The sequence below is a fragment of the Neofelis nebulosa genome, chromosome 16 (assembly GCF_028018385.1).
Source record: "Neofelis nebulosa isolate mNeoNeb1 chromosome 16, mNeoNeb1.pri, whole genome shotgun sequence".
NCBI lineage: Eukaryota > Metazoa > Chordata > Mammalia > Carnivora > Felidae > Neofelis > Neofelis nebulosa.
The window spans coordinates 65,579,146-65,640,824 of record NC_080797.1 but is presented as its reverse complement, the minus strand read 5'-3'; the positions used below and the strand labels follow the sequence as shown (position 1 = coordinate 65,640,824).

General features: G+C 38.3%; 3 protein-coding genes across 5 annotated transcripts; all 3 read left to right on the top strand.

The window, feature by feature from the left end:
• The first annotated feature begins 2,864 nt into the window (after positions 1-2,864).
• On the top strand, positions 2,865-18,895 carry SPATA22 (spermatogenesis associated 22). Of its 3 annotated transcripts, none has more exons than XM_058705929.1 (9): positions 2,865-3,308; positions 4,722-4,830; positions 6,788-6,916; positions 9,099-9,159; positions 9,290-9,385; positions 10,795-11,137; positions 13,552-13,681; positions 15,501-15,598; positions 18,574-18,895. In XM_058705929.1, exons 2-9 carry the CDS (start codon positions 4,788-4,790, stop codon positions 18,763-18,765), a joined length of 1,092 nt encoding a protein of 363 aa, XP_058561912.1. In that variant the 5' UTR covers positions 2,865-3,308; positions 4,722-4,787; the 3' UTR covers positions 18,766-18,895. The 3 variants fall into 3 exon arrangements, with proteins under 3 accessions (XP_058561912.1, XP_058561910.1, XP_058561911.1); XM_058705927.1 differs by having other exon boundaries at positions 2,866-3,308; positions 4,716-4,830; XM_058705928.1 differs by lacking the exon at positions 2,865-3,308 and having other exon boundaries at positions 3,322-4,830.
• A 5,380-nt stretch (positions 18,896-24,275) lies between these two features.
• Positions 24,276-25,928, top strand: LOC131497083 (olfactory receptor-like protein DTMT). The gene has a single exon (XM_058703031.1). It carries the CDS (start codon positions 24,823-24,825, stop codon positions 25,765-25,767), a length of 945 nt encoding a protein of 314 aa, XP_058559014.1. The 5' UTR covers positions 24,276-24,822; the 3' UTR covers positions 25,768-25,928.
• Positions 25,929-50,258: 24,330 nt separating this feature from the next.
• On the top strand, positions 50,259-53,256 carry LOC131497578 (olfactory receptor-like protein DTMT). The gene has a single exon (XM_058703964.1). It carries the CDS (start codon positions 50,762-50,764, stop codon positions 51,704-51,706), a length of 945 nt encoding a protein of 314 aa, XP_058559947.1. The 5' UTR covers positions 50,259-50,761; the 3' UTR covers positions 51,707-53,256.
• The last annotated feature ends 8,423 nt before the right edge of the window (positions 53,257-61,679 follow it).

The following is a 61,679-nucleotide window of genomic DNA, read 5'->3' as shown; positions in this document are numbered from 1 at the left end:
TATACCAAGTTAACTTCCGAAAGATTTTTAACTCCCTGTTTCCCAAAGCACACTAAATTTTTGAGCCCTACAAAAACTACAAATTTTCACTAGTCTAATTCTTTTTTGAGAGTTCAGAGAACTGATGGTGTATAAAGTAGAACCGTTTCTAGTTATCACTATTGATGAAGTTTTGGGGTGACAGGGTGGGGGGGGGCAGAGCTGACGGCCAAGAAAGAATTCTTGAAGACGCCTTTGGTGCAAAAACGTGATTTTATTAAAGCACGGGGACAGGACCTGTGGGGGGAAAGAGTTAGTTGCACTTGGGGTAGTGACAGGTAACTCATTATATACCTTCAGGTTGGGAGGGGGTCAGGGTTAGAGTAATTCTCTAAGGAATTTTGGAAGCAAAGTTTCCAGGACCTTGAGGGGCTAGCTGTTGCTAGGGAAATGCCATTTATTACCATTTAGTAAAACCTCAGTCATGAGACCCTTCAGATTCTATCAGGGGGCCATAAGCTTGGAGTATGATTGCCAGCATATCTTGGGGGAGTTGAGAGAAAGAAGTTTCCAAAGGAATTTTTATATGCTAAAGTAGACTTACAGGATCTTCAAGGTTGGGATAATGTTAAGCCAAGATTCCCTTTTGCCCCCAGCAAAGTGTCATCATTCAGGCAGCTGAGATCCTAGAGGGAGGTTACTCTGCCGGTTTCAAGGACTTGCCAATGGACTGTAGGCAGTAAGGGGATTTAATTTTTCATTTGTCTTAGTTTCCCACATCACCATGGCAAGCACTTAAACCCCTTTCCTTTGTTCTTGGGTAGCCAGAAGTGAACAAGGAATATCACACATATTCCACCTGGGAGGTGGAGGGGCGGGCGGTGGGGATTGCTGTCAGCTTGTCCCATGCTCCCTCATCACTGTCTCATTATTATGTTGAATATTTAATGTTTTGAAGTATTTAAAAGAATAAACCTAATAATTTCCAGCACTATAAATGTTTTGTAGGGATAGCGGTGCCGGATTATTAGTAAAATAATGTAGTATAAAACAAAGGGAGAATAAATTTTTCATAGTCTTGGATGTCCAATAAATCCACGCAAGAAATTTTTTGGCAGATGCATTTAAGATGTTGTTTCCAAAATAGTATGGCTGAGGGATAAGGAAGATCTTCTCTCAATATTACATATAAGGTATCTCATACATAATGTGGTTGGCCAGCAGTCATGTAATCAAACTACTCTATTTAAATTTTTTCCTTCCCCCATGGACCTCTTGCTGTCACCCATCTGGACCAACTTTCCAGATGGTAATAAATAAATGTCACCAAAAACAAGATAGGGATAAAATAGATAAGTTTATACACAACTAGTAAAGATTCCACATTGCTCATTCTGCAGTTCTGGCAGATATAGCACAGCATGTTGTCCATAGTGGGCTTAAAATATTTTCTTTAAATGAGAAATCCATTTGGGGGGCACATGGGTGGGTGTTATATATGTGTGTATGTGTGTGTGTATGTATGTATGCATGCATGTATATGTTAGGTCAAAATCTGTTTCCCTAAAGCTTTTATTCATTTTCTAATAGTCTCCTCTTTGAGGGGGGCACCTGGGTGGCTCAGTTGATTGAGCATCTGATTCTTGATTTCAGCTCAGGTCATGATTCCAGGTTAGTGGGATGGAGCCCCACATCCGGCTCCACACTGAGCCGGAGCCTGCTTAGGATTCTCTCTCCCTCTGCCCCTCTCCACTTCTTGGCACTCTCTCTCTTACTCTAATAGTAATAGTAATAATAATAATAATAATAATAAAATAAAAAATAAAAGTCTTCCCTTTGGAACCATGACAACTAACAAGTCTTTTCAGACATCTTATGCTGTGAAGTCTTCTCTTTTCCAAATTAAATGAAGACACAATTACTTCAAACTTATTCCTGAGTTTGGCATTCATACTCATTCTCCTTCTTTTGACCTAATCTTATAAGAAACTAGAGATTACCCTGGAACAATGCAGGGGTTAGGAGCGCTGACCCCCAAGCAGCTGAAAATCCCTTCTAACTTTTTACTCCCTAAAACTTAAATTACTAATAGACTGCTGTTAACTAGAAGCCTTACCGCTAGTCAATTAACACATATTTTACATATGTATTAAATATCGTATCCTTACAATAAAGTAACTCCAGAAAAGAAAATGTTACTAAGAAAATCATAGAGAAAATACATGTACAGTACAGCACTCTAAAAAATCCAGCTATAAGTGGACCTGTACAGTTGAAAACTGTACCGTTCAAGGGTCAACCGTACTAATATGTTTCTTGGTCTCATAGTCCTAAGCCTGTACTAACAACCTTCCCTCCATCTGTAGACCCTCCGCACATTTCTGTTCACCTCTCCCAGGCTTCAAATGGCCAGAAGATACAGTAACAACATAACATGGCCTTTGACTTCAGACAGAGCTAGAATTACTATTCCTGGCCTATAGTCAGGACTCAGTAGATGGTAGCTACTGTTATTAATTACGGGCTAACATTTACCGAGCATTTACTGTGCCCCAGGGCTGTTCATTTTTCTCTTTTAATAGTTTTAGGGGAACTGAGTAAATAGTTATATCTGCTTTACTGAGAAGAGAAGTGTAGGTGTAGAGGGGGTAAATAACTTGCCCAAGATCAGAGGTGTCTGGCCAGCGCCAGAGTTCCGGGTCATTGCGGCATTCCATTTCCTCTCCAGGGCCTTGAACGCCCTTTCCCTCCAGAGCTCTCGCACAGTGCAGTCCCTGCTCTTAGAGTTGCAGGGCCCTCCTCTTAACCGGGGCCTCAGCGCTCCAGACAGCCAGCCGCCAGATGACTAATTCCCAGCCCACACGAAGCAAAGTCAAACAAACCTTATGACCTGCTTTTCAGGCCCGAGGCTTTGTTATTCTCTTCTAGGTGAACCTCCAAGGTCTTAAAAACGTTTTAGGTTTTAGAACCTAAAAAAATGTGTGCGCTGGGGAAAGGGTAAAGAGGAGTGTTGGGCCACCAGTCGTGGGTACGTCTCAGCGGTGAATAGAACGGCTCGTCCCCAGAGCCATCCGGCGCCTCGTACCTCACAGTTGTGAATAGGAAGGACAGGCGCGTGAACATCTTTTTCTCACCGTCCACTGAAAGGATTATGCCACAGCACACGAGCCCCAGAGGCAGGTGGCTCCTGCGCCTGCGCAGTGGGCGGCGCGGGTGCAGGTGCGCTTGCGCAAAGCTCGACTTCTCGCGCTTCTTCAGAGGCCGGGAAGTCAGCGGTAGCTGACAGGGCTGCGTTGGCGACGTCGACGACGACGGAGCGAAGAGAACGGGTGACAGTTGTTGGAGGGTTGGGAGCCTGAGGGTTAAAGTTGCGTGTCGTGTTGGCCCGAGGGCCAAGAAGGGAAAGAGTGTATTGTCTCTAGTTACCAAACTGCCCCAGTCCCTGGGTCAGGAGAGGTGGTTGGAAAGAGAATGTAGGCCTGACTGGACCGCCCAGGAGTGGCCAAAATAGGCCCTCCTTGCCTCCATTTGAGCTAGTGGCCTTTGGGGGCTGTGTGTGCGTGTGTGTGTGTGTGCGTGTGTGTGTTGACTGAACAAACTTTTGGCACGTCGACGCTGCCAACCACCTAACTGCCGTTAGAGTCCAGTTAGAAGCTGGGGTGGGGGCACCTCAGGGTCCCCGGCCCTCCGGTCTGGGGGAGGATGTCTCATTTTTGTTGATTTTGTTTGCTGGCCCTCAGAAACGTAATGACCCTTGTAAGCCCCGCTCTAGGTTCATGGTGTGAGTTGCGTTGGTATTTCTGTGCGGAGAAAACGTCGTATAACCTCAGTTTTGCTTCCTAGAATGACATCAAGAATATTTTCTAAAGGGCCCGCGATATCCGGTTTCAAGCCCAAGATTTGGAAACAAAGCAGAGGCAGTCCCTGCCCTTATGTTTCCCCATTTTTATTTCTTTAAGTGATATTTGGAAATTAGTGTTTACCTCAGTATGATTTGCGGTGTTACATAGTTGTTTCCTCACTGGATAATGAATTTAGGAGCAGAGATTACCTTATTTAGGTTTGTATTTTGCCTGTTCATGTAATAGGTGTTTGTTGCATTAAATTGGGATTGAAATATATTAGGAGGAGGCTAAACATGGAAAAAAATTGCAACAAATTTTGTTGTAGAAGAAAAAACAAAGAAAAACCTTGTTTCACTTGTTGAAATTATATAGATTGAGTAGATATTTATTATTGCAATTAATCTGGATATTGAGGCCTTAGTCTTCGGTATTCTGTAATACAGGGATCTCCAGTTAATGGCCAAAGCAAGTGATCTGCACAGTGTTTTAAAGTGAGTTGGAGCGTGTTCTCACGTGGTTAGTTCACTTGTGTAGGTTTCCTCCCTGGCCCTGGGAGCATATCAGTTTGCCAGTGTTGTAGCCATTTACCTCTTTTATAAATCTGGTTCAGAATCTTCATTGTGGGTTTTTGGTTGTGAAACATGTTATGTGGACTGTGTGGAAAAAAAAAATGTATGCTTAGGCAGCAAGGTTATAGCCACCTCAGTCCTAACCAATTTTGAACAGAATTGGAAAAATGGATCATGTTGTAAATTCTTATTCGGGAAGCAGGGTTCTGTAAAGTGTTTACCTTATTTTGAAGCCATAGTGTTAAATCAAAATTTCAGTAATTAGTAGGCTGAGAATTTGATTTTTTTGTTGATATAATGTGAATTGCATATTTCTTGGAAGGTTTAGTCAGACAACTTCATTTGTAAATTTGGAGTGCTAAAGACAAAGTTACAGATTTTAATATTGAAGGAAATGAAGAGAAACCTAAATGAAAATTCAACTCGAAGTACAGCAGGTATTGAACAACTTTTATTTTTAAATTTTCTATATTTTTATATTCCATGTAAATCTTGTGTAGTTTATAGAGGGAACATTTTGGAAGGAACTTTAAGGAAGACTGAACATATAGTCTAACCTCTTTTAGGTGCAGAGAAGTAAGATAACTTACTCAAGGCAAAATAGTGACAGAAGTGGGAGTAAAATGAAACTTTCCTGGATTTACTCTAGTGTTCTTTCTACCAACCTTATGTGTTTGAGTTGTTCTGCACTTTTTTTTTTTTTTTTTAAATTTTTTTTTTCAACGTTTTTAATTTATTTTTGGGACAGAGAGAGACAGAGCATGAACGGGGGAGGGGCAGAGAGAGAGGGAGACGCAGAATCGGAAACAGGCTCCAGGCTCCGAGCCATCAGCCCAGAGCCTGACGCGGGGCTCGAACTCACGGACCGCGAGATCGTGACCTGGCTGAAGTCGGACGCTTAACCGACTGCGCCACCCAGGCGCCCCTGCACTTTTAAACTGAAAACAAAAAAATAGGCTTATTTCTATTTGTATTTGTGACCTACTTATTTAAAATATTTCCAGAAGCACTTCTGTCTCCGTAACAACTTCCCTTACCATTTCTTCTTTCCCAATTTATTAGTTAGTAAAAGGACAGATGGTAAAAATGAAGAAAACCAGGGAAATGGTGATAATGCATAGTGAAGATAGTAATAGCTGTTGGATGTACTGTATTCTGGCCATTATATGTATTATTTTATTTAATTTTTACACTGGCTCTCTGGGATAGGCATTATTATTAACATCCCTGTTTTCCAGATGAGAAACTAAGGCACAGAAGGGTTAAATCAGTAACTTATGAAGTGGCAGAACCAGCATTTGAATCTAGCTCTAGATGCTAGGCTCTAACATCCGTGCTCTTAATCACTATATTATCCTGTCTCTCTATGTATGTCATATTAGCACAACGAGTTTAAAGAAATTGCCCAAGTTTATATTTTGAAGTTGTGATTCAAACCCACGCAGTCTGATTTCAGAGCTCACATAATTTTCCCAGCTTTTCATCAGATAGTTATCACAGAGACTATATTCTCCCATAGTACATGTTGATGGACCAGCTAGAGTATGGTCTAGTGGCAAGATACCTGAATTGAGATTTGGGAACCTTAGTTCCGTTGTGGCACCGTGCAAGCTTTTTGGATCCCTTTTTTGCTCTGAGATCCCTTCTAGTTTTAGTGTTTATAAATTCTAACTCTTGGCTTGACTTGAGATCCCAGGCCTCCCATCTGGATAGCTTGGAGGTGATATTTATTTATTCTCATGTGGACTGGATATTATCACTTTAAGGCGTTCTAAAAGTGACCCACAGACAATATGCATTAGAGACAACTGGAGTGCTTGTTAAAATTGTAGAGTTTTGGATTCCAAACTAAATCTGCTGAAATAAAATCTATGACAGTGGGGTCTAGGAGCTGGCATGTTAAGCACAAGTCTGTGTAAATCTTAGTCAAATGAGAACTGTGGCCCTAAAGAGTGTGCTGTCATAGTCTAAAGAGTGGTTAGGGTTTTGGAAAGCAGGGATCAAAGTTTGGTTCTCCCTCACCTCTGTTGTATTTAAAGGATCCCCTCCAGTTGACATGGTAATAAGCAAGCACAGGAGGGAAATAAGGAAAACAAAAAGTGGATTTAGAAAGGGTCAGGGGGTAAGGAAGGAGATGGGAATTACTTCCAAACAAGAGGAATTAAGTCAGTGTTAATGTAGAACAAGAAAGGAGTTTTTGTAGAGACAAATGAGGCTATTTGGGATCTTAAAAAGAATGTAAAAATCAATCCAAAGATGTAGAAATATATCTATAATAAATATAAAATTAACATACAGAAGTAGACAAATTCAAGTTGTATATTATACAGTTACTCTATAACTAGATCGACTATTTGCCTATTATGTACTAATTTATTGATATATTTAATTTAGGCTGTTTGCCTGTACCATTGTTCAATCAGAAAAAGAGGAATAGACAGCCATTAACCTCTAATCCACTTACAAATGATCCAAGTATCAGTACTGCTTCTGACAGTTATGACTTCCCTCCTTTACCAACAGGTAAGAAAATAAGGTGAAAATAAGAATGAAGATTATAGAAAATTACCATTTTAATTTTATTATAATGGAAATAGAAAGTTTACTTTTTCTTCTTTCCACCATCCAAATACAGGGATTACTTGGCTCTTTCTGAACATTCCAGTACAGTAGTTTGAGTTTCCTTGTCTACAAGGATGGCTTAGCATTTAAATGGAGTATCTTAGATCTGGAGCCTTTGTTCTAATGAAGTTGTAACCCACATTGTAAAGATTTGTGTTTTTCTTTTTCAAGATACATGGATATTGTGACTTAGGCATGTGGTGATAAAGAATGGAGAAACTCAAGTTGCGTCAGGAATAGGGATAAGTATGCATGTGAACACAGGAAAAATGGGGGTAGAAGGGTAGAAGCCTAACATTTCTGCTGCTTGGCTTTTTTCTCTTCTCTTAGCATTTTTGCCTTTCTTCATTTGATGCTTCATTTCTCTCATCCAGTTGGCTTCCTTATAGCTTCAACTAGCCCATGAACTAAATTGCCCTTGCTGGGAGTTAACATAGCCTTTTTAGTTCTAGTTTTCAGAGTCTACTGTTGACTGCCTTCTGTATCTTTTGATTAAATTCTAGAGACAGAGAGCCTTTGGTTCAGCACATCTTTTTCAGTGAGGTCATTAAAATTCTGGTTTAGCTTTATGATTAGGCCTCTCATCTCTGTAACAATTAGCTGTGGTGGTGGGTGCAGAGAGGTCTTAATGTTTGCTGACTTTTTATTTCTCTTAAGAAGAAGGCATGGATAGGCAGGTATTCTGAAATATACTTGGTATATACTGGTTATATACATTTATATAATTTTGAGGATACTTTAAAAATCTTTAATAGGCTCTTTTGCAACTGGAATTTTAAAATCTCTTTATATATGTAGCCACATATAAATATAAAATATATATATTTGTTAATTTCATCCAATGTGCTACCATAGACCATACTTAGTCTGCTTCTAAGCTGTAATTATTTTCTTTCACGTTTGAGGAATTTAAAATAGGAATTTTATATTACTCTCATTTTTATGGATAAAAGATAAAAATTCACATGGATATACATAAATGGGCATTTATCTGGTCATCCTCTGCCATCTAAAAAATTTCTCTGACGTTTAAAATATTTTTATAAATAGCATGAATGTTGGCCTTGAAAAATAACAACATTTGGAGCTACTCCATAGGGAAATGTTCATCCTCCTGAAGTACTGAACTGTCCAAACTCTGACCAGGATTACAGTCTGTCAGAGATCTATAAGATTCTTATACTGGGTAAAAGATAGGACTAGATCAGTGATTTTCAAATTTGTGTCTTGATCCGTTAGTCCGATTGGGAAAAAGTTAATCTTTAAAGAAGGAAATAGAAGAGAATAAAGTAGAATAAAAAATATGAGAGTGCATCACAGATAGTAAGGATACAAGTTGATGGTGCAGTTTTATGTTCTCTCTCCTTTCTCTCATGCACACACATGCATACCATGTGTATGTGTATATATGTGTGTGTGTGTGTGTGTGTGTGTGTGTGTGTGTGTGTATGTTTGTGTGTGTGTATATATATATATATAGATATATATATGTTCTGGGCTATGATGTAGTTTTATTTCAAGTTATTTATTTATTTTGAGAGAGACAGATAGAGAGCATGCACAAGCAGGGGAGGGGCAGAGAGAGCGGGAGAGAGAACCCCAAGCAGGCTCCACACTGTCAGCCCAGAGCCTGATGCGGGGCTCTAACTAACGAACCATGAGATCACAACCTGAGCTGAAATCAAGAGTTTGGAGGTTAACCTACTGAGCCACCCAGGTGCCCCTGGGCTATAATGCATTTTTTGCTGTGGGTTGGGGTCAAAAAAGTTTAAGAAACATTGATTACGCTGAATTCATGTTACAAAATACAAGGTACTATATATACTAGGATTGATTGTGGAAAAGATACAGATTAAACTGTTATCCTTGTTTAAAATACAGTGGAGAAGAAAGACATCTATAAAAATTAATAAGGCAGGCTGTGACAAATTCCACAACAATGCTATTAAAGAACACATACATATCTTCGAGTCCACTGCTTATTCAGGCTTTTAGTTTCCCACGAATTAAATAAGTGTGAAATAATTATTTTTTAAAAATGTTACCTATCTTACTTTTATCTATGTTATTTATGTCTTTTGAGATTGGGCCTGGGAAGCTGTGAATCCAGAGTTGCCTCCTTTAATGAAAACACTGAACACAGGGTATGTGGAAAAATGGACACCAGTGACCGTGTGTGTCTGTTATTGACTGATGTCATTTTTCTGTGTACATTTTACATTTCTCAATTTGGAAACAAACTACTAATATTTATAAGACATGTTTCCTTTGAAGGCAAATGCCACATTCAGTTTCTCCTCCCCTGAGAAGTCAAGATTCTATGTCTAAGTCTATTCAATCAAATACTGAAAGAAACAAGAGTGGTTGGAGGTGAGTTTACTTAAGATTTCTCTTTCTTTTTCTCCTTCCCTTCTCCTCCTCCCCTTCTTTCCCTCCTCCTTCATCTCTTTGTCCTTGCCTAGACAAAATTACATTTAGAACATTTTTATACTTAATAATAACCAACTGTGTGGGCTCACCTAGGACTGTAGTTTTTCCAGGGCTTGTCCCCAGGCCAGGAGCACCTCCTAGACAAAAGCATTGGAGGAGGTTGCAGATGTGTTGTTTACCAGTAAGGAGTTGGGAAGCTGAAAGAAACTTTTCTAAACTGAGTAATACAAGTTATCCCATAGTCATGGAAAGACAAAATTATGTTTCTGTTCTCACTATTGGAAATAAAATTGCTGTCATATGAGGAGGTGATCGATGTAGGAAAAGTTTTATAGAGGTGTGTCAGACAATTAATTAATAAAAATGCCAGTAACATTTTTTCCTGGATATTGTGATGTTTGCGATATTTATCACCTTTGAAAATTTTGTAATTATTTGTGATTTCTTTTCTCGTTATTTTCATACCTACTTTTGCACCTAATTTACTTGAGAAGCCTCTTCACATCATACAAGCTTCAGGCCCCATACAGTCTGGACTTGTGCCTGGTCTCTAGGAAACCAGGACCTTTTCTTGGATTATTTTCCCTAACGAGGGATGAGTTGTGTTATTTGCCCCCTTGTGATCCTGGTGATATTTTCAGAAAAATTATTCAGAAATGAGAATTTGTGACCTGGACTAGTTTCTCCTTGTGGAACTCTTAACTAGTATGCTCAGAAATTATACTTTTGATTTTGGCCTCATTAACATTATGTTCTCATCAGTTCTGATCTCATAGATTAAATTAATCCAACTCCCTTAGATTAATATAATACAATCCTGCAACAGATTCATAAGTTGGGCTTTTAAGCTATGTAGTAAAAGTACAAAATTTCTAATTAAATAGTTACCTATACTGCCTATATTTATTCTCGTTATTTAGAATCATCTATAAGCCATAGTTTAACTTGTAAAAATTTTACTTTGTAGAAAATTAAAAAATAAATGTATAAAGAAGCAATAAAATGTCCTTAAAATCTTACACTCAGAGACAACCACTGTCATATGAAGGCTTATATGGTTTAAAAATATACTTTGTAGCACTGGAATCTGCGTGGGGAGAGTAGGATTCTCTGGGTTCCAGATTGATAGTAACTTGCTATATAACTTCACGCAAGTTGTTTTGTCCCTCAGTTTCCTCACCTAAAAAGAGAGGTATAATATATTGTAGAGTTGTTATGATAATGCATTTGGAATTTCCAACTAGTCAGTAGTTACAAGGTACTTTATAAACCACAATTTTTCACTATTAATTTTTTAAAAGGAAAAGTATATAGAAATAAAAACTAATATTAATTTTAAACTATTACAGCTACAGAGATGACAACAAAAATACTAGCTGGAAAACTTGGGATAGAAATGATTTTAGGCCTCAATGTGAAAGGACAAACTTAGTGGCAAATGATGGAATAAATTCTTGTCCAAAGAGTTGGGGAGCTCAACAACAGAAACAGTTGAAAATATCCGAACCTCCTAACTCATCTCATCAAAGAGAAACTGAAGTACTCAGACAAACACATTCATCAAAAATACCTGGCTCCACAATGAGAGGTCTAGACAAAAACCGTGCATTACAGGCATTTAAGTCTAATTTTCAACAAAACCAATTTAAGAAGAAAATGTTGGATTATATTCCAGAAGAAAGCACTCTCAAGGTAAATTTTTAAATATGAATTATTTACATTTTTGTATTTACATTTAAAAAATGAGATAAACATTTAGAAGTTTACAGTGATAAGAGCATTTAAAATCAATCCCATGGCATGCATTTCTTGGTTAACACAAATATCTAGTTCCATTGGAGTGGATGAATGTTCATTTCCAAAATATTTTCTTAGAGGTTGTGAATGGCTGCTCCTGTTCATGGTTGCTTTAGAATATCCTACCGGGTTCTGAATTTCACTGTTTATTGATTGTTGGGATGATGAGTTTATCCATTACGTATAGAAATTCTCAAAGTTCTTCTGTAAAGGGCCAGATAGTAAATGTTTTTTACTTTATGGGTCATATAGTCTCTTAGCTATACCACTCAACTCTGCCTTTGTAGCTTGCAAGCAGCCATAGACAATACATAAATGAATAGGCTTGGCTGTGTTCCAATGAAAATTTACAAAAATAGCAGGATAGATTTGGACTGCAAGTCAGAATTTATTGTACCTTTCCAGTTTCGTATTCCATAATCTACTAATTCTCCAATACACTAGCCATTTCAGACCCTTCACAATTCTCTGACCATGATATGCACTCTGTATATTTTTCTCTGTATCTGTACCTCAGCCTTATTTCCTCCTATCACCACTCTTTGCTCTAATTGTTCTTTGTAAATATCTTTAATATATTCTATGTGCTGGTTGTTCACTACCTTCCCTTGTGCCCTGGCTCAGTAGATTCTTTACACTCTACTCTTGTCTGTGTTTTGGAAGGCTGAATTGTCCTACACAGTACAGCATCCTGAGGTCCCTAGGCTAGCTTCTGTTAGGGATCCGCCAGTTGGGGTCACTGGCAGGAAATTAGAGGGTGGGGAGAAAGTTTGGGGTTTCCCATTTTCTCCCTGTTTAAATGTTGTGTCATAGTCAGTAGCTGATCCTAAATGATACAGCCCCTCCATGAGTCCAGCTTTCACAGGTGTGGTAATTTTACTTCCTCCCTTTGTCCTTTCAGCCTAGGAGTGACAGTAGTTTCTTATTGTTGTTAGTCTTTGAGGGCTTAAGTACCCTGTGCTTGTTCTGTACATACACTCGTAAGAAGTCTTTTCAACAGAAAGTTGTTTTTTTTTTGTTTTGTTTTTTTGCTAGAAGTCTAATATAGCATATATCACAGTGGCTTTCAACCTTATGTTTCCTTGTATACAAGAATGATATGACATAGTTTACCTTAGTAACAGTTGTTCATTATGGCAGTAGCTCTCAATGGCAGGCATTGGTATTTTGGTTACGAAGAGAAGGAGAAAGAAGGTAATTGTAGTTGGAAAAAAAGTCCCATCAGTTGTTCTTTGATGTGACCCCACCCTCACAAAGGAAAGTACCCTCCCCCCCCAAATTAATAACTTAACACACTGTATTCTTAGTTGATTTTTTAAAATGCCAAACACAATTCCCATCTCAGGGCCTTTATACTTTAGTGTTCCTCAGTCCTCATTTCATCAATGTATTTAATAATTCCTGTCTGTCTTTATCCTTTTACCCTGTTTTTAAAAAATGCATAGGATATATCAATTCCTGACATTCAATTATGTATTTATTTGTTTATTTTCTGGATCGTCCATTAGATGGCAGAATCTGTGAGGGTAGATATCTTGTCTGTTTTGTTCAGTGTTGTTTCCTCATTAACAATATTTGGTGCATAGTAACTGCCAATGAGTACTTTTGTAATGAATGAGTGAATGTGTCTGGCTCCCCTCTTAGAGTATTAACACGTTACGGAAAGGAATTGTGTTTTACTCACCTGTGTTTATCACAGGATTGGCACACGATTCTTTAAAAACAAGTAAACGAGGGGCGCCTGGGTGGCGCAGTCGGTTAAGCGTCCGACTTCAGCCAGGTCACGATCTCGCGGTCTGTGAGTTCGAGCCCTGCGTCAGGCTCTGGGCTGATGGCTCGGAGCCTGGAGCCTGTTTCCGATTCTGTGTCTCCCTCTCTCTCTGCCCCTCCCCCGTTCATGCTCTGTCTCTCTCTGTCCCAAAAGTAAATAAAAAAAAACGTTGAAAAAAAAAAATTAAAAAAAAAATAAATAAAAAAAATAAATAAAAACAAGTAAACGAATGAATGTCCACATGAATAATTCTTTGCTTTAAAAATACTCAGTGAATAAATGAGTGATGAATGTTCATATAAATAATTCTCTTCTTGATTAATGGTCTCTAAGTAATCCTAGTTTCTCCTGCTATAAAGTGCTAATGATGTCTTTAATTTAGGGGAATAACTACTAAAATTATCAGTAGTGGGTTTTGTTGCATATATTACACATTTTATGCCTGGGGACCTAGAATCTTTAACATGGAAAGTGAAAGAGTATTATAAAAAAAAAAATGAAAGGATTTTCTAATGCTGTGTTTTTATTTTTTCAAAAGGAAGACTCATTGTATCAGTTAAAGCTTAAGGAAAAAGATAATTCTTTAAGAATTATATCTGCAGTTATTGAAAGCATGAAGTACTGGTATGAACATGCACAGAAAACTGTACTTCTTTTTGAAATATTGGGTAGGTATCGTATTTCAAAAAACCTCAGTAGTACTATTTGGACGATAGTTTTGAATGTCAATAGGAATACCTAGGGAACCTTAAAGAAAAATAAAATTTGCAAAAGGAGATTATGTTTTATTAGGATTTTCTTCAATTCCTGAATTTGTCATTGATTTGGGTGACTTAAGATGTATTTGGTTATTTATGGTAATATTCTTCTGATTTATAATGTTAAAACTGGAAAGATTGTTACAAGAGCTCTAAGTTAATCCTTGAGGTAGGTGAAGAAATGGGGCAATTCATTAGAGTACATTTGACTACAACAAAGCAAGTTAGCTGCAGAAATGGATCTAAAAACCAAATCTCCTTTATTCTCAATCTGGTGTTCTTTGTACTATATTATACTAAATCCAGTAGTAATTTCGTATGTAGTTAAATCATATTTTAAATACTCTAAAAGAACATCTATGAAGAATCCTTTAGTGATAGGAGAAAACACCCTATGATTAATCTGTTTCTTAAATTATTACTTAAAAGTTTTTAGAATGTTTCCAGAATTTGATTTTACCTAGAATGAAGAGATAAACAAGAAGTAGAGACTCAAAACATATTTCTTTTAATTCAAATAAAATAAATATTTAATACTGTTTAAATTATTTAATATTCTAAATATATAGAAAAATAGAGAATGTAAATATCCACATACCTATGTTATAGATCTATTTGAAGCCCCCATCCTTGTTTCTTCTTCTCTAGAGATAATCCCTGTGGTATCTTTCCTGTCCATGCTTTTATAATTTTACTATGCACATTTGATTTCACAATTTATATTTTTTGCTCTGTGTGTTTTAAAATACACATATTCATATTCATCTAGAATTATGTTTTTGATTTTAGCCATCTTTCTGTCCTATCACAGTGTTGGCTTCATCCTGAAGCTCCAAATGTGGTCTCTCCAGCACTTCTGACTCTTTCCTTTTGGTATTAAGATGACTATCAAAATTTTCTGTACCACACATGCTTATACCACACTGTCACATTTGTTGATAGTTCCTTCTCATTGTGTTTTCCAGAAACTAGCAAATGACTAGCCAATCTTGAACTCTGTAGCTTGGAATAGGATATGCTGATGGGTTAAATTAGTCTCCTGGATCTGTGGGTCCGTCAGATCCTATCTAAATCATATGGCTAAGAATGACATAGCAGAGGTTTCCTAAAGGAAAATCTGGGTATTATTAGGGGGAATGGAGACCTCAAAATAACAAATGTTCACTGTCAGTACTCAACAGGTGGTTATTAAAGAATGAATAATGCTCTCATTTGATAATTTATTGAAATCAACATGAAATATTATTTGCATTTTATATATAAAACAGATTTGAAAGAGGTTAAACAATTTGCTCAATTTAGTTAAGTTGAACTGGAATGCAAATAAATGATTTCTGATTCTAACTCAGTGTTTTTTCCTTCATTAAACCATGATGCTTATTCATTATGTTTTTGTATTTTATTATCATAATATAGAATGGTCTGAGGATTTAACCACTCTATAGAACACACTGTAAGAAAAAACCATCAAATGGCCAAATATTGTCCATGGTATGAACTTTGGCACATAACCTGTTCCTGAGTTAGACAAGGCCAAAAATTTTGCTTTCCTTGGTATAAAGCAGTTTCAGAAATGTCATTCCCTCTTAAAGTGTTGTCTTTATTATTGTATAAATAAAAGTAGGAGAGCTTGGTGTAGGAATAGTATTTAAAAGTCACTTCTCACTGTTAAGTTTTATTTACATTTACCAACGCTGTTTCCCCCCCCCCCCTTTTTAATGTTGCTTAGCTGTTCTTGATTCAGCTGTTACACCTGGTCCATATTATTCAAAGACTTTCCTTATGAGAGATGGGAAAAATACTCTGCCTTGTGTATTTTACGAAATCGTGAGTATTTGTTTAAATATTCTTTGCAAAGCCTGTGCCAACAAAACATACAAATGTAGGCTGTAATTCCATATTCTTTGCAAAGCCTGTGCCAACAAAACATACAAATGTAGGCTGTAATTCCATATTCTTTGCAAAGCCTGTGCCAACAAAACATACAAATGTAGGCTGTAATTCCATTGCAGTAGAAATTCTGTTAACAATTTAGTAGTACTTTTAGCATTTTGTTTGGTTTCAGTTCTGACATTAAAGTTTATTTGTTTAGCTAATCTAGAGAAGCTACCTGCACCTGCCAGGTGCTGTGCTAGATACAAAGGATACAAAATGGAATATAAGTGCTAAATAGCTTTCTTTCAAAGAGTTTATTACAATCTCAGGTAGAGAGACTTACATAAATGTTAAACCGTGGCGTGATAAATGGTATGATAGAGGAATGTGCAGTGTGCTATAGAAGTAGATAGGAAGGATGGGGCAGATCAGAAAGATTTTTGAAGAATGTAGTAACCTATCTTATCTTATATATTTAAAGACTCGTAAAGCCAGAGTGTGTTGGGGGAGGGGAGAAGCATGAGGAGTGCACTCTAAGATGGGAGGGCAGCATATGCTAAGAGAGAGCATGGATTGTAGAGGAAACTGCAAGTAGTTTATAATTACCAGAGCCTGGAGTCAGTAAGTGATGGGGGTGAGGATAGTGGCTTTAAAATTGAAGGAAGGCAAGGAGTGGGCTGGGATATAGGAAAGACTCTTTGTGACAAAGAAGGCTGAGGGTGACAAAGGAGGGTGGAGATCACAAAGGAGGCTGCAGACTTTTAACTTACATACATTATAGAAGAGTTGGGTATTAATTCTGAACTTGTCCTTGATTCCAAAATCAGACTTGGATTCCAGTTTTTACTCCCACCATTTCCTAGTTTTATGACCTTGAGTAAAGCTACTTCAACTTTATGAGTTTTTTTAATCTGTGAAATGGGGAGACCAATTCCTACTTTGAAAGGTTATTTTGGAGATAAGATGATAAAACATGAATGTATAGCATTTGACATAGAGTAGATGATCAAGAAATAGTAATTATGTTATTAATTTCTGTAATATTTTTAATACTTAGTTTTCTCTAGTCTGATAAGCTTAAAATTTTTTATTGAAGTATAATATATACCTAAAAGTGTAAAAATCATAATTGCAGTTCTGTGAAGTATCTGTGAAGTGTCACAAAGTGAACATTACCAAGGTTAAGAAATAGAATATTATTGTCACCCTATGTATCCTTGTGTCTCCTCACACTATCTCCTGTCTCTACCTAAAAGTAACTACTGTCCTGACTTTTAATATCACAAATTTATTCTGCTTAGTTTTGAACTTTATATAAATAATATTATATGGTACATCTTTTATGTCTTTCCCTCAACACAGTGTTTGTAAAATTCATCTGTGTTGTTGCATGTAGCTATAGCCCATTTATTTATATTTCTATGTACAGTATTCTGTTGTAAAACAATTTAATTTTCTCTCCTACTGTTGGTGGCATCTGAGTTGTTTCCAGATTTTTTGCTGTTAGGAATAATGCTCTGGGAATATTCTTCTCTGTGTTTTTCATGCATATGCACGCATTTCTGCTGAGCATCTACCTAGAAGTAAAATCACTGTATCATTGTGTATCTGTATATTCCAATATAGTAGTTATTCCCCAAAGAATTTTCCAAAGGGTTGTACCAGTTTACACACTCACAGTCAGTGTAGGTGAGTTTTAGTTTTTCTGTATTCTTATCAACACTTAGTACTGTCAGTCTTTTTTGTTTCAGCTATTCTAGTGGGTGTTTAGTGCTGTCTTACTTCTTTACATTCCCTGGTGACTAATGAGGTTGAACACCTTATATATGTTCACTGCCACTTAGATACCTTCTTTAAAGTCTGTTCAGGCCTCTTGTTCTTTTTTTCTATAGAGTTATTGTTTTGTCCTTTATTTAGAGGAGTTGGTTTTGTTTTTGTTTTTTTTGTTTTTGTTTTTGTAACTATTCTGGGTACAAGTTTTTTGTCCATTATTTGTCTTGCAAATATTTTCTCATACTCTATAGTTTGCTTTTTCTTAACGGTAGCTTTTGAGGAACAGAAATTCTTCATTTTAATATAGTCCTTTTAGCAATTATCAATATTACCCCTTATAGCTAGTGCTTTTTATGACCATTTGGTGAAAGCAATTCCAGAATAATTTTATTCATGGTTAAAAGGAATTGATGCTGGCTGTGTTTTTCCTGTTACTGTTTTTTTTCCCTGTTTTACTAGTCCCATTAAGGCATGGGTCCTTTTGGGTCCTAACTCTAAGCTGGGGGTGATGGTGGAGGTAGTGACCAGAATCTCTTTTCCTTGTGGACCTCTGACTCTGTTTTTTATCTCCCGGTCCTGGGAGCCTGTCAGAAACTCTGCTCAGTTTTTTAGACTCTTAACTGCCTTGACTATACTTGATACAGAACCTCAGTGAGAAACATCCGTAAATGTCAGGCTGCATTCTGGACCCCTGTCTTCTCCCAAATGGGTGTCTCTGTATTCCCCCACTGCGTTGGTATCTCTCTAATGTCTACAAGAAGATACAAATATTTCATCCAGCTATTCTAGTTGTTCTTAGCTAGAGACTTGGCCTAAACTACCTGGTCTACCATCTACTAAAAGTGGAACTCTAGCAGTCTAGTAGAAGTGAATAATTCATGTGCCATTACAGTGGGAATTATTCAGTCTTTTAAGAAGCAATAGCTCACCAGCTTGTAAGGAGCCCTACGCAAGTGAAGGTCTTTCCTCTGTGACAGGGCACCCCTATATGCCCAGCTATTATGGTCTTGTCAGCCATGGGGCTCTAAGTCAGCTGAGGGAATTACAGCATTTTGAGGTGATTGATATTTAGTTGATTATATTTTTAGTTTCAAAAAATTGAAATTCAGATGAAGTAAAAAAATAACTATTGATATTTATTTTTTTAAAAACAGGATCGTGAACTTCCAAGACTGATTAGAGGCCGAGTTCATAGGTGTGTTGGAAATTATGACCAGAAAAAGAATATTTTCAAATGTGTTTCTGTCAGACCAGCATCTGTTTCTGAACAAAAAACTTTCCAAGCATTTGTTAAAATTGCAGATGCTGAGATGAGGTATTATACTAATATAATGAGTGAAATTTAAATAGTGATGAAGGAAGTTTAAATAGTATAATTTAAAGCATTTTTGTTATTAAGTTATCATCTCCATGGTTTTATAGCTACTGTTTTTCTGTATTTCATTTGTTGCATTAAAATACTTCAGTCCTTTTAAATGTGGGAAGAGTTTGTTTTTTTTTATGACAGTGGTGCATTTGCTAAAATTAACATTTTGGATTAAAATGTTCAATATAATAGGAATAGATACTTATTTAACATGAAGTAATAATGCATTTGAGTCAGCACAAAAGCCAACATCAAGCCTAATGGGGAAATAAAGAGACATTCCCTCTAAAGTCAGGAATAAGACAAGGGTGCCCACTATCAGTACTGTTACCAGGCATTATACTGGAGCTGTTAGTCTATGAAGTTCATTTTATTACTTTAAAGTAATAAAATGCTTTAGTAAGCATGTATTATACATACATACACACACACACACACACATATATATATATATATATATATATATATATATATATATATTTTGCATTTCTCTCTCTACTTCTTATATCTGTCTTTCTAAAATACATTTGCACTCTGGTCTTTCCTCTCTACATCCTCTCCCTGCCCTCATTTTTTGGATCTCTATTGTTTACCTGTCTGTGAAGCAAACAAGTGGAGGGGAGTGATAATCTCCAGCTTTAAAAATAATCAGGGTGGAGGAATCCCTTAGAAGGTGCATGAAAGGAGGATACAGAAGATGATAGCAAGTTCCTTTCTAGCTTTGTAGTTACTGCTTTATACCAAAGATTCAGTTGTGATGCCAGTTGGGAGATCACATCCAGAAAGATTTGTGTACGCTCCTTTAAAATATGGTATATACTTTGAACCAGGAGCCTATATGTGGTGCTGTTTCTTCCATAGCTTTGATTCATGGGTCCAGGAATCAAAGGATGGTAGCAGGACTGACTTTTGTTATTATTAGACCAAATAATGTACTCACAAAATTTTTGCTTCCCACCCCCACAATTTTGGGCTGCTAATTTAGAGATCTTATGTTCTGTTGTAGTCTGGTTTGCCCCAAATGCAGACACTGAGACGAAGTCTTATTATTCACTAGTAGTTTATTTGGGACTGTTACCTCACAGGGGAAGAGACAGAAGCAAAGAAGGGAAAACCAGTAACCGGGGTGGCTTATTTAAGTTGGCCACTACTGGGGTGAATAAGACTTGATGAAATGCATCATAGGATCATCCACCTTAATGAAAACAGGGGAAGCATATATTCATCAGCTCCCACTACTTTTTTTTTTTAATATTTATTTTTTGGGAAAGTGCAAGTTGGGGAGGGATAGAGAGAGGGGGACAGGGGATCTGACAGCTGGCAGCAGCGAGCCTGATGTGGGGCTCGAATCCATGAACTGCAAGATCATGACCTGAGCCAAAGTTGGATGCTCAACCAACTGAGCCATCCAGGTGCCCTGCGACCACTTGTTTTTTAAGGGTTGGCCCACAGATCCTAAACTTCCTTACACTTTCGGGTTGTGTACAGATGAATATTAAACTGGCTTCCCATGGTGTTCTACTCCACGGAAGCAGGAAAACCCTATGACAGGATGCAATAAGCAGGTGGAGCAGGCCTGAGGTAATGCAGTTAGATTGTGTCTCCATAGAGCTGGTTGGAGTCTGCAGAACTGGTTACTGCAGCTGTAGCTGGAATAAAAGACCGTCTGAAGAGAATATGAAGTGGTGCACAAGAAGTGTCTGGTGCAGTTCCCAAGGAGTGCTTTAATGGTTTTATTCTACTAGAAGCTGAGACTGCCACTTGGCCATTTTAAGTTCTTTATGTTACTGAACCAACAGGCAAACAAAGGAGTTACCATACTGTCTGGAGTAATTCAATCCAAATTAACAGTAGAAAAATGAATTTCTCTACACATTGAGGAAGCACTGTCTGATACCCAGGAGATTCTTTGGAGTACCACTTAGTAAAATATAATGGAAAACTACAGCAACCCAATAAAGGCAATAACACTGAGGATTCGGACTCCCAAGGAATGAAGGTTGAATATAAAGAAACCATCCAGCTGAAGTCATACATATAGAGGAAGTATAGAAGAAGGAGTTATAAATACTAGCTGTGGCTTTGTGATCAATGCAGTGTAAGAAAGAGCTGGAAACTAGGAGGTAATCTGACACATATGGAGAATGATAGAGGTGATAGTGGTGGTGGGGTGCTATTAAAGTTTCCTACGGAGGTGAGAAGCTAGACATACCTCAAAGGAATGAAAAATCTAGGTTTCTATCTTTGTTGCAAAGCTGACTTGAACATACTCTGGGAGAGGTCTCTTTTACTCTAGTACTTTCTCTGTATCTGCATATGGTTGGGTCATAGAGCTCTAATTTTTATTAGCTGCAGGTTTCTCTCTCCCTTCGAGTATGTTTATGAAGAACTAGGTTGTAGTGAGAGATCATGCCACCCTGGGAATCTTTCCAAAATATGTCTTTCATGACATTTTGCTCAAAGACAACTGATAACATCTTGTTGCCTACAAGATAAAGCCTCTTACACTGTAAGATGTTTTAGGATATTCACAGTCTGGTCCCTCTTCGTTTCTATGACTTCTCCAACCATCCTCCTTCACCTCCCAAAATGTAGGCTCCAGCCCCACAGGACTACTGTCCATTCCCTAAACAGGCAGTGATTGAGCATCCATATATGAGCTTCTGTCTATCCTCACCGCCCCCCCTCCCCCTCCCCCCCCCCCCACCAAAGCATGATCAGGTATGATGGGTGATGTAGTCAATCACTGCTCCAAAACTCTGAGAGCATTTGTCCTAAGGGGTCCTGGGTAATTTCTGTGTCTTGTGTCTTTAATGAGTTCCTTTAGGATCTAGACTCCTTTGGGATCCAGAGCCCCTTAGTCCCAGGGATATGTAGAACGGGAGATGTGAGAAGGGATGTTGCAGACACAAGTGACAACTACAGAAGCTGTCACTTTACATATCTTTGTAAATAAAGGTAAACAGGACCTTAGGTTAGTCTCCTGGAGTGCTCAGGCACACTAAGTAAGTTGGGCAGAGGGTGAATGAGCTGGTCTCTTAGGGTCCTTCCAACCTGAGGGTCTTGCTTTCCCAGGTTGTATGATGTTCTGTAGGATGGTGCTTTGGGTATGATAACCCTCCTTTTCTTTACCTCCCTGGTTCCCAAGACTTCCCCACATTCTAGAACTATTTTGATTGATGTTCATAGTTACATTGAGTCTTTTTATTAATTATAGCATTCGTAAATATTACTACATAATGCATCTCACAAGGTTGTATCATTTTAATGGATCTCTGAGGCAAGCATTTATTTAAAAAAAAAATTTTTTTTTAACGTTTATTTATTTTTGAGATGGAGACACAGCATGAACGGGGGAGGGTCAGAGAGAGAGGGAGACACAGAATCGGAAGCAGGCTCCAGGCTCTGAGCCATCAGCACAGAGCCTGACGTGGGGCTTGAACTCACGAACCGCGAGATCATGACCTGAGCCGAAGTCGGACACTTAACTGACTGAGCCACCCAGCGCCCCTGAGGCAAGCATTTAATACACAGGTTCTTAACCCTGGAATATATATTTGAATTACATTAGGAGCTTTAAAATACTTTGGATAGCCCTCTCCCCTCAAGAATCTGATTACATTTACTGGTACAGTAATCAGTATTTTAAAAATGTGCGTCCTTACTACTTAAAGTGGTCCACAGACCAGCAGACTTGGCATCAGAAAATATAAAATTTAGTGCCTAAAAAAATGTAGAATTTTAGGCACCACTGCAAATCTACAACATCAAAATTAGCATTTCACAGGACCCCTAGGCAGTTCATATGTAGATTTTTAGAAGCACTGCCTCTTGGGCCTCCCAGACTGAGAACCATTGATTGGCCATGTGAACAAGATGAGAGGCATCATTAATGGAGCAGCTGAAGCTCCTACGCCTGATCCGTGGCAGTGTCTACTAGCTCTCTGGTCTGTGCTTCCTAATGAGATGTTCGCACCAGGGATGGTGCCCGCTCATTTTCCAGAGGAGAAAAATTCTGATAAATGAGGTGTATGAAACTTCACTTGATGTCATTATCTGCTGCAACACCAGCACATATGTCCACGTATAAAAAATTTTAATGTGGCTCAAACAGCATCAGCAGGGTGAAAATTCTAGCCATTGGACTCAGTTATGCTTCTTTAGGGAGGGAACTTTTAATATTCCTTAATGCTCCTACTGAGCTTTCTTAGCTTTGAGGGACTCTCTGAGGTGTGGGTGTCTGGAGAAGCACTGGAATGAGGTCTCAAGGGTAGAAATTACCTTTATTTTTTCCTTTCCTCCACAAATTACTAAACCTGTCTATACATGAGATTTTTTTTATGGCAATACCACTGAATCCTATGGATACAACACAAGGAAAAAGTGATGGTGTGGATGTGTATACTGGGTTGTCTGTTTCAGTTAAAGAGCAGTGTGCTTGAAGTAGTCCAAATTTTCCATGAGTTAGAGATTATGTCAGGGAATTCTATAATAAAATGTCAAAAACTAGTAAGTTCTTGTTCTGAGAGTATTTAGTAGGAGTAGATATTCTAATAGGAGTTTGCTGTCTGTAAAGTTGAAGGAATGCATGTCTCAGCCTGAAGAACAGCCAATAAATATTTACGAAACACTGGCTACATCCAGGCACCATGCCAGGTGCTGGCACTTCTGTAGTCATGAAGGCAGACACGGCCTTTCCTGCATGAAGTTTACAGTCCATTAGGGAGGACAGCTATACACAATACCTTGGGCAGTATTAGGGAAAAGCACAGGATCCCGTGGAAACATAGCAGCAGGTTCACACTTGGTCTGGAGGGGACAGGAGAGGTGTAGCTGAAAGTGATGTTTAATATGCCTGAAGGGTAAGTAGGGCAAACCCAGGTGAAGAGGGAGCAGGGGGAGGAAGATGCTAGGCATGGGGGCCAGCAAGTGGAAAAGTCTGGAGGCAAGAAATTGTGACTTTCAAGTCCAGCATTTCTGGAGAGGTGAGTGTATGTCACTATGGGGCCAGGTGAAGCTGTGGAGGTAGGCCAGGGTCAGGTCAGGAAGCAATTTTGTGCCCTTGAAAGGAATTTTGCCTTTATCTTAAGAGCAGTGAGAATCTATGAAGACTTTAGGGAGAATGATGATCAGATTTTCATCTTAGAATACTGCAGTGTGAACGAAGGATATTAAAGGAGAGTATTCAAGCATGGACACAAGGAGATGAGTGAAGAGGCTGTTTCAATAGTGCAGACAAGACATGATGTCAGCCCAGCCAGGATAGTGATGGTTGAGATAAGGAGTGGATAAATGAGAAAGAGATTTATCGTGTCAGAATATATAGGACTTCATAGACTGGACGTTGATAATGACAGAAAGGAGGGAGTAAAAGAAAACTCCCTTTTCTTTTAAAGGGAGTTCAAGTCATGATGAACTTGAACCTGGATTTCTTTTACTGAGATATGAGAGACTTGGAGGCACAGATTAGGAGAGGAGCAGGGTGAGATCATGAGCTTTATTTGTGGTCTGTGGAGCTGAAAATGCTTGTGATATTCTATGATGAGATAATCACTACACAGTTGGGAATACAGTTCTGACAGTGATAGAGGTCTATCCATGAGGTTTAGATGGTAATTTATGCCATGGGAGTAAGCAACTCTTTTAGGGCTGTCTATGTAGCATTATAAGAGAATAGGATTTAGGAAAAAAAGCCCAAGAAAACACCAATATATAAAATTCTGTTATGGAAGACACCAATCACAGTTATTGAGAATGAAGAGCTAAGAAACAGGATGATTGCACAGAAGGGATCAGAATGTTTCAGAAGGTATGGAAGAGTCAATATTATTAAATGCTAATTAACTAGAAAAAAAAATTGAGCCAGAAAATGATTAGGTTAAGTGATTTGTTATATTTGTGGTTATAGAGTGTTGTGGATAACAAGGATGAAATCAATCATTGCAGAACAGCTTACAGACCATGTATCTTAGAAATATTTTTATTTTTATTCAGTTTTTTAATGGACACCATTATTTCCTCCTAAAGGACACAGACCATGACAAGAAGAAATCAAACTATTGTCTCAGACTTCCTCCTTCTGGGCCTGCCAATTGAGCCAGAGCAACAAAATCCGTTTTATGTCCTGTTCCTGGCCATGTATCTTATCACCATACTGGGGAATCTCCTGATAATTTTCCTGATTTGCCTGGACTCCCACCTGCACACACCCATGTATTTGTTTCTCAGCAATTTGTCTTTCTGTGATATCTGCTTCTCTTCTGTGACCATTCCGAAATTGTTGCAAACCATGCAGAGCCAAGACTCATCCATCCCTTTTGCTGGCTGCCTGACCCAAATGTACTTCTTTCTGTTTTTTGCAGACCTGGAGAGTTTCCTCCTAGTGGCCATGGCCTATGACCGCTATGTGGCCATCTGCTTCCCCCTCCACTACACCATTATCATGAGCTCCAAGCTCTGTCTCTCCCTGGTTGTGCTGTCCTGGGTGCTGACCATGTTCCATGCTATGTTACACACTCTCCTCATGGCCAGATTGTGTTTCTGTGCCGACAACATAATCCCCCACTTTTTCTGTGACATGTCTGCTCTGCTGAAGCTGGCCTGCTCTGACACTCGAGTCAATGAGTTGGTGATATTTATCATGGGAGGGCTCATTCTCGTCATCCCATTCCTACTCATTGTCATGTCTTATGCACGGATTGTGATCTCCATCCTCAAGGTCCCTTCTGCCAGGGGCATCCGCAAGGCCTTCTCCACCTGTGGCTCCCACCTCTCCGTGCTGTCTCTCTTCTATGGGACAGTTATCGGTCTCTACTTGTGCCCTTCAGCTAATAATTCTGCTGTTAAGGAGACCGTCATGGCCGTGATGTACACTGTGGTCACCCCCATGCTGAATCCCTTCATCTACAGCCTGAGGAACAGAGACATGATGGGAGCTCTGGGAAGACTCCTTTTCAAAAAGAAAATTTCCTTCTCTGTATAATGGTAAAGCTGAGGATTTTTACATAATTTTATCAAGTAGATACACTGATGTTGACCCAGGCTTCTTTTTTTTCTCCCACCATGAATTTTTCTATTAAAAAGACCTACTAAATAATTGTTCAGTACATAATACAAATGAAGTGGGGTTATGTGGTTGCACTCAGAAAGGGGATCCCAATGACCTGCTAGCAGGTTCTTTCTATTTGCTCTTCCCAGGTGACCCTGAAGAAACATTATTTTTAAACTTTTAATTGAGCTTTCTGTTTCCAGTTGTGAAACAACTAATATGTTATTAGTTTTTATTATATTATATATAATTATATATTATATATATTTTTATTATTTATTTTATTTATTTTATTTTATTTTTATTATAATATATTATATATATTAAATTAGTTTATATTATATGTTTTGTTTGTTTTTTAACTAAAACTCTGCTTTAAGTAATGCCCTGCTCTCCCAGGTCAATATTGACTAAAACTCAAGCCTCTCACTCCTCTGCTTACTTTCACTAAACTGGACTTTCATTGTTGAACGCAGATTTTTACGTACGTCTTCCTGAACAAGGGTTCGCATTATTTTGTCTCCTCTTCTCCTCTGATTTATTTTCATGTCTACATTGTCTTTTTGACCTGATCTGAACCTAAAATGAACTTTCTATCTCATTTGCTACAATAGTTTGTTTTTGCCTGGGAGCTAACCCATACCTGGAACTCTATAAGTTACTCACACAGGTATGGGAAAGCCAGAGCCTGGTTAAAGCCTTACTGTTTAAGGCTGTCTTCCTCCTACTTAGTATTTTGAATTTTTTCAACAAATAGTATATCCATGAACTTATGCCACTCTTATGATTACTCCACAAAGGAATCTTATTACCATCTTAAAGATTGAAAATGTGGAATTTGATAACTTGCCAAAGTCCCAGAATTGGTCAATATTGAGCCTAAGATCTCAGACTATCTAATTTTAGAATTTCTTCTCATTTCCCCCACCTCAGAAATAAGGGAAAAGCCATTGATTTTTCAGTCAGCCCCATGTGTAGCATTGTCTAGAATTCTAATTTTGGACTGTTCATTTCCTGTTATCTCTGATAGCATCTAAATCCATTATTTTAATACTCTCAAAAATACTGCCTACCTCCACATATCTATCTGAAGTCTAAATCTTTTACAAGTTCTCAATTTTTATTTTCATCTTCACAGTAGACCTCTCCCCTTGATGCTCTATGAGCATTTCAATCTTAACCTACAAAAAATTGAATTTTTATATTTCCCCCCAAACTTCCACTTTGCTTAAACTCCATTTGTTTTTAGCTTTACAGAAGTATAATTGATAAAAAATTGCACACATTTAATGTAGACATCTTGATGAATTTAGACTTATGCATACACCCATGATACTATCACCACAACCAAGATATTAAATATATCCATAATATCCAAGAATTTCCATGTGTTCTTTTGTGTTTTTTTCTTTTTTGATAAGAATACTTTACATGGAATCTATCCTCTTCACGTATTTTAGAGTGCACAATGCCATATTATTAACTGTAGGTATTATATTGTACAGCAGATCTTTAGAACTTAGTCATCTTATGTAACAGAAAGGTATACCCATTGAAAAACCAATTCTGCATTTCTTCGTCCCTCTGCCCCCAACAAACACTATTCAATTCTCCTTGTATGTGGTTATGACCATTTTAGATACCTCTTATCCAGAATAAAATCATGCAGTATTTGTCCTTCAGTTTGTGGTTGTTTCACTTAGCATAACATCCTCTAGTTTCATCCACGTTGTCATGAATTTTAAGACTTCTTTCTCTTTTTTTAAAAAAGATGAATGATAAGCCACTGTATGTATGTACTACATTTTCTTTATCCATTTATCTGTTGATGGGCATTTGGGTTGTTTACATATCTTGGCTTTTTTTTTTTTTTTTTTTAAATTTTTTTTTTTCAACGTTTTTTATTTATTTTTGGGACAGAGAGAGACAGAGCATGAACAGGGGAGGGGCAGAGAGAGAGGGAGACACAGAATGGGAAACAGGCTCCAGGCTCCGAGCCATCAGCCCAGAGCCTGACGCGGGGCTCGAACTCACGGACCGTGAGATCGTGACCTGGCTGAAGTCGGACGCTCAACCGACTGCGCCACCCAGGCGCCCCTTCATATCTTGGCTTTTATAAATAATGCTGCAATGAACACAGAAGTGCAAATGCCTTTTTGAGATCCTGGTATCATTTCCTTTGGATATATACCCACATTGGGACTGCTGGATCACATGGTAGTTCTATTTTTAGTTATTTTGAGGAGACTCCTTACAATTTCCCATTGTGGCTGTACATTCCCACCAACTATACGTAAGAGTTCTCTTTTTCGGGGATACCTGGTTGGCGCAGTCTTTGAAGCATCTGACTTCGGCTCAGGTCATGATCTCACGGTTCTTGGGTTGTAGCCCCGCATCGGGCTCTGTGCTGATGCTGCTCTGTGCTGAAGCTGTGAAGCTTCGAGCCTGGAGCCTGCTTTGGATTCTATGTCTCCCTTTCTCTCTGCCCTTCCTCCACTCGTGTTCTGTCTTTCTCTCCAAAAAATAAATAAACATTAAAAAATTAAAAAAAAAAGAGTTCTCCTTTTTCACCACTTGTTATCTTAAAAAAGTAATATCCATCCTAACAGATATGAGGTGATATCTCATTGTGGTTTTTGATCTGCATTTCCCTGGTGTATTAGTGATATTGAGCAACTTTTTCATATACCTAATGGCCGTTCTTTGGAGAAATGTCTATTCAAGTCTTTTACTCATTTGTTAATGAGGTTATTTATTTTTATTTTGCTGTTGAGTTGTAGGAGAATCTTACATAGTTTGTATATTAACCCTTAATTAGATATTTGCAAATATTTTCTCCCATCCAATAGGATGCATTTTCATATTGTTTCCTTTGCTGTGCAGAAGCTTTTAAGTTTGATGTCTCATCAGAAGGTATCAAGTACTTAGGAATAAACTTAACCAAGAGGTGGAACACTTGTATATTAAGACTATAAAACACTGATGAAAAAATTTAAAGCAGATACATTAATGGAAAGACAGCCCTTGTTCATGGATTGGAAGAATTAATATTGTTAAGATGTCCATATTTCCCAATATACAGATTCACTGCAATCCTTATTTTTTTCCTCTTTTTTAATTAATTATTTTAGGGGCCCCTGGGTGGCTCAGTTGGTTAAGCCTCCAGTTTTAACTCAGGTCATAATCTCACAGTTCATGGGTTAGAGCCCTGCGTCGGGCTCTGGGCTGACAGCTCAGAGCCTGGAGCCTGCTTCAGATTCTGTGTCTCCTGCTCTCTTTGCCCCTCCCCCACTCATACTCTGTCTCTGTCTTTCTATCTCCCCCAAATGAATAAACATTAAAAAATATTTTTTTTAATTTAAATTCAAGCTAATTAACATACAGTGTAGTCTTGGCTTCAGGAGTAGAACCATGTGATTCATCTCTTACGTATGACACCCAGTGCCTCACAGTAATCCTTATTAAAATCCCAATCGCGTGTTTTATAGAAAAAATCCTACAATTCATATGGAACTATATCAGACTCTGCAAAACCAAAGAAATCTTGAGCAAAAAGAACAAAGCTAGAGGCATCATAGTTCCTAATTTCAAAATATATTACAAAGCCACAGAAATCGAAACAGTAAGGTAGTGGTGTAAAGATAGACATACAGTCCAATGGAACAGAGTAGGGGACCAAGATATAAATTCATGTAATATACAATCAACTGATTTTCAAATAGGGCGCCATGAACATGCAATGGGGCAATGATAGTCTCTTCAACAAGTGGTGTTGTGAAAACTGGATATCCACATGAAAAAAGAATTCAGTTGGATCTCTTATCTTACACCATACACCAAAATCAACTCAAAATAGAGTAAGGGGTTAAATAGAAGACCTAAAACTGTAAAACTTTTTGAAGAAAATATATAGGGAAAATTTCTTGACATTGATCTTGGCAGTGATTTCTTAGATTTGACACCAAAAGCCTAGGTAGCAAAACTAAACATAGACAAGTGGGACTGCATCAAATGATATTTCATTTCTTTTTTTTTTTTTTTAATTTTTTAAATGTTTTTTTAATTTATTTTTGAGACAGAGAGAGACAGAGCATGAAAGGGGGAGGGTCAGAGAGAGAGGGAGACACAGAATCCGAAGCAGGCTCCAGGCTCTGAGCTGTCAGCACAGAGCCCAACGCGGGGCTCGAACTCACGGACCGTGAGATCATGACCTGAGCTGAAGTCGGATGCTCAACCGACTGAGCCACCCAGGCGCCCCTGATATTTCATTTCTTGATTCATATTATCTTCCATCCAGTTACCCAAAGAACTGTTTGTGTGTCTATGTATTTATGAAAATGGGTTATTATTCAGTTTTTCTTTTTTCCATTTACTATTATGCTTGCTGATTTATTTTAATATTCTCCATGTGTTACCTAAGGTACAGTAGTTGGTGTAACAAATAAACCCTGAAATTTCAGTGGTGTGATACAGTGAATGTTTTTTCTTGCTCATGTAAAATTGAGTTGGCATTGACACATGGAGAGCCCTATGTTTCATGTCATCAGGTTGATGGAGGCTCCATAGTCACCTCAGGTGTTGACATTCAGCCCCGAGGAAGACAGTGGGTAGAGGACGACAGTGAAGAGTTCAATGAACTGGAACTAGAAATGGCATACATCACTTTGACCTACATTTTGTTCTCCAGAACTCAGCCACATAGCTCAACTTAGATAAAAGGCGGATAAGGGGATGTGATAAGAAATTGCTTCCTCCTAGACTGCCATGTAGATAGATAGTTAGATAGATAGATATTATTTTGAAATAATTACAGAGTCACAAGAAATTTAAAAAAATAGTACAGAAAGATAATTTGTACCTCATCTAGGTTCCTTCAGTGGTACCATTGTATGTAAGTAGAACACGTTAACAAAACTAGGAAATTGACTAGCACATCACAATGAACTGGACCACAGACTTGGATTCTACCAGTTTTGCTGCACTCATTCTTTTATGAAGATGATGATGATGATGATGATGATGATGATGATGATGTCTTTGTGTGTAGTTTATGATAATTTATTACATATATGGATTCGTATAACCATCAAAATCAAACCCCAGAACTGTTGTCTCACCACAGAGGATGTCTGCTGTGTTACATCTTCATACTTCAAACTGTAGTATATTTTGAGAGTAAAAGGGGTCTGGGACTATAATGGGACTGTACAGGAAACACAGGTATATATGATAATCTTAATTTTAGTTTATATAAATGGGATCATAGATGTTCAAAAAGCAACAGAGGGCAGAGAGAGAGAGAGAAAAAGGGAAAATAAATGAATGATGAGTACCTCACATGCCATGTAAGAGTCTAGTGTGTAGAGATACATATCTTTTCCCTTTGTGTAAATACAGGTATGCATCTCATTGGTGCTGTACTAAAGAAGTATTAGCTGTTTAAAAAATGAAAGGAAAAACTGGCTACATTTGACCTACTGATAGACAATATTACTATAAAATGGGGTCCCTTGCTGGGGGATTTTCTTTTTTAATTTCAATATAGTTAACATACAGTATTATATTAGTTTCAGGTGTACAATATAGTGATTCAACAATTCTTTATATTACACAGTGCTATCCTGATCCCCCTCACCTGCCTCCCCACTGGTAACCATCACTTTGTTCTCTGTAGTTGAGTCTATTTCTTGGTTTCTCTCTTGCTTTCTTCTCTGCTTTGTTTCTTAAATTCCACATATGAGTGAAATCATATGGCTTTGTCTTTCTCTGACTGACTTATTTCGCTCACCATAATACTCTCTAGCTCCATCCATGTTGTTCAAATGGCAAGATTTCATGACTTTTTTGTATGGCTGAATAATATTCCAGTGTGTATGTGTGTGTGTGTGTGTGTGTGTGTGTGTGTGTGTGTGTGTATTTGTTTATCCATTCATCAGTCTATGGACACTTGGACTGCTTCCATAATTTGGCTATTGTAGATAATGCTGCTATAACCACTAGGGTGCATGAATCCCTTTGAATTAATGTTTTGTATTTTGGGGGTAAATACCTAGTAGTGCAATTACTGGATCATAGGATAGTTCTATTTTTAACTTGTTGAGGAACCTCCATACTGTTCTCCAGAGTGGCTGCACCAGTTTGCATTCCCACCAGTAGTGCAAGAAGGTTCCCCTTTCTTCACATTTGCCAACTCTTGTTGTTTCCTGTATTGTAGATTTTAACCATTTGACAGGTGTGAGGTGATGTCTCCTTGTGGTTTTGATTTGTGTTTTCCTGATGTTGAGCGTTTTTTTTGTCTCTGTTGGCTATCTGTATGTCTTCTTTGGAGAAATGTCTGTTCATGTCTTCTGCTCATTTTTTAATTGGATTATTTGTTTTTTGAGTGTTGAGTTGTATCAGTTCTTTATATATTTTGGATATTAACCCTTTATCAGATATGTCGTTTGGAAATATCTTCTCCCATTCTGTAGGTTGCCTTTTAATTCTGTTGATTTTTTTCCTTTTCTTTGCAGAAGTTTTCATTTTGAGGTAGTCCCAATGGTTTGCTTTTAATTTTATTTCCTTTGCCTCCAGAGACATATCTAAAAAAATGTTGCTATGGCCAAAGTCAGAGACATTATTGCCTGTGCTCTCTTCTAGGATTTTTGTGGCTTCAGGCCTCACCTTTAGGTCTTTAATCCATTTTGAATTTATTTTTGTGTATGGTGTTAGAAAATGGTCCAGTTTCATTCTTTTGCATGGTGCTGTCCAGTTTTTCCTATAACATTTGTTGAAGAGACTGTATTTTTCTATTGTACATTCAATTTCTCCTTTGTTGAAGACTAATTGACCATATAATTGTGGGTTTATGTCTTGGTTTTCTATTCTGTTCTCTTAGTCTATGTGTCTATGTTTATGCCAGTACCATACTGTTTTTATTAATATAGTTTTGTAATATACTTGAGGTCTGGAATTGTGATGCCTCCAGCTTTTCTTTGGAAATAACTTTTTTTTTTTAATTTAAAGTTTGGCTGGTTAACATACAGTGCAATATTGGTCTCAGGAGTAGAATTCAGTGATTCATCACTTACACACAACACTCAGTGCTCATCACAACAAGTGCCCTCCTTCATACCCATCACCCATCTAGCCCACCTCCCACGCACCTCCCTTCATCAACCCTCAGTTTGTTCTGTGTCATTAAGAGTCTCTTGTGGTTTGTTTCCTCTCTTCTCCCCCTCCCCCCCCCCGACCCCCGGCCCCACTGCTTCCCATACATCAGCCTGTTTTGTTTCTTAAATTCCATGTATGAATGAAATCGTATGGTATTTGTCTTTCTCTGATTGACTTATTTCACTTAGCATAATACATTCGAACTCCATCCATGTCATCGCAAATGGCAAGATTTCATTCTTTTTGGTGTCTGAGTAATATTCCATTGTATATCTACACCACATCTTCTTTATCCATTCATCAGTTGTTGAACATTTGGGCTCTCCCTATAGTTTGGCTATTGTTGATAATACTGCTATAAACATCAGGATGCATGTGTTGCTTCAAATCAGCACTTTTGTGTTCTTTGGGTAAATATCTAGTAGTGCAATTGCTGGATTGTAGAGTAATTCTATTTTTGGTTTTTTGAAGACCTCCCTACTGCTTTCCAGAGTGGCTGCACCAGTTTGCATTCCCACCAAAAGTGCACAAGTACTCCTTTTTCTCCACATCCTCACCAAAACCTGTTGTTTTTTGTGGTAACTAATTTTAGCCATTCTGACATGTGCGAGGTGGTATCTCATCATGGTTTTGATTTGTATTTCCCTGATGATGAGTTTTGTTGAGCATCTTTTCATGCATCTGTTAGCCATCTGGATGTCTTCTTTAGACACTTTTTTTGGAGGGTGTTGAGTTTGATAAGTTCTTTATAGATTTTGGATACTAATCCTTTATCAGATATGTTGTTTGCAAATATTGTCTCCTATTCCACAGGCTGCCTTTTAGTTTTGTTGATTGTTTCCTTTGCTGTGCAGAAGCTTTTTATCTTGATGAAGTCCGATTAGTTCATGTTTGCTTTTATTTCCCTTGCCTTTGGCGGTATCTAGTAAGATGTTGCTCTGGCCCAGGTCAAAGATGTTCTGCTTGTGTTCCCTTCCAGGACTTTTAATGGTTTTCTGTCTCACATTTAGGTCTTTCATCCATTTTGAATGAATTTTTGTGTAATGTGTAAGAAAGTAATCCAGTCTCATTCTTCTGCATGTCGCCAGTTTTCCCAACACCATTTGCTGAAGGGACCTTTTCCCATTGTATATTCTTTCCTGCTTTGTGGAAGATTAGTTGGCATGTAGTTGTGGGTCTGTTTCTGGATTTTCTACTCTGCTCCATTGATCTGTGTGTCTCTTTTTGTGCCAGCACCAGACTGTCTTGATGACTACAGGTGTAGTATAGCTTGAAACTTGAAATCGTGATGCCTCCAGTTTTGTTTTTCTTTTTCAGGATTTTACTTTGACTAACAAGATCTTTTGTGCTTCCATACAGATTTTAAGATTGTTTGTTCTAGATCTGTGGAAAATGCTGATTGTATTTGATAGGTATTGCATTAAATGTGTAGATTGCTTTGGGTAGTATAGACATTTTAACAATGTTTGCTCTTCCAACCCATGAGAATTGAATGCTTTTTCATTTCTTTGTGTCCTCTTCAATTTCTTTCCTAAGTGTTCTCTAGTTTTCAGACTACAGGTCTTTTCTTCTTTAGTTAGTTTTATTCCTAGATATCGTATTGGTTTTGGTGCGATTGCAAATGGGATTGATTCCTTGATTTCTTTTCCTGCTGCTTTGTTACTGGTGTATAGAAATGCAGCAGATTTCTGCACGCTAATTTTATATCCTGCGACTTTGCTGAATTCATGTACAAGTTCTAGCAATTTTTTGGTGGAGTCTTTTGGGTTTTCTTCATAGAGTATCATGTTATTTGCAAACAGTGAATGTTTGACTTCTTCCTTGCTGATTTGTCTGCAATTTATTTCTTTTTGTTGTCTGATTGCTGAGGCTAAGACTTTTAGTACTATGTTAAATAGTAATGGTGAGAGTGGACACCTTGTCTTGTTCCTGATGGTAGGGGAAATGCTCTCAGTTTTCCTCCGTTGAGGAATGATATTAGCTGTGGTTCCTTTGTATATGGCCTTTTTGATGTTGAGGTATGTTGCATCTGTCCCTTCTTTCTTGAGGGTTTTTATCAAGAAGGAATGCTATATTTTGTCAAATTCTTTTTCCATATCTTTGACAAGATCATATGGTTCTTATCCTTCTTTTATTAATGTGGTGTATCATATTGATTAATTTGCAAATATTGAATCATACTTGCAGCACAGGAATAAATCTTATTTGATCATGGTGAACAATTCTTTTTTAATTTTTAATTTTTTTAATGTTTATTTATTTTTGAGAGAGAGAGAGCAATCAGGGGAGCCACAGAGAGAGAGGGAGACACAGAATGTGAAGCAGGCTCCAGGCTCTGAGCTTCATGGTGAACAATTTTTTTGATGTCCTGTTAAATTATATTTGCTGGTATTTTGTTGAGGATTTTCGCATCCATGTTCATCAGTGATATTAGCCTGTAATTCTCATTTTTAATGGGGTCTTTGTCTGGCTTTAGAATTAAGGTAATGCTGGCTTCATAGAATGCGTTGGGAAATCTTCCTTCCATCTCTGTTTTTTGGAAGAGTTTGAGAATAGGTAGTATCTCTTCATGAAATGTCTAGTAGAATTCCCTTGAGAAACCATCTGGCCCAGGATTCTTGTTTGGTGGGAGATTTTTTTATTATTGATTCAATTTCTTTTCTGGATATGGATCTTTGAATTTTTCTATTTCTTCCTCTTTCAGTTTTGGTAGTTTGTGAGTTTCTAGGAATGTTTCCATTTCTTCCAGATTTCCAATTTGTTGGCATATAATTTTCCATAGTATTCTCTTATAATTGTTTTATTTCTGTGGTGCTGGTTGTGATCTCTCCTCTTTCATTCATGGTTTTATCTATTTGGGTCCTTTCTCATTTCTTTTTGATATCTGTGGCTAGGTGTTTATCAATTTTGCTTATTCTTTCAAAGAACCAGCTCTTAGTTTTGTTGATCTGTTCCACTGTTTTTTGTTTGTCTGTGTGTATATTGTTTATTTCTGCTCCAATGTTTATGATTTCCCTTCTTCTACTGGGTTTAGGTTTTGTTTGCTGTTCCTTTTCAAGCTCCTTTTGGTGTAAAGTTAGGCTGTGTATTTGGGACATTTCTTGCTTCTTGAGATAGGACTGAATTGTAATATACTTTCCTCATAGGACTGTCTGTTGCATCCCAAAGGGTTTGGACTCTCATGTTTTCATTGTCATTGGCCTCCATGTATTTAAAATTTTTTTTTAACGTTTATTCATTTTTTGAGAGATGGAGGGAGACAGAGTGTGAGTGGGGGAGGGGCAGAGAGAGAGAGGGAGGCACAGAATCCGAAGCAAGCTCCAGACTCTGAGCTGTCAGCACAGAGCCTGATGCGGGGCTTGAACTCATGAACTGTGAGATCATGACCTGAGCTGAAGTCGGACGCCTAACTGACTGAGTCACCCAGGTGCCCCTGGCCTCTGTGTATTTAAAAAAAGATTCTTTAATTTCCTGGTTCACCCATTATTCTTTAGTATGATATTCCTTAACCCCCATGTATTGGAGGGCTTTCATTGTTTCTTGTGGTTGACTTCCAGTTTCACAGCATGATCCAAAAATATGCACTGTGTGATCTCAACTTTTTGTACTTGTTGAGGGCTGATTTGTGAACAGTATGTGATCTATTCTGGAGAATGTTTCATGTGCACTTGAGAAGAATGTGTATTCTACTGCTTTTGGATGAAATGTTCTGAATATATGTTAAGTCCTTCCAGTCCAGTGTGTCATTCAAAGCCATTGTTTCCTTGTTGATTTTCTGCTTTGACAATCTGTCCATTGTTGGAAGTGGGATATTAAAGTCCCCTACTATTATGGTATTATTATCAGTGAGTTTATTTATGTTTATGAATAATTGATTTATATATTTGGGTGCTTTCAAGCTGGGGCATAAATATATTTAATTGTTAGATCTTCTTGATGGATTGACCCCTCAATTATGATATAATGCCCTTCTTCATCTCTTGTTACAGTCTTTGCTTTAAAATATAATTTGTCTGATATAAGTATGGCTACTCCAGCTCTCATTTGACATCTATTAGCATGACAGATGGTTCTCCATCCCCTCGCTTTCAATCTGCTGGTGTCTCTAGGTCTAAAATGAGTCTCTTGTAGGCAGCATAGTTGGCTCTTTTTTTTTAATCCATTTTGATACCCTGTGTATTTTGATTGGAACATTTAGTCCATTTACATTCAGAGTGGTTATTGAAAGATATGAATTTACTGTCATTGTGTTGCCTGTAGAGCTGGTGTTTCTGGTGATGTTTTCTGTTCCTTTTTAGTCTTTGTTGCATTTGGTCTTTTTTTGTCTTTTTTTTTTCTCCAAAGAGTTTCCCCTTAAAATTTCTTGCAGGGCTGGTTTAGTGGTCACAACGTCCTTATTTTTTGTCTGTCTGGGAAACTCTTTATCTCTCCTTCTATTCTGAATGACAGGCATGCTGGATAAAGAATTGGTGGCTACATATTTTTCCCATTCAGCACGTTGAATATATCCGGCCATTCCTTTCTGGCCTGGCAAGTTTCTGTGGGCAGATCTTCACAGATCTGTCTTCACTTGTAGTTTGAGTACTTTTTTTACCCTTGCTGCTTTCATGATTTTTTTTTCCTGTGTATTTTGTGAATTTGACTATGATATGCCTTGGTGATGGTTGGCTTTTGTTGAATTTAATTTGAGTTTTCTCAGTGCTCCTTGTATTTTGATATCTGCGTCCCAGTTCTATAGCCCTGGAGCTGAAAGTTTGCACCCCTTCCTCTTCAGGAAAACTTCACAGAAGAGCAATTAATCACACCTCATTTCCATCAGAACCCTGCGTTCACCCTGCCTGTGTCCAACTTTTTAATCTCAGGTTCGTGACTGAGCTTCAAAACTCCAAATTTAAGGATTCCTGCAGCACAGACCCATGCTCTTCCTCTAGGGGAGGGTCTTACCATGCTTTTGACTTTTGCTGGTCTGTGCAAAAAAAGCAGTGGCATGACAGTGCAGCTGTTCGGACTTTATGTCAGAACAGAAAGCCAGCACCCCTGCGTACTGCCCTCAACCTGAGGGAGTCCCCTCTCTTATGCCTGGAAATTGCACAGCCCATTTGCACAACCCATCTTCCTTGTGACCCAAGGGATCGTCAGACCATGCTGTCACTCCCGGGATTCTCTCCTGCTGTACCACTTGAGTGCCTTTAAGCCAGGCACTTCCCTCACTGGTAGCAGACTGCTAAAAGTTCAGATTTTGTGCTCCCCTGCTTATATTACTTTGTAGTAGCTTCTGTGAGCCAGCTCCCTCCTACTGCTGTACCCAGAGCAATATCTCCTCCTATAAACTCTTTGCACTTTATCCCTTCCAAAAGGTGGTTGCTTTTCTGTTCTAGTCTTGCAGCTTTCATTCTCTCAAACCCCTGATTTTTTTTTGGTGTTCAGAATGATTCGATAAAACTAGCTGTGTTAAGGGATGAAACAAGCTTAGGGTCTCCCTACTCCTCTGCCATCTTAGCTCCAGGAGCCAGCCAGCTTTTTTTCTTTCTTCTCTTTTTCTTTCTTTCTTTCTTTTTTTTTTATTTTGGCAAAAAACCCCACATAATATGAGATCTACCTTATTAGTGAATTTGTAATTGCACAGTAGAGCACTATTAACTCTATGCACTTTGCAGTAGGGCAGATCTCTAGGACTTTTGCATCTTGCATGATTGAAACTCTATACCCACTGAACAGCAGCTCTTCATTTCCCTCTTCCCCAGCCCTGAGCAACCAGTATTCCACTTTGTGCTTCTATGGGTTTGACTACTTTAGAAACCTCATGTAAGTGGAATCATGCAGTAATTATCTCTCTGTAACTGTAATGTCTCTGTAACTGACATTAGCATAATATGTCCTCCAAATTTATGTTTTGTAGCATATGACAGATTTCTTTCTGTTTTAAGGCTGAATAATAATTGTTTTATGTATATACTGCAGTTTCTTTATCCATTCATCCACTGATAAATGTTTAGGGTGTTTCTGTCTCTTGGCTAATCTGAATAATGCTGCAATGAATACGGGAGCACACATATCTTTTCAGGATCCTGTTTTAATTTCTTTTGAATAAATACCTAGAAGTGGGATTGTTGAATCATTTGAGAATTATATTTATAATTTTTGAGGAAATTCCACACTGTTTTCCATAGTGGCTCCACTATTTTATATTTCTACCAACAGTGCACAAAGGCTACAATTTCTCCATTTCCATACAAATACTTTCTGTTTTCTGGTTTGTTTGTTTGTTTGTTGATAATGGCCATCCTAACAGATGTGAAGTGTTACTTCATTGTGGTTTTGATTTGTACTTCCCTGATGATTACTCATGTTGAGCATTTTTTTTCATATGCCTATGGGCCATTTATATGTCTCCTTTGCCCATTTTTTATTTTTATTTATTTTTTTTTAATCTTTTTTCAACGTTTTTTATTTATTTTTGGGACAGAGAGAGACAGAGCATGAACGGGGGAGGGGCAGAGAGAGAGGGAGACACAGAATCGGAAACAGGCTCCAGGCTCCGAGCCATCGGCCCAGAGCCTGACGCGGGGCTCGAACTCACGGACCGCGAGATCGTGACCTGGCTGAAGTCGGACGCTTAACCGACTGCGCCACCCAGGCGCCCCTCCTTTGCCCATTTTTAAATTTGGTTGTTTTGTTTTTTCCTCCAGCTTTTCTTTTATTTTCTTTTTTTAAGTTTTTATTTAAATTCCATTTAGTTAACATGCAGTGTAATATCGTTTCTGGTGTACAATTTAGTAATTCAACACTTCCAATACAACACCCTGTGCTCATCACAACAAGTGCCCTCCTTAATCGCCATCACCTATTTAACCCATCCCCCCTCTGGTAACCATCAGTTTGTTCTCTACAGTTAAGAGCCTGCTTCTTGGTTTTCCTCTCTCTCTTTTTTTCCTCTATGGTTGTTTGCTTTGTTTCATTTTTTTAAAGGTTATTTACTTATTTTTGAGAGAGAGAGAAAGTGTGAGCAGAGGAGGGGCAGAGAGAGGAAAGAGGGAGAAGAAGAGAGCCAAGCAGGGTCCACACTAATAGTATGAAGCCTGATGCGGGCCTCAAACCCACCCACTGTGAGATCATGACCTGAGCCAAAGTCAGATGCTTAATCAACTGAGCCACCCACGCGCCCACTTGTTTGTTTTGTTTCTTAAATCCCACATATGAGTGAAATCATATGGTATTTGTCTTTTTCTAATTGGCTTATTTCTCTTAGCATAATACTCCATAGCTCCATTTATATTGTTACAAATGGCAAAATTTCATTCTTTTTTATAGCTGAATAATATTCTATTGGTTATATATATCACATCTTCCTTATCCATTCATCAGTCCGTGAACATTTGGCCTATTTCATAATTGCCTATAGTAGATAATGCTGCTATAAACATTGGGTGCATGTATCCCTTTGAATTAGTATTTAAAAAAAATTTTTTTTAATGTTTATTTATTTTTGAGACAGAGAGAGAGACAGAGCATGAACGGGGGAGGGTCAGAGAGAGGGAGACACAGAATCTGAAACAGGCTCCAGGCTCCGAGCTGTCAGCACAGAGCCCGATGCGGGGCTCGAACTCACGGACCGCGAGATCATGACCTGAGCCGAAGTCGGCTGCCCAACCGACTGAGCCACCCAGGCGCCCCAAATTAGTATTTTTTTATTCTTTGGGTAAATACCTAATACTGCAATTGCTAGATCATAGGAAGTTCTATTTTTAACTTTGAGGAACCTCCCTACTGCTTTCCAGAGTGGCTGCACAGTTTGCATTCCCACCAACAATGCAACAGGGTTCCCTTTTCTCCACATCCTCACTAATACCTGTTGTTTCCTGCATTGTTGATTTTAGCTGTTTTGACAGGTGTGAGTGATATCTTATTGTAGTTTTGATTTGTGTTTTCCTGATGATGATTGATGTTGAGCATCTTTTAATGTGTCTGTTAGCCATGTGTATGTCTTTTTTTTGGAGAAATGTCTATTCATGTGTTCTGCCTATTTTTAAATTGGATTATTTGGTTTTTGAGTGTTGAGTTGTATCAGTTCTTTATATGTTTTGAATATGAACCCTTTATCAGATATGTCATTTGCAAATATCTTCTCCCATTCAGTAGGTTGCCTTTTAGTTTTGTTGGTTTTTTTCCTCCACTGTGCAGAAGCTTTTTATTTTGATGTAGTCCCAATAGTTTATTTGTGACTTTGTTTCCCTTGCCTCAGGAGACATATCTAGTAAGAAGTTGCTATGGCCAGGAGTGCATGGATGGCTCAGTTGGTTCAGTGTCCGACTTTGGCTCAGGTCATGATCTTGCATTTCATGAGTTTGAACCCCACGTTAGACTCTACTGTTAGCACAGAGCCCTCTTTGGATCTGTCCCTCTCTCTTTGCCTCTCTTTCTCTCTCAAAAATAATTAAACATTTAAAAAAAGTTGCTATGGCCTATGTCAGAGGTTAATGCCTGTGTTCTCCTCTAGGATTTTAATGGTTTCCTGTCTCACATTTAGGTCTTTCATCCATTTTGAATTTATTTTTGTGTGTGGTGTAAGAAAGTGGTCCAGTTTCATCCTTTTCATGTTGCTGTCCAGTTTTCCCAGCACCATTTTGGAAGAGACTGTCTTTTTCCTGTTGGATGTTCTTTCATGATTTCTAAAGATTTATTAGCCTTATAGTTGTGGATTTGAGTCTTCTCTCTCTCTCTTTTTTTTTTTTTATGAGTCTGGCTAGAGGTTTATCAATTTTGTTTATCAATTCTTTTCAAAGAACCAGCTCCTGATTTCACTGATCTGTTCTATTGTTTTTTTAGTTACTATATCAGCTATTTCTGCTCTAATCTTTATTATTTTCTTCCTTCTCATGTTTATTCTTCTTTTTCTAACTCCTTTAGGTATAAGGTTGAGTTGTTTATTTGAGATTTTTCTTGCTTCTTGAGGTAAGCCCGTATTGCTACAAACTTCCCTCTTAGAACCTCTTTTGCTGCAACCCAAAGGTTTTGGATGATTGTGTTTTCATGTCATTTATTTCCATGTCTTTTTGATTTCTTCTTTGATATCTTGGTTGACCCATTCATGTTTAGTAGCATGTTATTGTAACCTTCATGTATTTGTGGTCTTTCTAGATTTTTTCTTGTGGTTGATTTCTAGTTCATAACACTGTGGTCAGAAAAGATGCATGGTATGACTTCAGTCTTTTAATTTGTTGAGACTTACTTTCTGGGCTAATATATGATCTATTCTGGAGAATGTTCTGTGGGCACTTGAAAAGAATGTATATTCTGCTGTTTTAGGATGGCATAAATCTGTTAAATCCATCTGGTTCAGTGTGTCATTCAAAGCCATTGTTTCCTTTTTGGTTTTCTGTTTGGATAATGACCTGTCTACTGATGTAAGTGGGGTATTAAAAGTTGAAAGGGAATTTTCAAGGTAAGTTTGAATATGTGAAGTTTCTCTAACATGCTACCTTTAGAATCTAAACCACACCTAGGCTTAACTCAATTTTATTTAAGTCTGGCTGATTCCTTTAAGACATGGTGTCAATCTTTTGCTATCCCAGTGTTCTCTTTCCCCTTTGCACACCTTCTAATAGGGTATAAAAAGTTTGTGCATATATAGGATAAGTGAGCCTTAAGTACATTTTAATGAGAGTAGACAGTAGGTTCTTTGTATAAGGAAGGTTAGAGTTGGGAAAACCTGACAAAACACAAGAGAGGTAAGGAGTGGTGACATGCTCAGTTTATGACAAGATGTGGCATTGCATGAATTGTTTTCTTGTCTATGCTGAGGCTAGAGTCTGAGAAGTCTGTTGTAACAAATGTGGATGTAAGTTGATTTCCATTTTATGATTCTCACATGCTTTCAATGTGGTAAAGTTCCCATTCAGCACTGCTTTTGATAAGTTGTGTTTTAATTTTTAAACTATTTAAAAAATAAATTTGAGGTTTATTCTCTGACCTATATTTTATTTACAAGTGTTGCTTAGTCACTATTTTGGGATTTTTTCCAGCTATCTTTGTTATTGATGTCTAGTTTAATTCCATTGTGGTCTGACAGCAGACATTGTATGATGTCTATTCTTTTAAATTTGTTAAGGTCTGTTTTGTGGGCAGAATGCCTGATGAGCTTGAGAAGAATATGTATTGTGCTATTGTTGAATGAAGTAGTCAGTAGATGTCCATTATATCCAGTTGATAGGTGGTGGTGTTGAGTTCAACTGTATTTCTACTGATTTTCTACCTGCTGGATCTGTACATTTCCGAGGGATGGATTTTGAAGTCTCCAACTATAATAGTGAATTCATCTATTCCTCTTCTTCTAATGCAGTCCTTCTTGGTCTCTGTGGTACTTTAGCCTCAACTTCATGTCCTGATATTTTCACATGGTGTCTTGTCAATGGAAAGTTTGGTCTTCTGGTGAGAGAACTGAAGTTGGGAATGATTTATGTTGCTATCTTGATGACACCACTCCACAAATATCTTGCAATTTGTGACTTGAATTTTATCCTTAATGGTATCTTTTGATGTCTTAATGGTGTCTTTTGATGACAGAATTTTTTAAAATTGTTAAATGTAGAGCTTTTAATCAATCCTCTTTATAATTTTAATTCTTTACAAACAAAATTATTTTAAATCCAAGACACTAAAGATACTCTATACTGTCTTCTAGAAGATTTTATGTTCTATTCTATTTTTAAAATATTTATTTATTTTTGGGAGAGTGCAAGTGGGGAGGGCAGGTGGGGTGTGCAGAGGATCTAAAGCGGGCTGCGCGCTGACAGGCTGACAGCAGCAAGATCTCATGAGGAGATCATGACCTGAGCTGAAGTTGGACACTCAACCAACTGAGCCACCCAAGTGCCCCTGTTCCATTCTATTTTGAAAATCTTTCACATTTGCATCTACAATATACCTGGAAATGATTTTTGTATTTGGTATGAATAGGCATATCCAAATACTTGGAAAGTAAGCAACACATTTCTAAACAACCTATAGGTAGAGTAGGAAACCACAAGGGAAATTAGAAAATATTTTGAATTAAAATAAAGTGAAAGATGCATATCAAAATTAGTAGGATACAGCTAACTCAGTGCTTAAAGGAAAATCTATGGCACTGAATGCTTATATTACAAATGAATGAAGTTCTCAAATAAATGATCTGAGCTTCCAACTTAAAGATATAAGGAGGAAAAGAGGAAATTAGAGCAAGCACAAGAAAAGAAATAACAAAAAGAACAGAAATCAATGAATTGCAAACAGAAAAATGAGACAGAAAAATTGAAAACAAAAGTTGGTTCTTTGAAAAACTAGCTAAAATAAATACACTTTTAGTCAGAATGATTAAGAGGAGAAAAAAGAAAAGGCACAAAGCATAAATATTAGGAAAGATATATAAGATGTCACTACAAAGCCCTATAGTCATTCAAAGAATAATAATGGAATACTATGAATAATCTTATGCCCATAAATGCTACAGCTCAGATAAAATGGGCAAATTTGTTGAAAAACACAATTTCCAAAGCCTACTCACAAAGAATAGATAACCTGAATCATTGTTTCTATTAAAGAAATAGAGTTTGTAGGTAAAAGCCTTCTGACAAAGAAAACTTCAGATGGCTTTACTGATCAATTATATGAAGGAAAAAGGATACTTTCTATGCAATTCTCCCCGTATTTAGAAGAGGAGGAAATACTTCTCAAGTCATTTTATGAAGCCTTGATATCAAGACCAGATAAAGAAATTATAAGGAAACTATAGACCAATATTCCTCACGAACATACACACTAAAATCCTCATTAATGCAAACAGAATCTAACCATACATGAAAAGGGTTATATATCACTATCAAATGGGGTTTATCATGGGAATGAAAAGCTGTTCATTCAACATTCAAAAACCAATCAATCTAAACGATCAATCAATAAAGCAAATGGGAAAAGCCATATGATTTTAAAATCACCATGGTGTTAAACCTCAAAGAAACCATTTAATTAAGGCTGTGTCCCAAAGTATAATTCTGTGGGTAAGTGTATGTACAGTTGTTACCAAGTGACCCTTTGTTATTAAAAAGGGAGATTTACCTGGGAAAAAGAATCATCTGAACAAATGCAGAAAAAGCCTTTGACAAAAAATTCAACATTAATGTAACCAGTTTGTGATTAAAACTCTCAGCAAACTGGAAATAGAGGAAACTTCTTCCACCTAATGGAAGAGCAACTTCTAAAAAACTATAGCTAATATCATAGTTGATGGTGAGAGATTGAATACTTTCTCCCTAAGTTCAGGGACAAAGTAAAAATGTTTGCTCTCACCCTTGTTATTCAGTATTGTATTTGAAGTCCTAAGCAGTGAGAAAGGGCAAGGAAAACAAATAAAAAGTATATAGAGTGGAAAGTAAAAAATTAAACCATCTCTGTTCATAGACAACATGACTGTCTATTTAGAAAGTCCCAAAGAACATAAAAAATGGTTCTAGAATTAGTGAGTTTAGTAATAACATAGGATACAAGGTCAGTATATTAAGAAGTTTCATTTCTGTGTATAAATATAATATTAATATATTAAAATTATATTTATATCACCTAGAAATAAACATGTGTAAAGTGGAAGAAAAACTCTTTAAAGTACTATTTACACTAACACCAAAACATTTAATACTTAGGTATAAATCTTACACAATATATGAATGAACTATATCTTGAAAACTACCAAACACTGATTAAAGAAGTCAAATAAAAAAATGGGTAGATGTAAAATGGTCATGGATAGAAAACTCAATATTGTTAAGATGTCAACTCTTCCAAAACTGATTTAGAAATTGAACACAATTCCAATCAAAATTCCCAGTTTTTTGATACAAATTAACAATATGATTATAATATTCATATGTAAAGGCAAAGAAACTAAAAATTAAAACTGATTTTGGAAAAGTAAACAAACTAAAAGGACTCATATTGCCTGGTTTCCAGACTTACTGTTAATTAAAATAATCAGGAAACTATGGTATTGGAGAAAATATAGAACTATTGATGAGTGTAACAGTATAGGATAGTACATAGAGTCCAGAAATAGATCCACTCAAGTGTTGTCCACTGATTATTGACAAAGATGCAAAGATAATTTATGGAAAATTATCTTTTCAATGAGCGGTGCTGGAAAAATCAGATTTCCATATGCAAAAAATAAAAATGAACCTCAATGCATACCTCACAATCTCTACAACAATTCACTCAAAATGGATCATGCACTCATACAAATATGAGTACTGAGAAAGTTCCCCCATAGCATCCTGTTTCGTGAGGTAAGAGAAGTCCCAGGGCAGAAAACAAGGAGCATGTGCAGCAGAATTGAGGTAACGTGCTGTCAGGTAGCTTCTGATAAAGCTCATTGAAGTCAGTGCAGTTACTGAAGCTGTGGCTAAAATAAAAAATGAAACTGAAGAATTGAAAATGGTGCACAAGAAGTGTCTTATATAGTTCTGAAGAGAGGAGTGATTCTATCAGGGGGTGGCTTTACATAACGATGGTTTCACTGAATTAGAAATTGAGCCCACCATCTGGACATTTTGCTGTTCTTATGTGAACTGATGCACAAAGAGAAGAGTTGCCATTCTGCCTGAGGTGGTGATGTTGATTACTAAGGAGAATCTGGGTTGCTGTACACAAATGGTGCAGCTAGGATCATGTCTGAAATTCTGGGGAATTCTTTGGGTGCCACTTAAGATTTTGTCTAATAATAAATCTTAATGGAAACTATAACAACCTAATAAAGGCAAGACCAATGAGGGTACAGATTTCCTAGGAATGAAGGTTTGCATGATACTGCTATGGAAAAAACTCCCATCCAGACAGAGATAATGGCAAATGAGAACATAGAATGTGTTAGTGAAAGAAGGATTTATAAATGTCACCTATGGCCTTGTGATCAATCACAGTACAAGGAAGAACTGGAAAATAAGAGGTAATCTGACGCATAGGAAGAGTGGTAGAGATGATTTTGGTGACAGAGTTCTATGGAGATTTTCCAAGAGAGGTAATGAAGTAGAAGTACCTCAGTGGGATTCAGATCTGAGTTTCTTTTTCTATCTCTGCATGAGGAAGAATTGAACATAATCTGGGAGAGTTTATATTTTCTCTTATTCCAGTACTTTCTGTGTACCTGCATATGGTTGCGTCATAGAGATCTAATTTTTGTTAGCTGCAGGTTTAACTCTCCCCTTGAGAATGTTTATGAGGAACTAGGTTGTAGTGAGAGAGTATGCCACCCTGGGAATCTTTCAAAAATACTTGTCTTTCATGGCACTTTGTTCAAAGACCACTGATGACATCTTCTTGGCCATAGGATAAAGCCTCTTACATTGTAAGATGTTTCAGGCTATTCAGTCTGATCCCTTAATTTCCATGGCTTCTCCAACCATCCTTCTTCACCTCCCAAATTGTAGGCTCCAGCCCCACAGGACTACTGCCCATTCCCTAAACAGGCAGTGACTACTCATCCATATATGAGCTGCTCTCCATCGTCACCTTTAGTCAGGTGTGGTCAGTGATGTAGTCAATCACCACTCCAAGACTCTGAGAGCATTTATCTTAAGGAGTCCTGGGTAATTTCTGTGTCTTTAATGAGTTCCTTTAGGATCTACACTCCTTTGGGATCCAGGGCCCTCTAGGGCCAGGGATGTGCACAATGGGAGATGTGATAAGGGATGCTGCAGACACAGGTGACAATTACAGAGATTATCACTTCACATGTCTTAGTAAATAAAGGGAAACAGGACCTCAGGTTAGTGTCCAGGAGTCACCTTCAGACACACTGGGTAAGTTGGGCAGAGGGTGAATGAGCTGGTCTCTTAGGGTCCTTCCAACCTGAGGGTCTTGCTTTCCCAGGTTGTATGATGTTCTGTAGGATAGAGCTTCAGGTATGATAGCCCTCCTCTTCTTCACCTCCCTGCCTCCGAAGACATCCCCACATTCTAGAAATATTTCAGTTGATGTTCACCAGTTACAATCTTGTGGTCAATGATAGCATTTGTAAATATTACTGTGTCATGTATTCTTACAAGATTGTATAATTCCAGTGTAATGACGGCTCTTGTGGTAGGCTAATTTAATGTAATAGTCTGAGCCCTTGTTTTATTTTAGAATCACCTTGGAGCTTTAAAAATCTTTGCACAGGCCTCCTCTAAGATTGTGATTATATTTATCTGAGGGCACCCAGTAATGTTCATTTTTAAAAGCATCATAAATATTTGCTATTCAATGTGTAGCCCATGGACCACAGCATAACAGTCACCAGGTGCTAATTAAAAATGTAAAACTGGCCCCCTCAACCAGTATCAGTGTTGTAGCAGAACTCTTGGGTGATTTGCATGAGCATTTAATTTTAGAAGTACTGTGCTAGGTGATTCTCATGTGCAGTCTAGTCTGAGAACTACTGACGATGGGTGAAGATGGTCATTGCATAATCAGTAGCAGCATCTGCAAGTGCTGTCTCTGGGTGGTGACTCCTCATCATACCCTCAACACCAGGGATGGATCCCGCTCATTTACTGGGAAGCAAAATTCTGAGAAAACAGCTGTATGATTTCCCCTAGATGTTTCTTCCCACTGTAATGCCAGTACATAAAATCCATGTGTGAAAGCTGTTAAATGTGGTTGGATCAAACAGCACCAGCAGGGTGAAAGTCTTAGCAGGTGGACTCTCCGTTATGTCTTTGATGAAGGAGCTTCCCACATCTCTTGGTGGTTCTCCTCTGCTTTCTTTGTCAGCTTTGAGACACACGGAGGTGTATTAGTCAGGGTTCTCCAGAGAAACAGAACCAATAGGAGATTATATCTATATCTATTGTTATATATCTATAAACACAGTTGTATATCTCTATTACCTGTATCAGATGTATCAGTGATAAGAGTAGTGTTATCTGAGGTGCTCCAACATTTTCCATGGGTACAGTATTACATTCATAAATCTGTAACAAAGTGACAAATTCAGTGCTAAATGGTGAAGCTAGTGAGTTCTTGTTTTGAGAGCATTTAGTAGGAGTAGATATTCTAACAGGAGTTTTCTGTCTTTAGTTTTCATTATTACTGTTATTTTAGAGAGCAGGGGGAGTGGGAGAGAGGGGCAATGGGAGAGAGAGAGAGAGAGAGAGAGAATGAGAAAGAGAGAATCTGAAGCAGGCTCCATACTCAGCATGGAGCCCAAAGTGGAGCTCTATCCCACGACCCTGGGATCACGACCTGAATTAAAATCAAGAGTCAAACACTGAACCAACTGAACCACCAGGTGCCCCAGGAGTCTGCTGTCTTTAAAGTTGAAGGAATGCATGTCTCAGCCTGAAGCACAGCCAATGAATATTTATGAAACACTGGCTACATCCAGGCACCATGCCAGGTGCTGGCACTTCTGCAGTCATGAAGGCAGACATGACCTTTCCTGCATGAAGTTTACAGTCCACTGGGGAGGACAGCTATACACAATCCCCTGGGCATTTAGTGCTTTGGGGACAAGCACAGGATGCTGTGGAAACATAGCAGCAGGTTCTCACTTGGTCTGGAGGGCACAGGAGAGGTATAGCTGAGTAAGTGACATGTAATATGCCTGAAGGATAAGTAGGGAAAACCAGGTGAAGAGGGAGCAGGGGGAGGAAGATGCTAGGCAGGGGGGACAGCAAGTGCAAAAGTCTGGAGGCAAGAAATTGTGACTTTTAAGTGCAGCATTTTTGGAGAGGTGAGTGTATGTCACTATGGGGCCAGGTGAAGCTGTGGAGGTAGGCCAGGGTCAGGTCAGGAAGCACCTTTCGTGCCTTTGAAAGGAATTTTGCCTTTATCTTAAGAGCAATGAGAATCTATGAAGACTTTAGGGAGAATGATGATCAGATTTTCATCTTATAATGCCACAGTGCAAACAAAGGATATTAAAGGAGATTATTCAAGCATGGATGCAGGGAGATGAGTGAAGAGGCCGTTCCAATATTGCAGACATGATGTTAGCCCAGCCAGGGTAGTGATGGTGGAGATAAGGAGTGGATGAATGAGAAAGAGATTTACATGGCAGCATCTTAAGGATGTGTTGACAGATTGGATACTGATAATGAGAGAAAGGAGGGAATGAAAGAGAACTCAGGTGTACGACTGGTATACCTGGATTCCTTTTTAGTGAGCTATGGGGACCTACAGGGGGAGGGAATTGGGACTGGGAGATGGCCAGGGTAACATCATATGTTTCTTTTGGGATCTGCTGAGCTTTAAATGCATGTGATAAGTCTCAGGGAAGATAATCATTAAGTAACTAGGTTACAAAGTCACCTACACCTGAGGATTAAATGGTTATCAAATCCATTAGAGTAGATGAGCTTTTCTTGGTGGTATATGTAGCATTGTAAGAGAATAGTGTTTAGGAGAAAGCCCTGGAACATCAACATGAAGAGATTGACAAAACAGAAATCAATCAGAGTTACGGAGGATGCCTGGTCAGGTAGATATGAGGAAAATGAATATATGTGTCTCAGAAGGTAATGGATAAGATTGTTTTATAAAAGTTGAGATATTGTTACATGTTAAAGAGAAGTGAAGAAAAGTCATTTCCAATCATAGACATTCTGACTGTAGAGATTTGGAGTATAGGAATGGTAATTATTGTGATGAGAGTGATGTAAAGTATCTTTGCAGAGCACCCAGCAGGCCATGTATCATAGAAATATGTTCATTTTTAAATTCAGGTTTTAATGGACACTATAATTTCTTCCTAAAATGCTGAAGACAGAGCATGACAGGAAAGAATCAAACTGTTGTCTTAGAATTCCTCCTCCTGGGCCTGCCCATCAAGTCAGAGCTGCGAGACCAGTTCTATGCCCTGTTCCTGCTCATGTATGTTACCACCATCCTGGGGAACCTGCTCATCATCGTCCTCATTCGCCTGGACTCCCGCCTCCACACGCCCATGTATTTGTTTCTCAGTAACTTGTCCTTCTCTGACCTCTGCTTCTCCTCTGTCACAATGCCCAATCTGCTGCAGAACATGCAGAGCCAGGTCCCGTCCATCCCCTATGCCGGCTGCCTGACCCAGATGTACTTCTTCCTATTTTTTGGAGACCTGGAGAGCTTCCTCCTGGTGGCCATGGCCTATGACCGCTATATGGCCATCTGTTTCCCCCTGCACTACACCACCATCATGAGCCCCAAGCTCTGTCTCTCCTTGGTGGTGCTGTCCTGGGTGCTGACTGCTGCCCATGCCATGTTGCACACCCTGCTCATGGCCAAGTTGTCCTTCTGTGCCGACAACATAATCCCCCACTTTTTCTGTGACATGTCTGCTCTGCTGAAGCTGGCCTGCTCTGACACTCGAGTCAATGAGTTGGTGATATTTATCATGGGAGGGCTCATTCTCATCATCCCATTCCTACTCATTGTCATGTCTTATGCACGGATTGTGTCCTCCATCCTCAGGGTCCCTTCTGCCAGGGGCATCCGCAAGGCCTTCTCCACCTGTGGCTCCCACCTCTCTGTGCTGTCTCTTTTCTATGGGACAGTTATCGGTCTCTACTTGTGCCCTTCAGCTAATAATTCTGCTGTTAAGGAGACTGTGATGGCCGTGATGTACACTGTGGTCACCCCTATGCTGAATCCCTTCATCTACAGCCTGAGGAACAGAGACATGAAGGGAGCCCTGGGAAGAGTCTTTTGTGGAAAGAAAATTCCCTTCTCTGTATGATGGTAACATTTGGTATTTTTACATATTTCTATCTAGTAGATATAATAATATTGGAATATTATCCCAGATTTTTTTTCCCTTACCATGGAAACTTTCTGCTAAAATCACATACTAAATTCAATATGTAAAAGAGATGAAGTGGAGGTGTATAGTTGAAGGAGGGAAGAGAGGTCTTGGTGACCTGCTGGCTAAGCCTTCTCTTTGTGTTTCCTCAGTGATCCTGAAAAAGTGCACTTTAAAAACTCCTGTTTTAAATGATCTTCATGCCTTATAGTCTTTAACTAATTTATCATAGGAGACTATGTTTTTTTTAAGCCTGAACTCTGCTTTGATTATGGTATGATTTAAAAATAATTCTCTATATTCTTAGGTCAAGACTAAATAAGCTCCACCATATCCACCTCCCAGCTTCCCTCTAAACATCTCCTACTTACCTCTCTCTGCACAAGATTCACATCACTTTATCTCTCAACCTTTTCCCCCTCTTACTTATTTTCATGTCTACTCTGTTTTCTGACCTGGCCTGACCTGAAATGGAGTTTTCTAGCCCTTTGCTACAGGAGTGTATTTTGTCTTTACCTGGGAATAACTAATACCCAGGGGACCTAAAACTGATTTCCCCAGGAATGGCGAAAGAAGCTGGAAGCTGGTAGACAAATTCAGAGTTTAAGGATACCTCTTTTCTGTTTGATATTTTGGACCTTATAAAAGAACTTTATATCTGTATGTTTACACTACCATCACCCTCATGACAATTCCAAGGATTGGGGTAGATATTATTACTGTTTCACAGACTGAAAAATATAGCATTCAATTACTTGCCAAGTCACACAGTATGTCAACTGTTGAATCTATGGAAGATCCCAGACTAAGTAATTCTATAATTTCTTCTCATATTCTTTCACTTTAGAAAGAAGGGGAGCAGCCATTAAAAACAAGACAAAACAAACCTCTCTTAGCTTCATTTATGGCATGGACTAGTTTTCCAACCTTGGTCCATATGTATCCTCAGCTGTCCCCTTAAGTTATGGCATCCAAACCCACCACTTTGATCCTCAGGTATGTTCTGGTGACTTCCACATCTCTATCTGAAGCCAAGACTCTTCTCAAGAGTTCCAGACCATTATTCTCATCTATCCATTGGATGTCTCTACTTGAGGGTTTATGAACACTTCAAGCTCAACATGCACATTATTAAACTCTTTATGTTCCTTCAGGTCTGCTCTTTGTCCTTTATTCTACCTCTTGATTTCTGATGTCACCTTCTACCCAGTTACCTTAACAGCCACCTATGTATATGTATATATGTTCATAAAAGTCGATTATAGTTTATATAATCTTGCATTATACATTTTCATTTAATATTTCATTTCTTGAAATATTTTATTATATTTATGAGGTAGCTAGCTAAGGTAACACTAGTTGCTATACTGGATAAATTCTGAAATCTCATTGCCATCATACAACAAATATATAGTGGCAAGAAAAAGATTAAATTAATGCACTTCCATCCGTAACAAAAATTCCATTAAAAAAGACAATGAAAAATAGATCCTGTTCTCAATAGCAATGGGAATTATGTGCAAGAACATAAGAAGAAAACTTTAAAACTTTACTGAAAGATATAAAAGAATACCACAATAAGTGGACATTTACAGTGACCCAGGATGCCTCATTTTAAACAGCTTTTGAGGAGTAAATTTTATACACTAAAATCAATCCATTTAAAATGTGCATTTTGATGAGTTTTGAAATGTCAATATTTTAACAATATCAGTTCTCCTCATATACATTCAATACAATCTAAATCAAATTCTCAAAGGAATTATTTTAGTGGAAACTGACAAGTTTATATTGATGTGTGTTTGACATATTTGACCACATAAAAATAAGAAACTTATCTAGGAGAAAAGATAACACAAACAAACTTGAAAGAGACGTGACAGTTACATGTCTAACAGACACAATATTAAAATTCAGAATATACAAAGAACACCTACAAGTAATATAAGAATAAAATAAACCGAATACCTCAAATAACCAAAGCAATCTTGAAAAAGGAAAATAAAACTGGAGGCATCACAATTCTAGATTTCGAGTTATATTACAAAGCTGTAGTGATCAAAACAGTATAGTATTAGCACAAAAATAGATAGTCAAGTCAATGGTATAGAACAGAAAACCTATAAATAAACCCACAATTATATAGTCAATTAATCTTCAATAAAAGAGGAAATAATATACAGTGGGAAAAATACATACAGTCTTTTCCCACAAATGGTATTGGGAAAACTGGATGGCAACATGCAAAAGAATGAAACTGGACCACTTTCATACATCATGCCCCAAAATAAATCCAACATCAATTAAAGACCTAAATGTGAGACCTGAATCCATAAAAATCCTAGAAGAGAGCGTGGGCAGTAATTTCTCTGACATCTGCCATAGCAACGTTTTTCTGCAGTATGCCTCCTGAGGCTAGGATAATAAAATAAAAAATAAGCTATTGGGACTACTTTAAAATAAAACGCTTCTGCACAGTGAAGGAAACAATCAACAAAATTAAATGGGGGAAGATATTTGCAAGTGACATACCTGATAGAGGGTTAGTATCCAAAATATATAAAGAATTGATACAACTCAACACCCAAGAAACAGATGATCAAAAAAATCCCCAAAACACAAAAATGCAAATAATCCAGTTAAAAAATGGGCAGAAGACGTGAACAGACATTTCTCCAAAGAAGACGTACAGGTGGCTAACAGACACATGCAAAGATGCTCAACATCACTCATCATGAGGGAAATGCAAATTGAAACTACAATGAGATATCACCTCACACCTGTAAGAATGGCTAAAATCAGAAACACAAGAAACAAGAGTTGGTGAGGGTGTGGAGAAAGAGGCACATTTATGCACTGTTTTGTGTGTTTTTTTTTTTAATTTTTTAATGTTTATTTATTTTTGACAGAGAGAGCATGACCTGGGGAGGGAAGAGAGAGAGGGAGACACAGAATCTGAAGCAGGCCCCAGGCTCTGAGCTGTCAGCACAGAGCCTGACATGGGGCTCAAACCCACAAACTGTGAGATCATGACCTGAGCCGAAAGTCGGACACTTAACCGACTGAGCCACCCAGTGCCCCCACATTTGTGCACTGTTAGTGGGAATGCAAACTGGTACAGCCACTCTGGAAAACAAAATCAGTGTTCCTCAAAAAGATAAAAATAGAAGTATTCTATGATCCAGTAATTGCAGTACTGGGTATTTCCCCCCAAAATACAAAACACTAATTCAAAGGGATACACATGTACCTTTGTTTAAAGCAGCATTATTTACAACAGCCAAGATATGGAGGCAACCCAAGTGTCCATTGATAGATGAATGGTTAAAGAAGATGTGGTGTATAAACACAATGGAATATTATTCAGTCTCTTAACTATAGAGAATAAACTGATGGTGAACAGAGGGATGGGGGAAATAGGTGATGGGGATTAAGGAGTGTACTTGTCATGATGTGCACTGGGTGATGTATGAAATTGTTGAATCATTATATTATATACCTGAAACTAATATGACACTGTATGTTAACTCTACCTACTGGAATTAAAAGAAAAACTTAATAAATAAAAAATATTAACAGAAAATTCATAAAGAACAAACAGTATGAGTATGAAAATATTCAATTATATTGAAAATTATAAAGGATAATACAGTGACCAACTCTGTGCCAACATTATGCATTTTCAAATATTTGTCAAGTTTGTTTCAGATCTTGATTTTTCTTTAAAAAGCAAACAAACAAACATACAGGGGAGCCTGGGTGGCTTGGTTGGTTGAGTGGCTGACTCTTGGTTTCAGCTCAGGTCATGATCTCACAGTTCATGAGCCCTTGGTCGCGCTCTGCGCTGATGGCCTGGAGACTGCTTGGAATTCTCTTTCGTCCTCTCTCTCTCTGCCCCTCCCCTGCTGTGTGTGCTTTCTCTCTCTCAAAAATAAATGAATAAACATTGAAAAACACACATATATAGTTAGTCTACCATATATACTTGTTCCAAGTCTCAACCTCATCTTGTGTCCTAAAGCATGGTAAAAACACATGTTGTGTTATAATTTTGCTAAATAACTGCTGATTCATAATAAAAAGAATAAACATAATTGATAAATTTATAAATGACTGAATTTCTATTTTATTTTTTTTAATTTCTATTTTTATAACAAGATGCAGGGATAGAGATTTTAAAGATGAAATCCTATGTCATTACACCTGTGACATTCAAAACAAAAGCTCCAGGCTTAATTTCAAATTAGTTTGTTTTTCTTATACTCCATCCATTGCTCAAATCTGTTCATATTTCATTTGTTCATATTTACATCCAATATCAAACTCTCTCTTCCTCACTCCCTCCCCCCTCTCCCTCTCCTTTTTCTTTTCTGTTGGAAAACAAGAAGCCGGGGGCACCGTAAGAATGTCCTGAAGGAAAAGGACAGAACAGCAAGGAACTGAAAGCAGTTTCATTCCCAGGTGGAAAGCCGCAGGGACTGCTCATCCCCTCCAGGAGGACATCATATGGGCACCAAGCCAGGGATAAGAAAGTTTTGTCTGGTGCCAGACATACTCCTGACCCAGTATGGAATACACTGCAGGTGCATGACCTGTCCAGATGCCAAATACCATGTTGTATGTGCTCACTGTTATCAGACAAATTGCAAAAATATGCTTGAGCCAGGGGACCGGTGCTTCGGTTCCTGGGGAGTCTTAGCCCCTGCTTTGTAATTCTCTCGTCGCCGCACCTTTAGGCCCTGTCTCTCTTCCCTTTTCCTTTCCTTCCTTCTTCTTTTTAAAATGACTGATCTGTGTTGAATCACTATGTTGTGCACCTGAAGCTACTATAACACTGTATGTTAACTAACTGGAATTAAAATAAAAACTTAAAAAATAAATAAAATGGCTGATATATTTGAGATAATTTTCAGACATCAAAGCACATAGCCACTATATTCCGCATTCAGGGTCTCCTAGAAACAAGAACATTTTCATACATAGTTACATTATCACACTTAAGAAATTTAACATTAATATACATATATTTAATACAATCTACATACAAATTTCCCAATGAAAAAGACTTGGTTTTTATTAGAGATTTGTTAACATACAATTCACATACTATACCATTCACCCATTTAAAATATACAATTAACTATTTTTTATGTATTCACAGAATTGTGCAACCATCATCATAATTAATTTTAGAACGTTTTCATCACCCGCCCCCCCCAAATCCCATTAACAATCACTACCCATTTTTCCCTAGAAATCACCAATCCATTTATGTCTCTATAAATTTGCCTAGTCTTGATATTTCATATAAATAGAATCATATAATATGTAGCTTTTGTGATTGGCTTCTTTTAATTGGCATAATGTTTTCAAGGTTTATCCATATTGTGTATGTATCAGTACTTTATTGCTGAATACTATTCCATTGTATGGATATATCACATTCTCTTTATCCAGTCATCAGATGATGGCAGTTTCCACATTGGGTCTATTGTGAATAGTGCTGCTATGAACATTCATATACAAGTATTTTTTTTTTATAACTTCTGTTTATTTGTTTGTTTTTGGTAAACACAGGGGTGGAATTGCTGGATCATATGGCAGTTGTACGCTTAACTTTTTTGAGGAATCACCAGACTGTACCACTCGCCTTCCTCCTTCCCAATGACCCCCATCTTCTACCCTCCTCCCAGAGCATGCACTATACCTCAGCCACACTGAACTTCCTTTATTTTTAAAAAGCTCCAGGCTCTCTCACCTGAGTTTTTCCATATACTATTTCCTCTCTAGATACTTTTATTTTCTTTTTCTGGAAAACTCCTCAGATTCGCTTGAATTTCCTTAAAATACAAAACAAAACAAAATAAAACATGTCTCCTCTGACCTAACAGATAAAGGTGTCCTTGATATGCACTCTTATCACATCTTTTATTTCCTCTGTGAGGACATTTGTAATGCTTGGTAGGAGCTTGTTTAGTTGCATGTCTGCCGGCTAGACTATAAGCACTTTGAGGGCAGGCAAAGAGAAATACGTGGCTCAGAGCGTTGCACATGGTAGTTACCCAGTAAATATTTTTAGAAGGAATGCATTAATGATGTAATAGATTAAGTATTTCCTGGGTGGGTCAACACAATGCTTGCTATCATGGAGTTTAAAGCCCACCTGAGAAGAGAAGGTTGGTATAAATGGAAGCGGTCATTGGACAACATCTAATAGCGGTGGCCAGATGCCACAGTATTTGACTCTGATAACTATTGTAGAAGGCCAGATCCTGCAAAAGATAGAGAAGGGAGATATTAGTGTGGGCTTTAATGGTTGGGGAAAACTTTCCTGAGAAGATCAGACTTAGAGTGAACCCAGAGTTCTGTCTCAGGGTTTAGAAAAATGCAGACGCAAGGGTGGGGGCAAGCACTGGGTTTGATACTAATAAGTTTCTTTGGGACCCAGGGATCCCAGGAGTCAGGCCATTATAGAAGAGAGTCAGGAGACAATGGCAGAGACTCCAGCCTAACATGTATGATGGAGAAGTAACAAACAGGAAGCAGGTTCTGGAGCCACAGTCAGAGAAGCTGGGTAAGCTGGGAGGGAGTTCAGAAGAGGTAGTTACTTTAAAATCCCGTGCAACAGATGTTAAGATTCCATAATTCTGTAGTGCAGTTCTTGCAGGATGATTTAGAAGTCGTCAGCTTCATTGTTTTCCTCTCTCAACAGTGATTCCCGTCTCCAAATGTAACTGGGAATCACCAGAGCTGTTGTTAATGGGAAAAAATAAATCGTATGTTTGTGGAGTCCTTTATCCTTTGCAAGTGCCAGTCATTCCAAACCCACAGTTCTGTAAGGTGTGTAAGATTCACTGATGATGGAGTGTAAGGTTGCAAAAGTTCAGCAGTTTGTCAAGGTTACTAGCCTGTAATGATGGAGTCTGACTTCTGTTGGTTCCTAAATACCTTGCTTGGGACTGAGGTAAACAGGGTATAAGAGACCATTTGGGGAACGCCTCTCCATGAAGCTGGCTTTCCTTACTCTCCACAGAGTTATCCTAATATTAATATCTTTAGCTAGGCATAGATTCAACTCATAACTTGAGAGGAAATCCTCACTATTGGGTTCCAAATATTTGTCCCTTCTGGGCCAGTAGCTTCTTCTATCCCACAGTGCTCCTTTACCTTTTCTCTACCTGTACCAACATGCTGGGCTCATGGGTGAAAGGGAGATGAGGGCAGGGGTACTTGGGAAAACACTGCATCCTCATCACAGAACTTGATGATGACAGTGGTCTTACTAATACCACACTTCGTCTCAACTTACCTTGGCATGATAAATTAGGTACTGCTGTGTTTCTATTAAGCTGATTAGGGAATTCAGACTAAGGGAGATTAAGCTTCTTGGCCAAGATCACAAAGCAGGTATGGGGGTAGTAAGGTGACCCCATGCTGCCTGGCTCCAGGGCCCACCACTTAAATACTGTAAACACACACTGGGGTCCTCCCAGCCTCAGCCACGTCAGCTGCTGTCCCCAGAATGTCCATTTCGTTCTTACTCTCTTCTAACTCTTGCTTCCCTGACTAATGTCTCCTGAGTCAATCAAGTCTTAAAAGGGAAAAGAGATAGGCTTTTCACGTGGGTTGGGGTAGCCATTTTTCCAGTAGTTCCAGTGTTAGGAACTACAGTGTTGGGGTCTAGCGCCTGCAGATGATGAGAGAACATCTATTGGCTTCTAATCTCAAGCAACTCAGACCTTCGTGTCATTCTGCAGTTTGGGCAGACCCCTGGTTCTAAACAGCCCCCAGGCTGAGACGAGTAGGCAACACGGGCTCAGATCAGTCTGGGCTCATCATTTCTTTCCCTACACCCACTGAGGTGGGTGGCTGAGAGGGTGTGTAAGCCGGGTAGGCGGACAAACAAATGGGTTTTCCTTTGGAGTAGGAGTGCTGGGTGCAGACCAGCGAGAAGGATGCGGCTGCTGACGGGTAGGTGGGGGTAGAGCCGCCACTTGGTTTTGTACACGCCTTCTTCCAAGTAAAGCTTGTGGAGGGGAAGCTCAGGAGAACAGCTGAGTGCTCAGGGTTCTGGTGGCCCTTTGATCTGTTTACGTCCCAACTGCTCCCTGGCTACAATCTTCTTCAGCCTCAATGGTGGATTCACAAGGGGCACAGACCCCATGAAGGTGAAGGAGAAAGCATTGTGGGGAGGCTCAGATTAGGGGACTTCACTGCTGTGCTTGCTGTGGTGACCAGACCTTTGCTAGAGTTTTATCTCCCCCTGTGTCTGGCCCCATTGGCTTCATTAGGAGACTGCCTCAGCAAAGTCTCCCAGTTACTTAATAGGCCAGCATGCCTGGGATGATGTCTAGGTTTGGGTTGTGATCAAGTGTTTCATGTTTTTTTTTAAATTTTTTAAAATGTTTATTTATTTTGAGAGAGAGAGAGAGAGAGAAAGAGAGAGAGAGAAAGAGAGAGAGAGAGAGAGAGAAGAGAGAGAGAGAGAGAGAGAGAGAGAGAGAGAGAGAATGAGTGGGGGAGGGGCAGAAAGAGAGGGAGACACAGAATCCGAAGCAGGCTCCAGGCTCTGAGCTGTCAGCACAGAGCCCGACACGGGGCTCGAACTCGAGAACTGTGAGATCATGACCTGAGCTGAAGTCAGATGCTTAACTGACTAAGCCACCCTAAGTGGCTAAGTGCCTAACTGACTAGGCACCCCTAAGTGCTTCATATCTTAATATCCGGGACCCATCTGTGTTCCTCAGAATTTGTTGTTTACACTCCCTTCCACCCTCCCAATGTCCCTGTGATCTAATTTTTTCTTCTACGAATTTGAGAGTTTTCTAGTGCTTCTGGGAGAAATGGACCATTTATTTTCTAGGCGGGTCTCTCCATAGCTTGTGTTACATGAGAGTCAGTTACTCTGATGAACTTTTCCTCAGTCTGATTCCCACTGATTCATATGATCCAGTTCTCAAAACTTCTGGCATGCCAAGGCACCATTTTCCAGCACTCCTACTCACTTTTTTTTTGTTTTGTTTTGTTTTGTTTTGTTTTTTACATTTGTTGTAATTGGCTACAGAGTATGCCATAGAGAAGCTATACTTTAGATCTGTATTGTTCAATCTGGTAACCACTAGCCACATGTTGCTATTGAGCAGTTAAGTGTGGCTAGTTCCAATTGAGATGTGCTGTATGTACAAAATCCACACTGGATTTCGAAGAAAATAGATGTGTGAGTTTTTAGCGTACAGGTATTGATTATGTGTTGAAATGATGGTATCTTGGATATCTTGATGTTAATAAAATATGTAACAAAGATTAACTTCACCTGTTTCTTTTTGCCTTTTTATTTTCTTTTATTTTTTTACATATAATTTTTTAAATGTTTTATTTAGCTTTGAGAGACAGAGAGGCAGAGCATGAGCAGGGGTGGGACAGAGAGAGAGGGAGACACAGAATCTGAAGCAGGCTCCAGGCTCTGAATTGTCAGCACAGAGTCCGAGTCAGGGCCCGAACCCATGAATCATGAGATCATGACTTGAGCTGAAGTCAGACGCTTAACCAACTGAGCCACCCAGGCGCCCTGCTTTTTGCCTTTTAAATTGTGTTTATTGAGGGGCGCCAGGGTGGCTCAGTCAGTTGAGTGTCCAACTTTGGCTCAGGTCATGATCTCACGGTTTGTGGGTTCGAACCCCACATCAGGCTCTGCACTGACAGCTCAGAGCCTGGAGCCTGCTTCAGGTTCTGTGTCTCCCTCTCTGCCCCTCCCCTGCTCCCATTCTCTCTCTCTCTCTCTCAAAAATAAATAAATGTTAAAAAAATTAAAAATAAATAAAAATAAAACGTGTTTATTGAAAATTTAAAATTGCCATTTTATTTTTATTTTTTTTTAATTTATTTTTAATTTACATCCAAGTTAGTTAGC

Excerpts from the sequence above, each read along its gene's own strand:
- SPATA22 (XM_058705929.1), top strand. The coding sequence starts at position 4,788 with ATGAAGAGAAACCTAAATGAAAATTCAACTCGAAGTACAGCAG. Across the intron at positions 4,831-6,787 it reads TTCAACTCGAAGTACAGCAG|GCTGTTTGCCTGTACCATTG; the intron begins GTATTGAACAAC and ends TATTTAATTTAG. Across the intron at positions 9,386-10,794 it reads AGAAACAAGAGTGGTTGGAG|CTACAGAGATGACAACAAAA; the intron begins GTGAGTTTACTT and ends AAACTATTACAG.
- LOC131497083 (XM_058703031.1), top strand. The coding sequence starts at position 24,823 with ATGACAAGAAGAAATCAAACTATTGTCTCAGACTTCCTCCTTCTGGGC.
- LOC131497578 (XM_058703964.1), top strand. The coding sequence starts at position 50,762 with ATGACAGGAAAGAATCAAACTGTTGTCTTAGAATTCCTCCTCCTGGGC.